Consider the following 65,105-nt stretch of genomic DNA (forward strand, 5'->3'; position numbering starts at 1 on the left):
ATTAAGTCCTTATCGTCTTTATCCGCCACTCCGCCACTACTGCTAGCCATTCTGAGCCGTAATGCACGATATCAAAAGATTCTGATTCTTATCTTTCGTCTGATTCCGTCTTCAGAATCCTTCGAGAATATGTGGACTGGGAGCAGGGTTGCAGAGGGATTTTTTGCTTCCTAGGACGGCAGCCTGGAGCTCATGAATAATAATGAGAACATAATGAGGTGGGTTCATGCTCTGACTGATGCCGACATGTAGAATAATGTTAGCAGATGTTTCTACAAATAAAAATAAAATACATGAAATGAAAAGAATGTTTCAAGTTAAACTAATCTTAATAGTCGACTGTTTAAGTGCGGATCACAGGCCACTGAGCAGTGCGTTTCCTTCTTGGTGATGCTCTGCAGGGGTTTACAGCAGCTGTGCTCGCATCTTAGCATCATGCACTCATCAGTTTTGCATCAGCTTCATTTGAGCAGTGGAGGATTGACTTGTTGTGTACAGCATCAGAACGATCCAAAAGTAACAGGCTCCTCATCTCTCACCACCAACCACCAAGACCCTAAACAAAATCACCATCATGACAACAAAGCCTCTCGATGATCCAAAGTTCAGCAGCACGTCTCAGTTGTCCACCTGTGACAACGATGCCCACGTCAGATGGTTTCTTATGTCTTCAAGTAGAAAGTTTTGTAGTATTTTCCTTTGATAACTTTTAAAACAGTGTACATGATGATTCGTCTTAGAGCTGCTACTAATCGTTATTGCCGATATCAAAAAAGGAGTGTGTTTTACATGTACAGAATCCTGCTTCCTGCATATACTTACAGTAACTCTCTTCATTTAGCTCTGAACAGTTCTGCCAGAACCACCGGTCTAAAGTTCTCCTGGATGTTGTGCAGGTTGAAACTACAGCTGCGGGAAGTTGGTTTCAGGTAGTTTTAACCAGCTGTCATTGTGAGAGAGGCAGGATGAAGCTCAAGATGCAATATTAATTGATCCCTTACAGAGGAGTATTACTTCTAAATAGTACCTAAACATTCTGTAGGTAAATAAAGAATTTACAAGCAGGTTTTGCAAGCAGCATCAGGTAGAACATGTTTAAAGTCTGAACCACCAGACAATAGTTTAAAATGACTCTGAAGACTGAAGGTGTTTAAAAAAAGGTCTCAGATTTATTTAGTTTATTTATTTTACATTTATTTTAAAGTTGTACACAAACAGTAGCAAATGTACACACAAAGAAGTTAAGAAAAACGAGAAAAAGAAATGTACAACAGGAGCAGAGTCCTTTGGCACTTACTGTTGAGTCAGGAGGAGAAACAAGAGCTGATGGATAGATCAATAAATGATGTTCACACTGAACATGGGCAGAAATTAAAACTTGTTGAAACACTCAGTGAGACTGCTTGTAGCTGGTTCCTGCAGCTGGGTTCATTTGAAGGCATCCCCCAAACAGGCAAAACTGAGCATCTTCTATTAGCTGGATGTTTTCCTGTGGACCTCTGACGGCCAAGGTCACAGAGGAAAAGATGATCGGAACAAACAATGAAAAAAAGATACTGCTGGTGCTTATAAACATAAACTGAACACCGAGTTGTCTTTAACTAAACTAGGTTTCAGGTATGAAGCTGCTGATGATTATACTGAGAAATATGGACTTTAAAATAAGAACGATACTGTAAGACTGCAGCAGGATCTTCACACGCTGAAGTGACAACAGGCTGACTGGAATGAACAAGTCCACAAGGTCAGTGGTGACGTAAAAACTATCTTTACTTTTGAGAACAAGTGTCTTTAAACTGCAGAGAGAAAAACCTGAGCAGTAAAATGTATTTGCTTGTGTGAAAGCATGAATGTTCTTGTTAATGGATGTGATGGAGCCACTCTGGATTTCTCTGTTTGCTGAAACTTTCTCTGCCGCTAATGTGACGCTCGCTCCAAGTTAATTAAATCAACCGTCGGTGCAGAATCATCTCTTTGTGTCTCTCTGCTGAGCAGTGGGAGGACGAACATAAACCAGAGACGTTGGCAGCGACATTTGAAGACATCCACTAACCAGGAGGCACAAGCTTCTTATTAACATCACATTCACCTTGTTAATGTAATTCTGCACTAAACAAAGACAGTGATTCTTGTCCCAGAGTATTTACAATGGGTCTGAACATGAAAATGTCAGTACTAACAAGACCAGCAATCACATCATTAAACATGTTCTACGTTCATCTGTGCAACTGACGGTTGTTTTAAGACCAACTGCGTCCTCCAGCAAAACCCCAGCATCCAACGGCCACCAGTTCACAACCACATACCAAAGGAAATCAACCTTCACAGGCAGCCACTGGTTTCTGCTTATGTGTGTTATCCATCACAGTGAACAGTTTTTGTGCAGCGCTCTCTGGTGGACGAGCGACGGCACAGATTCTGACCTGGAACTTGTAATTCTTCTGGTAAACCGATGCATTAGACGATTCACAAGTTTGTGTGCCTGAATTTGTATTGTACAGAAATGTGTAGACCCACGCAGCATTAAAACGGCCACTAATGTAAACATGGTATGATTTATACAAAGACACTGATGAGTTGATCCATTTCCTTTAAAAACTACACATTCATCAGAAACACCAGCTCACAGCTGCCAGCAGGAGAGAGGCTGAGGTGAGGTTCACTTGTACTGGCTTTGTGTGCAGGGCACCAGACGTATTAATGTCTGTGCATGGTTTAAAAACTGAAAATAAAAAATAAAAAAGGTGATAATGCAAAAAAAAAACCTTTTGCCACAGGTTAAAGAATCCCTGTAATCAATGTTCAGAATGTGATAAACTAGAAAGATTAGCAGCATTTTATGTCCAACACAGTCTGTGTCATCTCCATGTGCTCTGTGGGACTGTGCATGTTGAACCCACACACCCCAGACAAAAGCCTGCACGTCTACTCCCACCTGTAGAGCTTCAGCATCTTCTCAGTCAGTGAAGCCAGGTAGTGCTCACCGTTCAGTGAGAACGGGCTAATGTCCAACACCGGCAGGTCGGCAGGGAGCTTCTGCAAGAAGGAGCCGCTGCCTGCATCCCACACCTGAGGAAGATGGGAAAGAGGAGGAAGAGATGGGGATTAAAATGACTTTCTAACTTAATAAAAAAAAAACTCTACATTTATTTATTTTAGATTTAAAGACTAAATATGAACATAAAAATAATAAATATATTAGTACACACCATGGTAGAGTTGGTGGCCTCGTCCCCAGCACAGACCAGCGTCCCTCTTCCATCTGGGCTCCTGAAGACAGCGTTCTTTGTGAGCAGTTTGCAGGATGAGCCGGCGCTGAACGTCTGCACGGGAGAGCAGGAGCAGCTGGGCGTCTGACTGGAGTCCTGCTGAGGCGCTCGGTTCAGAGCCATCAGGACACAACGCAGAAACGGGTTGGAGCGCCCTGAAGAGACACAAGTCACCACCTTACAATTAGACTTTATACAGATTAGTCAATAAACCTGGAAATAAACAAATGATTTTGAGAAATTGTTTCAAGTCAAATGTTAGTCACCAGGATCCTTCTCGCACTGACAACAACCTACACATGACACTAAGTGAAGTGTTTAATCTGTTGCTCCAGGCATTTAAATCTCATGGTAAGAAGAATCTTTATGTAACAACAGACTGTCAGGTTCAACTGGCTGTGACTCTGTGGCACATTGTCCCTTCTGGCATCCTAGATTTTACTAAAATCTGTGAAGCAGACTTCTGGCCCTAGAGCATTGATAACACCTGTGTTTATGCTCGTCCTCCCTCAACTACATGTTTATGAATCTGAGGCGTTTTCTGTGACAGATGTCACAACGATCTGTTCCAGAGAAGTCTGTTGTTCTAATATACTGGCCACTGGTATAATACTGGTCTTCGGAACCCGTCAGCCCAGCTTTACCTGTGGGGGATCTTACCTGGTCGATATGTGACCAGACAGTGTCGACTCTCCGTCTCCACCTGGATGTCTGTACAGCCGGACGCCTCCAGGGGCAGCACATGCGGTCGGTACGTGGTCTCACTGACTTGCTCCCAGAAACACCCGCCTTCCAGAGAACCGGCTATCAGCCCGCCACAGGGAAACGAGCTGGACGCCGCCCGGGGAACGTAGCACAGAGACGCCACTGGACACCTGGAAACATGGTTCCATGTGACAGTCTGAACAGCTCAAATGTTTCTCCTCAGCAGGGGCAGGATGTAAGTGTTGTGTACCTAGAGCGAAGTGGCTGCAGCTCTTGGACGTGTGTGCTGGTGTCTCTGGTGTCGTAGACGAGCACAGAGCCGTTGCTCAGACCAGCGTAGACGTAGTTATGGTTATCCAAGCACCAGCAGCAGCTCCACACTGGTTTACCTGTGTTATAGGTCTGAACCACGGTGTTGGTCAGCAGACTGCAACACACACACACACACACACACACACACACACACACACACACACACACACACACACACACACACACACACACACACACACACACACACACACACACACACACACACACACACACACACACACACACACACACACACACACACACACACACACACACACACACACACACACACACACACAGTCACTCCAGCTGTCCCTATGACATCCATATGCATTTAACGCTATGATGTCAGCATCAACCTCGTCAGTTTGATGGTGTTGTCCAGCGCAGCAGACAGGAGCAGGCTGTCGTTTTGTCGATTGAAGGACAGACCTCTGATCTGTTTGCTGTGGATGGGAACATACTGACTCGCCTTCATTGTCGCCACACTCACCTTCTTCACCCCACAACCTAAGAAAAGAACAATGATATAACCTAAACAACCTGCTAGTCCCTGTGGTTGAAGCACATCACTAGCCTGAAGGTGGCGCTTTTGAATAAAGACACAGGATATATTATTGTTGTGACTCACCAGGCACCAGTGTGGAGTGAGGGGAAGGCTGTGAGGCCAGCAGGCAACTCAACGTTTCACAGTACGACAACACCCTGCAGCCTCCAGCCTGAGACACCAGAACTGCCTTAAAGAAGCTGTATTGGCCCGTCCCAGAGCCGTCAGCTCTCTGAGAGAGACTGAGGAGGATGGGGTTGGACCCAGAGGAAGAGGTGGAGGAGGATGAAGAAGGGGCAGCTGAGCTTCTACCAGTCTGGGCCATCAGTGATCTCAGCTCCTGAAAACCAGGGGAGCAGGATTTAACTAAATTCAAATATAGTATATGATATATTCAGTTTATTGTATTCTAAATGCAATTGCAGTTTAACTAAATATAACAAATTCACAAAGTAATTACATAATCTAGCAGGATCAGGATTTCATAAAGGATATTTATAATTCAAATCATTAACTGACCAAATTACAAAAAAATAGTCAATTCCAATTAAAACAATCATACTCAGAGCAATGTATAAAATCATGACTGTAGGGAAACTGGAGTACGTTGTAAACAAATGACACCGATACCTGAAGCTCCTGCTGCACTTGTCCGTATTTGTTGGTAACAACCTGCAGTTTGAGTTTGTACTCCGCCGACTCCAGTTCAGCCTTTCTCCTCAGAGACTGTTCCTGCTCCAGAGACCTGTACAGACAGACACAGATATGAAGGTTTTTTTACACGCTGCTCGCAAACTGTATGAATATAAAAAGGGCAGATTTACATCGCCTGTTGTTCCAGTTTTAACTGGGATAGATCTTGTTTAAACTCATTAGCTGAACCTCTACGCAATGAGTACATTGGCAGCAAAAGTGAAAAAGCAACACGCACTTCTTTAAGATCTCTTGCTCAGAGTTGTCCAGCGCGCGCAGCTTTGGAGCGTAAAGCATCACAATGTCAGAACGCTTCGCTTTCTTATTGCACTGCAGAGAAAGCACAAGAACTGAATCAATTAAAATCCCTCTATATAACTTATGTGTTCATAATTTAAATGTACAAATGTTTATTTGAACTTTACATTCGTGGAACCTATTAACAGACCTGTGGACATTTAGCGGCAGGGCCTTGAGCTTTCAGCCAACGCTGGATGCAGGTGAAGCCAAATAAATGTCCACAGCGCAGAGCAGACAGCCTGTGTTCACCCGCCGTCGTCCAAGCCTCAAAGCAGATGGTGCAGGTGTCGCCTTCGCCCTCCTCGTTCTGAGATGACTGGATGGAGGCTGAGACTGCTGGACCTGGCTAAAGATCAAGATGGCAAGAATTAAAATCCTCCAGGGCTGCATCTACTGAAACCAGTGTAAATGTGTGTGGTGAGTGGAGTTAAAGGATGTTGGAGAGTCACCTGACTGTCCTGATTTTGAGCTTCTGTCCTCTCATTACTTGCAGCAGAACTGGAGCCTGAACATAAAGTGATTCACAATAAAGCATGAAACAAAAGCAGGACCTTCACACTGAGCCTCTTACTAGACAATAGCAACCTGTTTTCTTGACCCCAGAATGGTTATTTAAGGTATTTCATGTAATTTAGAAGAAACAACGATAAGCAACACACCTGTTGACCCAGCTTCATGTGGCTGCAGGTGATGACTGGAAACACTAGCAGGAGGACCAGGGACAACAGGCAACCCAGCTGCATGTGTGCCTCCATCATTCCTGTTCTCCACTGCTTCATCCTCCTCGTCGGATTCGCTGACCTCTGTGGTGCTGCCAGATTCTGGTTCAGCCACACTGGCAGCAGGCGCTCGGAGTAGGAAGTCTGGGAAACCTCTGGAGGGAGCTGCAGTCTGGCTGGGATAGTGCACCCTGAGGCCCTGCCTGGACAAGAACACGGCAGGGGATTTGAAAAAACTCATAATATAAACTCCAGCTACAAGCAAAGCAGTGTGAATTCTATATAGGAAACTCTCAGAGAAAATTACGTATGCTAACACACACAAACATAGGATAGAATTAGAGATACTATGTATTACACACACAAACATCTTATATACCGGTACCTTAATCTCCTCCGCATGGGTGCTTCTCGCGCGGTGGACTGTGTAGTTGCAGCACCACCCACCACCGCCCTCTGACTGAACGCCCATGTGGCAGGAAGCCTCGGAGGTGTCCGAGTTGCTCCCTGTCCATCTCTCCTGTTGTCATCATCCTCGTCTTCATCCACCTCTGTGCTGCTACCAGAGTCTGATATGACGTGCACCGCGTTAGCGTCCTCACCACGACCTGCAGCTGCAGGACTCACCTCAGGCTGTCTGCTGCCTTCACCCAATATATCGAAAGGGGAGTCGACCTCCATGGCCTCCATCTGCAAAGCAGCACAGTGGCCATGTACCTAGGTTTAATTCTTCATCTAAATATAAACACAAATCGAATAATGGAGCAAAACATTATCTGCTGCAAAACCAGCTGCTGAACTAGTGCAGATCAACAGCTGGGAGCAAATCTAAGAGAGCATGACCCAGTAATACAGCACTGGAGTGGATCAAAGGATTATTAGTTGCACTTTCCGTTTACTGGTTAGTTTCTGCTGGGACTTTTAAACTTGCATTGCTTTCTTACAGTGATTGTTTGTGATTGGTTCAGATGATTGCAAAAACCTATAAGAAACCTATTAAAAGGTCATGATCATAGTCTTTAACTAACGTCTGTCGTACAATTGCTGCGAAAATAAACTGTCTTCAGGTTGCAACTACATAAAACCAACAGACAGGATCTGGTGAACGTAGTAAACAGCAGAGACAAACCTCTGTGAGTCATAAAGTCCTCAACCTGCATGTTGTGCTAACCAGCTGCCGCTATTATAGTTCAGCAGCATCAATGCTGGCCCTGATGTCAATAAGAAACATACAGATGCGTGTCACCGCTTCAGCTAATTGTGCCGTCTGCTACCGTGACTTAGTATTATGCTACAGCTAAGCTGTAAACAGCTCCCTGCGGAACCGAGCGGGTCGTCTCCCCGCTAAGTTCCGAACGAGAGGACGAGGTTATCAAAGGCAAAGGCGGTTAACGCTAACGTTTACTACAAATAACACACATTTATTACAAATCACGCCAGGCAGACTCAACTCAAACCTAACCCCTAGTGACCACCGGGCGCCTGAGCTAAACGTTCGGTAGCATCTGTGAGGATGCGGCTTCCTGTAGTTGTCTTAACTTGCGCTTTTGCTGGGATCACTGCACAGACAGCTGCTCCTGGTTTAAACCGCGGTACTGTTTGATGCACGCGCTTCAGAAAAAGAGTTGTTCTGTTCGCCTCGCTAGCGCCGCTAGCCTACCAGCTAACGCTAGCTGACTCGGATGATGGCAGCGCGGCGACAAACACCTACCTCCGATCTGGGAGTGAAGGCTTAACAACCGCTCTGAGTGAACACACAGAGGAGTAACATGGCTCCAGTTTGAGGCCCTTGGCGTGTTGGAGTAATTACAGTTCGCAACGGGAGATCAGTTTAGCCAAGACAGCGGTCAGGGTTGGAAACTCAAAGCGCCAGTTTGCTCCGCCCGCCCACCCTGTCATGACGTCACCACCAAAGATCGTATGTAGAGGAGATGGAAACTCTCTCGACCATCGTCGAATTATCGATTATCTATGATAACAATAACCAGAGTTGCAAATTTCTTATTGAATACAAGTCCAGCGAGTTACTAATAGGTAGTATTGAGCTGAGACCATATGAATGTGTAGGTTTTATCCCACCGCTCCATATTATGAAAGTTTTCTCTTCTGTGTTTAGAACATTTCTTAGTATTGTGTCAGATGATTTAATTTCTTTTTGACCGTTTCTTGAGCTTTGACAAAAAAGCGTGAATAAATTGTCTGTATAAGAACAAAACTAGAAAAGTGGAAATGCAAACGAAAGAGCAACAAATCTTATTTCAGGCCAACATGAATCAACAATTTTATTGGATAAAAAACATTTATTGATCCCAGACGTCTCGTTTGACACCATTATAGGTTTTGCTGTAGCACCATGTTGTATCTTTTCAGTTTCATGAGCTTCATGACTAGTTTTTAAATCTGTAAAATCCCCAAAGCAATACTTAGGTCAGTTTAGTGGTTTCTATTTGCTGTAATATTTTTTTTTTTGACATCAGCTTCACATCCAAGCTTTTTTAAGCGACCCTGACAAAGGAACAGGGGGTCAAAGAAGTCTACTGCTCCTCCAACTGTGCCACCACACTGCGCAGTTTATCCACCAGCACTGCAGAAGAGAAACATAGTTTTTATTCAGACCTAGGGTTTAATCTACAGCACGTTACACGAGTTGACAACATTATTTATCATGATTTACCTCCAGCTGAAGGTCTCTGGAAGCTGTCGAAGGCCCTGCAGGCATCGATCAACTCTCTAAGTGAGGCAGGACAGTCATCGGGAAGTGGCTCCTGAAATTTCTCTACGTACACTTTCTCATAGATTTGCTGCCTAGAACAATCTGGGGAAAGACCAAGAAAAAATCATAAAAAAGGTAAAACTAAGTATTTTAATAGTCAGGGACTAAGTGTAAAGTATGTTTTGTTCAGCTGTTCTAATCTGAATAAAGACAGACAAACAAAAGTCAGAACCTGCACTCTCGCTGCGTCACACGTCCTCTGTCTGTGTAACATGCATATGTGCTACTTGTGTGCAGATACAAACCTTTAAACGGTGTCTGACTGGTTGAAATCTCCCACATGAGGATTCCAAAGCTGAAAGACAACATTTTAAGCTTAGACAGGTTCTCTTACTGTTTAATGACCTGACAGTTGTTTTGCAGACATTTGGGTGTTTGATCATGGTTCATTGACAGGGAAGTCAACGCCTGTTTACAGGTAATATAATGTAGAAATCAGCTGGAGCAAAGACACTTCTGTTTAGAGTCAGTCATTATTTCTTTGTTGTGAATTTGCACAATATCAATGAAACTGAATACATTTGTTTGCTCATTTGTCTCCTACAGTGTGTTTTTACCTTTAGTAAGGTCTTAATGAATAAAACTTTAATAATGAGTTTTAAATAAATGTCATGGTACCTGTACATCTCACATTCTTTGCTGTAGGCGTGGTTGATGCTTTGCAGAATCTCAGGACAAGAGTAGTTCAGCGATGTGCTCCTATTGGCCCTTGACAACTTTTTCAGTGAGGTTTCTGTTTGCGCCAGCTCAAAACCTCCTAACTATAAAAAAACAACAACAAACACCAATATAATTTAATCATTTCAAATTATTAAACAGTCTGCAAACAATCCCAGCATGCACTGGGCTCACTACCTTGACCCTGTAGCCTTCAGCCACCAGGAACTTGTTGCTGTCGATGCATCCATGAACTTTGCTTTTTTCTTCTGTCTGGTGGAGTCTAAGAAAGTGGAAGAGGTGCATATAAAGTCATCTGCACCAGTCCACCTGATATATGAAGCAACACTAATTCGATACAAGTTTAAAGAACCCTGAAAGAAAATCAACGTATGTGTGGAAATCACCTTGCTCTGTCTAATTAAACACAAAAAGAAACAGACTCCACAGACTCACCGGTAAAGTCCTTGTGCTGCGTCCAGACACATGTGAGCTCTGATGGTCCAGGACAGTGTATCAGAATTCAGAACCTCTCGAAGGCTTCCCTTCTCACAGTACTCCATGATGATGAGGAACTGAGGGCTGGGTCCTATGTCACAATGTCAACTCACACAATTATTATGTTAAATGTGCTCCACAGTCACGTGGGCTTCACATGGAGGCCACTCACCGTCCTCATCCTCCACACAGATGCCAAACATCCGCAGGATGTTGGGCGACTCGAACTTCTTCATAGTTTGCACTTCTTTATCAAAAACTTGCTTCACCTCCCTGTTTGAGTGAGAAATGAATGTGACTGTCATGGCATGTGCAAACAGCTGTCACTAAATCACAGCATTTCATTACAGAGCCTGGAGCAAAGCATTGGTTCTTAAAGTAATTGCTGTGATCTGGTGTTTTACAAACTGAATTGATTCTCAAAGCAAATTAAAACAATACGAACTGAAATCTAGCGGCGCTGGTGGCCACCAGGTCCGTGTATCTCTTAATGGCCACTGTGAATCCGCGATACTCTCCTTTGTAGACCTTTGAGGTTGGTGTTGTCATGAAGGGCTCTTTGGGAAGTTTGTACGTCAGCTCACTGGGTTTGATCAGCCTGATGTCCTCGGTGATCGTGGGCCTGTTCACTGTGGGAGCACAGAGTCAGTGGGAGAGAGGGTGACCCTTCACAGACCCACCTTCAGGACTACAGGCAGAACTGCAGTTCTCTCATTCATGGCTCCCAGGTCCATTAACCTTCTCACTACTAGTGTGTCTGTTTCTATTGCTGCTGCTTGTAACACACGTTTGTGTTTCCATGCACTCACACATCTGCACGATCTTCTCCACGTTGTTTTTGAGGCTTTCCAGTTTCTCCTCCTGGGCCTTCATGTACTCCAGCAGCACTGTGGACAAAGAAACTCTGCTGACGCCTCCGTGTTTCTGCTTCATGTCAGCTTTTATCCTAGAATATGGCGTCTATTCAAGTGATTATAAGTGATGTATTAAAATGTTCATCTGTCAAATTGGTCACATGTAGTAGAATTTAAAAAAATCGTTCTTAGAACTAAATTCCCAGTTCTGTTACTTTGTTTTTAGAAACTTTGTACTAAAACAACGTGGCTCAGTAACCTCACATGCTTTAAGAGCTTTCACTACATATGCGTCCCTCCAGCGCCCAAACAAGTCAAACCTATTTCAGTCCTCTCCTCCACAGCTACATCTCTACAAAGTTTCAGGGCGGCTCCTCTCACATTTCTTCAGCTCTTCCTCGTCCTCCCTCCTGTCTTCCTCCCTGGAGCCCAGTTCAAACACCTTGCACAGCACGTCCCCCTGCTGCACCTGCAGAGCCACAGACAGCACCTGATAGGCGTCGTTGAGCCGCTCGTTGACGCTGTCAAACTCGTCTCCGTGGCTGCTGGACTTCAGGATGCGCTCCACCCACTTGGCTGAGGCGTATTTATCCATGAGCTTCTGGGCTGATATGAGGGTGAAGGACAGATCCCTCAGGGCCGTCGCCACCTCCCCACCGCTTTGTGGCTTCTCCCTCTTTTTGATGGACCTCACCAGAGACTCCAGGGCTTTGACTCGCTCAGAAACCCGGTGGCAGCGCTTCTTGTTGGCCTTCACGTTCTCGGCCACTTCGTAGATCTGCGTGGCGATGGACAGGATGGGTTCTATGAAGTCCATGATCAGCTGAGAGACAAGCAGAAAGTATCAGCATCTGCCAATTAGAAATCTTAAGGCTGCAGATTTCACTTATTACTTGTAAACCAAACGCAAATGACCTTGAAAAGCTATGGATCCAAGATTAATGCTACAAACGTTGCAGTAACATTAAATGTTGCTGGAAAAAACACACTGGACATTTCCTTTAGTTTCTGTTTATTCACTGGGTGAAGGCTGTGAGCTGTTGGCTCCATGGTTTCAAGTGTGCGGTTCATCAAATAACAAGGACAGGGACACTTGTTCCTTAAACCAGTTCCTCATGTTGACTGGAAAAACAGATGTCTCTAAGGCAGCGTCAGACTCAACAGATTGAAGCGTAGCAGATAAAGCGTGTGTGTTTGTACTGACTGAAGCCACCAGAGACCCACATACTGAGCTGCTGCTACACAAATGACTCACTGCTCTGATTTAGCTGCTGAGTCTGCAGATGATGAACCAGCTCACAGAACCGACAGCGGGAGAAGACACAGAAAGGCGACAGCAGCAACGCTCAGCGACAAGACTGGGCTCAAAGAGTGAAGAATCAAATCAAAGGATCGATTACCGTTAAGTGGAAGTTAAGCTGCTGCTGAAGTGGATGTTCTGAGAAAGTGAAACTAACTTCAGGGGATTTGAACTCCTCCTCCTCCTCCTGCTGCTCACAGCTTCCTGTTGCTCTTCAGCAGTTCCCCTTCAGACCCAGACGTGCACCTTCCTGACTCACCACAGAGCAGCAGAGCACACAGACTTCATCCCACAAGCAGCAGCAAGGAGACATTAAATAGGACAAACAGTACAGCAGTATGGAAGAACAATAAATAGTAAAAATAGTAATATAACCAGTATAAAAACAACGACAGAACAGCAGCAGAACAAACGAGTGGAATGTAATACACCGTGTAGGTGGTGCAGGGGGTGGAGGGGTCCATGATAACATCCATGATGGATCCTTCTGTCCACCACCTCCTCCATGGACCCCAGTGTGCAGCCCAGGCTTTCTGAACCAGCTTGCTGAGCCTCTTCCTGTCTGTCACAGTCTCAGCATCGCGTCTGGTTTTCCGGTTTTATTTTGGTATTTCCTGTTTTGTTCCTGCCGGTCTTAGTGCTAGTTTGATTTTACCTTGTCACATGTCATCAGTTCCTGTTTTACTTTTGCCGCTTCCTGTCCTGCCATAGGCATTTGGTCTTGCTTCATCTTTACTCCCCAGCTGCAGTCAGTCCATAATCAGGTCATGCATTTAAGCACCAGTATTCACCCTGTTTATCTGCCAGATTGTTGTTCATTGACCCGTCCAACTCTCCAGCGTTCATGTCTGTAAGTCCTGCCGTGTACCAGCTGTGGCCCGTGTTCTGACCCAGCCTTGCCTGCTCCCCGTCTGTACAGTTGCCTTGATTTCATTACCTGTGTACCTACTTTGCCTGCCTGACCACCAGCCTGAATAACTCCTCACTTACCTGAGTTCATGCAAGCTGTGCGTGTGGGTCCTTCACCGTGAACCGTGACACTGTCTCTGCCTGTACTGCCAGCACTCAACTCCATACAGGACTACTGGGGTTATCGCTGACCTGACGATGCTCCGTCAGGTTGGATGCAGCAAGTTAAAGAAGCCACACAATGTGATTCTGCTCTAATACCATAAAGTACAAAACATTCCTTAATCACAGCGTCTGGAGCGGCTGGAGTCTGTGTGGAAGAGTCTTCTGAGGACGAGGAGCTGCAGGATTCCAGCCAGGAGCATGAGCAGGCACTGAGCGGCCGACCAGCAGCCGACGTAGCTGAGGTTGGACAGGAGGAGGTGATGGTCCTTCCCTTTCCTCATCCGAGCAAAGTTGTAATGACGCCACATGTGGAAGACGTGATTCTGGAGTCTCTGCAGGCTTTCCTATCAACAGTGTGTCCTAGTTACACTTAATGGTGATGTCAGGAACTATTCAGTAGTAACAATTGATATTGCAGTTAAATCTATATGCTTTTGAAACAGGCTGCTGCAGCCTCTGACCATCAACCATTACCTCGATGCTGGTCAACGTGCTGTTGAGGACCTTCTTCTCTTCCTCCATTTCTCTCTCTGACTCCTGAAAGCCTTCATAGATGACACCAAAGTTCAGAAACACCCTGACGCTGCCAAACCGGTTGTTGTGGTTCCGGAGACATTTTATTTGTGAATTTAGCCATGATTTGTGCGTACTTTTAACGCCCCAAATTATAAGTGTAAGCATGGTAAAGCCCCACTAAGTCTACAAGTACAACTCTGGTTACGCACGCACAGACTGGTTTACGCACACACGCATCTGGTTACACATGCACAAATCTAATGTGACCCTAATTTGACTCCATACACTGGAGCTCATCCCAGCTATTCACGGGCGAGAGGCGGGGACACCTGGACAGGTCGCCAGTCCATCGCAGGGCTGAGTTGTGACCATATAAATGTATAGGTCTTATCTCCCCAAAGGTTTCTCTTTTGTTCTTTAGACATTTCATACTATTTTGTCATTAAATTAATACTTTTTTTGACCGTCGCCTGATCTTTGACCAAAAGAGTAAATAAAGTCTCTGTCCAAGAAGAAAAGTAGAAAAGTGGAAATGCAAACGAAAGGCAACGAGTCTTATTTCAAGCCAACATAAATCGACAATTTTATTGGATAAAAAACATTTATTGATCCCAAACGTCTCGTTTGACACCATTATAGGTTTTTCTGTAGCACCATGTTTTCAGTTTCATGAGCTTCATGACTAGTTTTATAATCTGTAAAATCCCCAAAACAATACTTAGGTCAATTTTGAGGTTTCTATTTGCTGTAATATTTTTTTTTTTTTACATCAGCTTCACATCCAAGCTTTTTTATGCGACCCTGACAAAGGAACAGGGGGTCAAAGAAGTCTACTGCTCCTCCAACTGTGCCACCACACTGCGCAGTTTATCCACCAGCACTGCAGAAGAGAAACATAGTTTTTATTCAGACCTAGGGTTTAATCTACAGCACGTTACACGAGTTGACAACATTATTTATCATGATTTACCTCCAGCCGAAGGTCTCTGGAAGCTGTCGAAGGCCCTGCAGGCATCGATCAACTCTCTAAGTGAGGCAGGACAGTCATCGGGAAGTGGCTCCTGAAATTTCTCTACGTACACTTTCTCATAGATTTGCTTCCTAGAACAATCTGGGGAAAGACCAAGAAAAAATCATAAAAAAGGTAAAACTAAGTATTTTAATAGTCAGGGACTAAGTGTAAAGTATGTTTTGTTCAGCTGTTCTAATCTGAATAAAGACAGACAAACAAAAGTCAGAACCTGCACTCTCGCTGCGTCACACGTCCTCTGTCTGTGTAACATGCATATGTGCTACTCGTGTGCAGATACAAACCTTTAAACGGTGTCTGACTGGTTGAAATCTCCCACATGAGGATTCCAAAGCTGAAAGACAACATTTTAAGCTTAGACAGGTTCTCTTACTGTTTAATGACCTGACAGTTGTTTTGCAGACATTTGGGTGTTTGATCATGGTTCATTGACAGGGAAGTCAGTGCCTGATGTTAACAGGCTCAAACCCACCAGGGCTCCAGGCGTGTCCTTGAATAAGACACTTCAGGGAGCATTAGCTCTGGGCGCCCTGCATGGCAGCCCACTGCTGCCCCGGGGGGTTGAATACAGAAAACCAATTTAGTTACATTGTAAGATGTGATAATGACTAATAGAGGCTTTCTTCTTCAGAGGGACTTTTTAAAGACTCTTCAGAAGAATTACTGCCTGCTGCCTGCAGTTTAGTAAGGAGGTCTTTAAATCCATCATGAAACAAGAACAGCCATGGTTAGAGGGACAGTATGAATAAAACTGAATGAATTAATATACAATGCCTTCTGACAGTTTGTTGTTAGCTTTAGTGAGATCTTTATGAACAAAACTTTATTAATAAGTTATGAAACAATGTCATGGTACCTGTACATCTCACACTCTTTGCTGTAGACATGGTTGATGCTTTGCAGAATCCCAGGACAAGAGTAATGCAGTGATGTGCACTTATTGGCCCACGGCAGCTTTTTCAGTGACGTTTCTGATTTTGCCAGCTCAAAACCTCCTAACTAAAAAAACAAACATATCAGGCTAATCATTTTTAAATTATTAAACAGTCTGCAAACAATCCCAGCATGCACTGGGCTCACTACCTTGACCCTGTAGCCTTCAGCCACCAGGAACTTGTTGCTGTCGATGCATCCATGAACTTTGCTTTTTTCTTCTGTCTGGTGGAGTCTAAGAAAGTGGAAGAGGTGCATATAAAGTCATCTGCATCAGTCCACCTGTGATATAAAGCAACACTAATTCGATACAAGTTTAAAGAACCCTGAAAGAAAATCAACGTATGTGTGGAAATCACCTTGCTCTGTCTAATTAAACACAAAAAGAAACAGACTCCACAGACTCACCGGTAAAGTCCTTGTGCTGCGTCCAGACACATGTGAGCTCTGATGGTCCAGGACAGTGTATCAGAATTCAGAACCTCTCGAAGGCTTCCCTTCTCACAGTACTCCATGATGATGAGGAACTGAGGGCTGGGTCCTATGTCACAATGTCAACTCACACAATTATTATGTTAAATGTGCTCCACAGTCACGTGGGCTCTACATCTATTGAGCTAAATTGGGCCCATATGTCTTTTTTTCACTTACAGTTCTTATTTTCAGGTTTAGCTCTTGTCTTTTCAGGTTCAGACTTTTGGGCCAACATGGCATGTGGGGGCGGGACTAACACACAGAGGACCTATCAAAACGTCTTATGGACATTTGCCTTTAGGAGCTGTGGGAACTGGAGGAATAATTATTACAAGTTTTAAATTACCTACTTAAGGGCTTGCTTCAAATAAAATAGGCATCATCCATCCATCCATCCATCCATCCATCCATCCATCCATCCATCCATCCATCCATCCATCCATCCATCCATCCATCCACCCATCCATCCATCCATCCATCCATCCATCCATCCACCCACCCACCCACCCATCCATCCATCCATCCATCCATCCATCCATCCATCCATCCATCCATCCATCCATCCATCCATCCATCCATCTTCAACCGCTTTATCGGGGGCAGCTTTCTGAGCAAAGAGTTCCAGACTTCCTCTCCCTGGACGCTTCTTCCAGCTCTTCCGGTGGGACCCCAAGGCGTTCCCAGACCAGACGAGAGACATAGTCCCTCCAGCGTGTCCTGGGTCTCCCTGGGGCCTCCTACCGGTGGGACATGCCCAGAAGACCTCCCCAGGGAGGCGTCCAGGAGGCATCTGAAACACATGCCCGAGCCTCCTCAACTGACTGACTCAAGACTGACGGGTAAATCTAGAGCTTCGCCTTTCGGCTCAGCTCTCTCTTCACCACGACAGATTCAGACTTGGGGGAATTGATTCTCATCCCAGCCGCTTCACTCTCCGCCCCAGCACACAGTCCAAAGTGGGCATCAAAGACAAGACGTCTTTAAATTTCCCACCACTATAAAAACTCTTTAAAGGGCAATAATTGTCCAGCATAGTGTGTTTATAGTGTCATAGTTTTGCAACATGTTACTTTTGTTCAGCCACAAATGTACAGTAAGTGAATGCAGCATTAGATACGCTTGTTGGAAACTCTAGCTAAAACCTACAGTATTTTGCACATCGTATAGTAGTTTTTATGTCAAATCAATGTGTCTAACTAATATGAGAGGGTGGGGAGAGCTCCTGTACTGAATATCTGCTGCACCACAGCTGAGCCCCAGGACGTCAGAGAGCTTCTGTCCGGCTGTGGCCGGTGGTGGTCACATGCTGGGTTCTTCTTTCAAATCGTTTTTTTTGGCTTTCAAGATATATGGGCCCAATTTAGCTCCATACACATGGAGGCCACTCACCGTCCTCATCCTCCACACAGATGCCAAACAGCCGCAGGATGTTGGGCGACTCGAACTTCTTCATAGTTTGCACTTCTTTATTAAAAACTGGCTTCACCTCCCTGTTTGAGTGAGAAATGAATGTGACTGTCATGGCATCAGATGTGTGCAAACAGCTGTCACTAAATCACTTCATTACAGAGCCTGGAGCAAAGCATTGGTTCTTAAAGTAATTGCTGTGATCTGGTGTTTTACAAACTGAATTGATTCTCAAAGCAAATTAAAACAATACGAACTGAAATCTAGCGGCGCTGGTGGCCACCAGGTCCGTGTATCTCTTAATGGCCACTGTGAATCCGCGATACTCTCCTTTGTAGACCTTTGAGGTTGGTGTTGTCATGAAGGGCTCTTTGGGAAGTTTGTACGTCAGCTCACTGGGTTTGATCAGCCTGATGTCCTCGGTGATCGTGGGCCTGTTCACTGTGGGAGCACAGAGTCAGTGGGAGAGAGGGTGACCCTTCACAGACCCACCTTCAGGACTACAGGCAGAACTGCAGTTCTCTCATTCATGGCTCCCAGGTCCATTAACCTTCTCACTACTAGTGTGTCTGTTTCTATTGCTGCTGCTTGTAACACACGTTTGTGTTTCCATGCACTCACACATCTGCACGATCTTCTCCACGTTGTTTTTGAGGCTTTCCAGTTTCTCCTCCTGGGCCTTCATGTACTCCAGCAGCACTGTGGACAAAGAAACTCTGCTGACGCCTCCGTGTTTCTGCTTCATGTCAGCTTTTATCCTAGAATATGGCGTCTGTTCAAGTGATTATAAGTGATGTATTAAAATGTTCACCTGTCAAATTGGTCACATGTAGTAGAATAAAAAAAATCGTTCTTAGAACTAAATTCCCAGTTCTGTTACTTTGTTTATAAAAACTTTGTACTAAAACAACGTGGCTCAGTAACCTCACATGCTTTAAGAGCTTTCACTACATATGCGTCCCTCCAGCGCCCAAACAAGTCAAACCTATTTCAGTCCTCTCCTCCACAGCTACATCTCTACAAAGTTTCAGGGCGGCTCCTCTCACATTTCTTCAGCTCTTCCTCGTCCTCCCTCCTGTCTTCCTCCCTGGAGCCCAGTTCAAACACCTTGCACAGCACGTCCCCCTGCTGCACCTGCAGAGCCACAGACAGCACCTGATAGGCGTCGTTGAGCCGCTCGTTGACGCTGTCAAACTCGTCTCCGTGGCTGCTGGACTTCAGGATGCGCTCCACCCACTTGGCTGAGGCGTATTTATCCATGAGCTTCTGGGCTGATATGAGGGTGAAGGACAGATCCCTCAGGGCCGTCGCCACCTCCCCACCGCTTTGTGGCTTCTCCCTCTTTTTGATGGACCTCACCAGAGACTCCAGGGCTTTGACTCGCTCAGAAACCCGGTGGCAGCGCTTCTTGTTGGCCTTCACGTTCTCGGCCACTTCGTAGATCTGAGTGGCGATGGACAGGATGGGTTCTATGAAGTCCATGATCAGCTGAGAGACAAGCAGAAAGTATCAGCATCTGCCAATTAGAAATCTTAAGGCTGCAGATTTCACTTATTACTTGTAAACCAAACGCAAATGACCTTGAAAAGCTATGGATCCAAGATTAATGCTACAAACGTTGCAGTAACATTAAATGTTGCTGGAAAAAACACACTGGACATTTCCTTTAGTTTCTGTTTATTCACTGGGTGAAGGCTGTGAGCTGTTGGCTCCATGGTTTCAAGTGTGCGGTTCATCAAATAACAAGGACAGGGACACTTGTTCCTTAAACCAGTTCCTCATGTTGACTGGAAAAACAGATGTCTCTAAGGCAGCGTCAGACTCAACAGATTGAAGCGTAGCAGATAAAGCGTGTGTGTTTGTACTGACTGAAGCCACCAGAGACCCACATACTGAGCTGCTGCTACACAAATGACTCACTGCTCTGATTTAGCTGCTGAGTCTGCAGATGATGAACCAGCTCACAGAACCGACAGCGGGAGAAGACACAGAAAGGCGACAGCAGCAACGCTCAGCGACAAGACTGGGCTCAAAGAGTGAAGAATCAAATCAAAGGATCGATTACCGTTAAGTGGAAGTTAAGCTGCTGCTGAAGTGGATGTTCTGAGAAAGTGAAACTAACTTCAGGGGATTTGAACTCCTCCTCCTCCTCCTGCTGCTCACAGCTTCCTGTTGCTCTTCAGCAGTTCCCCTTCAGACCCAGACGTGCACCTTCCTGACTCACCACAGAGCAGCAGAGCACACAGACTTCATCCCACAAGCAGCAGCAAGGAGACATTAAATAGGACAAACAGTACAGCAGTATGGAAGAACAATAAATAGTAAAAATAGTAATATAACCAGTATAAAAACAACGACAGAACAGCAGCAGAACAAACGAGTGGAATGTAATACACCGTGTAGGTGGTGCAGGGGGTGGAGGGGTCCATGATAACATCCATGATGGATCCTTCTGTCCACCACCTCCTCCATGGACCCCAGTGTGCAGCCCAGGCTTTCTGAACCAGCTTGCTGAGCCTCTTCCTGTCTGTCACAGTCTCAGCATCGCGTCTGGTTTTCCGGTTTTATTTTGGTATTTCCTGTTTTGTTCCTGCCGGTCTTAGTGCTAGTTTGATTTTACCTTGTCACATGTCATCAGTTCCTGTTTTACTTTTGCCGCTTCCTGTCCTGCCATAGGCATTTGGTCTTGCTTCATCTTTACTCCCCAGCTGCAGTCAGTCCATAATCAGGTCATGCATTTAAGCACCAGTATTCACCCTGTTTATCTGCCAGATTGTTGTTCATTGACCCGTCCAACTCTCCAGCGTTCATGTCTGTAAGTCCTGCCGTGTACCAGCTGTGGCCCGTGTTCTGACCCAGCCTTGCCTGCTCCCCGTCTGTACAGTTGCCTTGATTTCATTACCTGTGTACCTACTTTGCCTGCCTGACCACCAGCCTGAATAACTCCTCACTTACCTGAGTTCATGCAAGCTGTGCGTGTGGGTCCTTCACCGTGAACCGTGACACTGTCTCTGCCTGTACTGCCAGCACTCAACTCCATACAGGACTACTGGGGTTATCGCTGACCTGACGATGCTCCGTCAGGTTGGATGCAGCAAGTTAAAGAAGCCACACAATGTGATTCTGCTCTAATACCATAAAGTACAAAACATTCCTTAATCACAGCGTCTGGAGCGGCTGGAGTCTGTGTGGAAGAGTCTTCTGAGGACGAGGAGCTGCAGGATTCCAGCCAGGAGCATGAGCAGGCACTGAGCGGCCGACCAGCAGCCGACGTAGCTGAGGTTGGACAGGAGGAGGTGATGGTCCTTCCCTTTCCTCATCCGAGCAAAGTTGTAATGACGCCACATGTGGAAGACGTGATTCTGGAGTCTCTGCAGGCTTTCCTATCAACAGTGTGTCCTAGTTACACTTAATGGTGATGTCAGGAACTATTCAGTAGTAACAATTGATATTGCAGTTAAATCTATATGCTTTTGAAACAGGCTGCTGCAGCCTCTGACCATCAACCATTACCTCGATGCTGGTCAACGTGCTGTTGAGGACCTTCTTCTCTTCCTCCATTTCTCTCTCTGACTCCTGAAAGCCTTCATAGATGACACCAAAGTTCAGAAACACCCTGACGCTGCCAAACCGGTTGTTGTGGTTCCGGAGACATTTTATTTGTGAATTTAGCCATGATTTGTGCGTACTTTTAACGCCCCAAATTATAAGTGTAAGCATGGTAAAGCCCCACTAAGTCTACAAGTACAACTCTGGTTACGCACGCACAGACTGGTTTACGCACACACGCATCTGGTTACACATGCACAAATCTAATGTGACCCTAATTTGACTCCATACACTGGAGCTCATCCCAGCTATTCACGGGCGAGAGGCGGGGACACCTGGACAGGTCGCCAGTCCATCGCAGGGCTGAGTTGTGACCATATAAATGTATAGGTCTTATCTCCCCAAAGGTTTCTCTTTTGTTCTTTAGACATTTCATACTATTTTGTCATTAAATTAATACTTTTTTTGACCGTCGCCTGATCTTTGACCAAAAGAGTAAATAAAGTCTCTGTCCAAGAAGAAAAGTAGAAAAGTGGAAATGCAAACGAAAGGCAACGAGTCTTATTTCAAGCCAACATAAATCGACAATTTTGATGGATAAAAAACATTTATTGATCCCAAACGTCTCGTTTGACACCATTATAGGTTTTTCTGTAGCACCATGTTTTCAGTTTCATGAGCTTCATGACTAGTTTTTAAATCTGTAAAATCCCCAAAGCAATACTTAGGTCAGTTTAGTGGTTTCTATTTGCTGTAATATTTTTTTTTGACATCAGCTTCACATCCAAGCTTTTTTAAGCGACCCTGACAAAGGAACAGGGGGTCAAAGAAGTCTACTGCTCCTCCAACTGTGCCACCACACTGCGCAGTTTATCCACCAGCACTGCAGAAGAGAAACATAGTTTTTATTCAGACCTAGGGTTTAATCTACAGCACGTTACACGAGTTGACAACATTATTTATCATGATTTACCTCCAGCCGAAGGTCTCTGGAAGCTGTCGAAGGCCCTGCAGGCATCGATCAACTCTCTAAGTGAGGCAGGACAGTCATCGGGAAGTGGCTCCTGAAATTTCTCTACGTACACTTTCTCATAGATTTGCTTCCTAGAACAATCTGGGGAAAGACCAAGAAAAAATCATAAAAAAGGTAAAACTAAGTATTTTAATAGTCAGGGACTAAGTGTAAAGTATGTTTTGTTCAGCTGTTCTAATCTGAATAAAGACAGACAAACAAAAGTCAGAACCTGCACTCTCGCTGCGTCACACGTCCTCTGTCTGTGTAACATGCATATGTGCTACTCGTGTGCAGATACAAACCTTTAAACGGTGTCTGACTGGTTGAAATCTCCCACATGAGGATTCCAAAGCTGAAAGACAACATTTTAAGCTTAGACAGGTTCTCTTACTGTTTAATGACCTGACAGTTGTTTTGCAGACATTTGGGTGTTGGATCATGGTTCATTGACAGGGAAGTCAGTGCCTGATGTTAACAGGCTCAAACCCACCAGGGCTCCAGGCGTGTCCTTGAATAAGACACTTCAGGGAGCATTAGCTCTGGGCGCCCTGCATGGCAGCCCACTGCTGCCCCGGGGGGTTGAATACAGAAAACCAATTTAGTTACATTGTAAGATGTGATAATGACTAATAGAGGCTTTCTTCTTCAGAGGGACTTTTTAAAAACTCTTCAGAAGAATTACTGCCTGCTGCCTGCAGTTTAGTAAGGAGGTCTTTAAATCCATCATGAAACAAGAACAGCCATGGTTAGAGGGACAGTATGAATAAAACTGAATGAATTAATATACAATGCCTTCTGACAGTTTGTTGTTAGCTTTAGTGAGGTCTTTATGTACAAAAGTTTAATAATGAGTTATGAAACAATGTCATGGTACCTGTACATCTCACACTCTTTGCTGTAGACATGGTTGATGCTTTGCAGAATCCCAGGACAAGAGTAATGCAGTGATGTGCACTTATTGGCCCACGGCAGCTTTTTCAGTGACGTTTCTGATTTTGCCAGCTCAAAACCTCCTAACTAAAAAAACAAACATATCAGGCTAATCATTTTTAAATTATTAAACAGTCTGCAAACAATCCCAGCATGCACTGGGCTCACTACCTTGACCCTGTAGCCTTCAGCCACCAGGAACTTGTTGCTGTCGATGCATCCATGAACTTTGCTTTTTTCTTCTGTCTGGTGGAGTCTAAGAAAGTGGAAGAGGTGCATATAAAGTCATCTGCATCAGTCCACCTGTGATATGAAGCAACACTAATTCGATACAAGTTTAAAGAACCCTGAAAGAAAATCAACGTATGTGTGGAAATCACCTTGCTCTGTCTAATTAAACACAAAAAGAAACAGACTCCACAGACTCACCGGTAAAGTCCTTGTGCTGCGTCCAGACACATGTGAGCTCTGATGGTCCAGGACAGTGTATCAGAATTCAGAACCTCTCGAAGGCTTCCCTTCTCACAGTACTCCATGATGATGAGGAACTGAGGGCTGGGTCCTATGTCACAAGGTCAACTCACACAATTATTATGTTAAATGTGCTCCACAGTCACGTGGGCTCTACATCTATTGAGCTAAATTGGGCCCATATGTCTTTTTTTCACTTACAGTTCTTATTTTCAGGTTCAGCTCTTGTCTTTTCAGGTTCAGACTTTTGGGCCAACATGGCATGTGGGGGCGGGACTAACACACAGAGGACCTATCAAAACGTCTTATGGACATTTGCCTTTAGGAGCTGTGGGAACTGGAGGAATAATTATCATTCCATCATCCATCCATCCATCCATCCATCCATCCATCCATCCATCCATCCATCCATCCATCCATCCATCCATCCATCCATCCATCCATCCATCCATCCATCCATCCATCCATCCATCCATCCATCCATCTTCAACCGCTTTATCGGGGGCAGCTTTCTGAGCAAAGAGTTCCAGACTTCCCTCTCCCTGGACGCTTCTTCCAGCTCTTCCGGTGGGACCCCAAGGCGTTCCCAGACCAGACGAGAGACATAGTCCCTCCAGCGTGTCCTGGGTCTCCCTGGGGCCTCCTTCTGGTGGGATATGCCCAGAACACCTCCCCAGGGAGGCGTCCAGGAGGCATCTGAAACACATGCCCGAGCCTCCTCAACTGACTGACTCAAGACTGACGGGTAAATCTAGAGCTTCGCCTTTCGGCTCAGCTCTCTCTTCACCACGACAGATTCAGACTTGGGGGAATTGATTCTCATCCCAGCCGCTTCACTCTCCGCCCCAGCACACAGTCCAAAGTGGGCATCAAAGACAAGACGTCTTTAAATTTCCCATCACTATAAAAACTCTTTAAAAGGCAATAATTGTCCAGCATAGTGTGTTTATAGTGTCATAGTTTTGCAACATGTTACTTTTGTTCAGCCACAAATGTAAGTGATGCAGCATTAGATACGCTTGTTGGAAACTCTAGCTAAAACCTACAGTATTTTGCACATCGTATAGTAGTTTTTATGTCAAATCAATGTGTCTAACTAATATGAGAGGGTGGGGAGAGCTCCTGTACTGAATATCTGCTGCACCACAGCTGAGCCCCAGGACGTCAGAGAGCTTCTGTCCGGCTGTGGCCGGTGGTGGTCACATGCTGGGTTCTTCTTTCAAATCGTTTTTTTTGGCTTTCAAGATATATGGGCCCAATTTAGCTCCATACACATGGAGGCCACTCACCGTCCTCATCCTCCACACAGATGCCAAACAGCCGCAGGATGTTGGGCGACTCGAACTTCTTCATAGTTTGCACTTCTTTATTAAAAACTGGCTTCACCTCCCTGTTTGAGTGAGAAATGAATGTGACTGTCACATCGTGGAATCAGATGTGTGCAAACAGCTGTCACTAAATCACAGCATTTCATTACAGAGCCTGGAGCAAAGCATTGGTTCTTAAAGTAATTGCTGTGATCTGGTGTTTTACAAACTGAATTGATTGTCAAAGCAAATTAAAACAATACGAACTGAAATCTAGCGGCGCTGGTGGCCACCAGGTCCGTGTATCTCTTAATGGCCACTGTGAATCCGCGATACTCTCCTTTGTAGACCTTTGAGGTTGGTGTTGTCATGAAGGGCTCTTTGGGAAGTTTGTACGTCAGCTCACTGGGTTTGATCAGCCTGATGTCCTCGGTGATCGTGGGCCTGTTCACTGTGGGAGCACAGAGTCAGTGGGAGAGAGGGTGACCCTTCACAGACCCACCTTCAGGACTACAGGCAGAACTGCAGTTCTCTCATTCATGGCTCCCAGGTCCATTAACCTTCTCACTACTAGTGTGTCTGTTTCTATTGCTGCTGCTTGTAACACACGTTTGTGTTTCCATGCACTCACACATCTGCACGATCTTCTCCACGTTGTTTTTGAGGCTTTCCAGTTTCTCCTCCTGGGCCTTCATGTACTCCAGCAGCACTGTGGACAAAGAAACTCTGCTGACGCCTCCGTGTTTCTGCTTCATGTCAGCTTTTATCCTAGAATATGGCGTCTGTTCAAGTGATTATAAGTGATGTATTAAAATGTTCACCTGTCAAATTGGTCACATGTAGTAGAATAAAAAAAATCGTTCTTAGAACTAAATTCCCAGTTCTGTTACTTTGTTTATAAAAACTTTGTACTAAAACGACGTGGCTCAGTAACCTCACATGCTTTAAGAGCTTTCACTACATATGCGTCCCTCCAGCGCCCAAACAAGTCAAACCTATTTCAGTCCTCTCCTCCACAGCTACATCTCTACAAAGTTTCAGGGCGGCTCCTCTCACATTTCTTCAGCTCTTCCTCGTCCTCCCTCCTGTCTTCCTCCCTGGAGCCCAGTTCAAACACCTTGCACAGCACGTCCCCCTGCTGCACCTGCAGAGCCACAGACAGCACCTGATAGGCGTCGTTGAGCCGCTCGTTGACGCTGTCAAACTCGTCTCCGTGGCTGCTGGACTTCAGGATGCGCTCCACCCACTTGGCTGAGGCGTATTTATCCATGAGCTTCTGGGCTGATATGAGGGTGAAGGACAGATCCCTCAGGGCCGTCGCCACCTCCCCACCGCTTTGTGGCTTCTCCCTCTTTTTGATGGACCTCACCAGAGACTCCAGGGCTTTGACTCGCTCAGAAACCCGGTGGCAGCGCTTCTTGTTGGCCTTCACGTTCTCGGCCACTTCGTAGATCTGCGTGGCGATGGACAGGATGGGTTCTATGAAGTCCATGATCAGCTGAGAGACAAGCAGAAAGTATCAGCATCTGCCAATTAGAAATCTTAAGGCTGCAGATTTCACTTATTACGTGTAAACCAAACGCAAATGACCTTGAAAAGCTATGGATCCAAGATTATTGCTACAAATGCTAGAAAAATGCAGTAACATTAAATGTTGCTGGAAAAAAACACACTGGCCATTTCCTTTAGTTTCTGTTTGTTCACTGGGTGAAGGCTGTGAGCTGTTGGCTCCATGGTTTCAAGTGTGCGGTTCATCAAATAACAAGGACAGGGACACTTGTTCCTTAAACCAGTTCCTCATGTTGACTGGAAAAACAGATGTCTCTAAGGCAGCGTCAGACTCAACAGATTGAAGCGTAGCAGATAAAGCGTGTGTGTTTGTACTGACTGAAGCCACCAGAGACCCACATACTGAGCTGCTGCTACACAAATGACTCACTGCTCTGATTTAGCTGCTGAGTCTGCAGATGATGAACCAGCTCACAGAACCGACAGCGGGAGAAGACACAGAAAGGCCACAGCAGCAACGCTCAGCGACAAGACTGGGCTCAAAGAGTGAAGAATCAAATCAAAGGATCGATTACCGTTAAGTGGAAGTTAAGCTGCTGCTGAAGTGGATGTTCTGAGCGCTGTGAGAAAGTGAAACTAACTTCAGGGGATTTGAACTCCTCCTGCTGCTCACAGCTTCCTGTTGCTCTCCAGCAGTTCCCCTTCAGACCCAGACGTGCACCTTCCTGACTCACCACAGAGCAGCACAGTGGCTTTAGGAAAGAGAGAAATTCAAGTAAAGGTGGAGGGGGAGTTTTCCAGGAAGCGTGTAATAGAGAATGGTACGCCTCAAGGTAGCGTGGTCAGTCCTGTACTTTTTATTATCATGATCATGTGTTCAGTGGGTTGGATAAGGGCTCGGGGAGGTCTCTTTTTGCGGACAATGTTGCAATTCGGAAAAGAGGAAGGAACAGAGACTGGTTTGTTAAGAAGGTGCAGGAAGGAGTTAACAAAGGTCAAGAATGGGGTTTTAATAAAGCCCCACTTTCTGCCCCAAAAGCAATGGTGTTTACAAAAGGAAAGGTGGGTGAAGGTTGGGGTCTGAAACTATATGGGAGGGAAATAGAGCTGGTTAAGTGTGTTAAGTTCTTAGGTGTCGCTGGAGGGAGCATGTTGAGTATGTATGAAAGTGGTGAATGTAATGAGGTCTCTCGCAGGGAAACACTGGGGGAGTGTGGATGCTCTGAATGATGTGTATGATATGCTAATTTGTGCATTAAGGGTAGAGACAGGTGTCATGCGTCTCAGTCCCAGAAGAAAACATCTGGCTGTGAACTATTGGGTAAGTCTGAAGGGGAAGGACGGTAACTACCCAGAGAAACCCGTATTAGACTGGTGCTGGGACCGAGAGAGGGTGGTGGCAGGCTTTGGGGGGAAGGGTGACGAGTGGGTAGGACAGTTGGGCGCTGGTGAGGTGGAGGTGGAGGTGGATCCTTTAAGGAGGCAGAAAGAGGTGAGGGTGGAGATGGGTCTGGAGAAAGAGAAAAGACAAGTGGAGGATTTTAATGTTGTTAGTTCTATTCTGTTTGAAGTTCTGGACTTATTAAGTCAGAATAGCAGGGAGATTGTGGTAAAGTTGTTTCCCGGGCCATGTGGCATCAAAGGGAATGAGTGGGTGAAGAGGGTGGTGAAAAGAGCAACAGAGCAGGAGGATGTGGTGGAACATGTTGAAGGAGGATTAGGGGACGGGGAGAAGAGAGCAGGTCATTAAAGTAGGTTAAGAATTGGTCACACTTGTCTAAACAGCACTTCACATTTGTGGACACACGTGGATGGTGAATCTGACAGCTGAGTGTTACAGTGTAGTAGAACTGTGCTTCCAAATGCTCTATTTTATCTGTTATTGTTACAGACTCTCACATCAGCCCTCATTTCCTTTCTCTGCTGTCTGTTCTTCCACGGCTGCTTCGATGTCCTCCACATCTCGCTGGGTAAAGTGCAGACTCTGTATTAATTCCAACACTTCTCTGATCAGGTCGTCCAGTCTTTTATTATTTGACTCTGTGAGTAATTGCATGAAGCCTTTTGTTACCACCGGCTTTGTTGTCACCACTATCTTGCCTGTTTTGGGGTTTCCTGTCTTATTTTGATAGGTTCCTGTTTAGTTCCCCTGTGTTTGTCTGTCACGTGACCACCAGCTGTAATCGCGCTCCGGCCTTTAGGCACCAGTACTCATCCCTCCTGTTTGCCACTGTTTGATCAGACCTGTTCGACCCTCCAGCCGTGTACGCTTTTGCCTGGGGTTTGACCTGGTGTTGCTCCCTGTCGACACTGTATTGGACTCTGGACTCTGTTTATTCTAACTGCTAACCCATGTACCGACCTGTGCCTGTCTGACAACGCCATTAATAAAATCACGTCCTGTCTGCGCTGCGCATGTGGGTTCTTCCCCGTGTGATCGTGACGCCTTTGAAGTGTTTGTTGTCGGTTCCAAGGCGCTTTGTGTATCTGCTTCTGTTGCTCCAGAAACATACTCTTCTTCTACCTCTTCCTCTTCACGTATCTCCTCTGTTGTCTCAGGTGGAAGCACAGCTGGCGCTCTTTTCCTTCAGAGTCAGGGACAACGCAAGTATCAGGAACGAGCAGAGAAAAACCCATCTGCACTTCTCAAAGTACGACTACATCACTGTTAAAGAACCACACAATGCGAAGACAAACAGGAAAATGTGCTTTTCACAGAGGTCAAAGTTCAGGGTCGATTTCAAAACCTGCACATGAATGAGGTACTCAGTCTACAAACTGTTTATGCCATGATTAATAATATTCACTCATTTATTTACTGTGATTCTGCTCTAATACCATAAAGGTACAAAACATTCACAATAATCACAGCGATGCAGGACTGTCAGACGTGACCGTCTTGCTCTCAGCATCTGGAGCGGCTGGAGTCTGTGTGGAAGAGTCTTCTGAGGACGAGGAGCTGCAGGATTCCAGCCAGGAGCATGAGCAGGCACTGAGCGGCCGACCAGCAGCCGACGTAGCTGAGGTTGGACAGGAGGAGGTGATGGTCCTTCCCTTTCCTCATCCGAGCAAAGTTGTAATGACGCCACATGTGGAAGACGTGATTCTGGAGTCTCTGCAGGCTTTCCTATCAACAGTGTGTCCTAGTTACACTTAATGGTGATGTCAGGAACTATTCAGTAGTAACAATTGATATTGCAGTTAAATCTATATGCTTTTGAAACAGGCTGCTGCAGCCTCTGACCATCAACCATTACCTCGATGCCGGTCAACGTGCTGTTGAGGACCTTCTTCTCTTCCTCCATTTCTCTCTCTGACTCCTGAAAGCCTTCATAGATGACACCAAAGTTCAGAAACACCCTGACGCTGCCAAACCGGTTGTTGTGGTTCCCGAGACACATCCGGTAAAAACCTGCCAGGACAAAGCAGAGGTTCCTTCAGTGGAACTTATACTGGACTGTGGTTCTGGAGGCATTTCTGATGAGGCCACCTGTCACATCGGTCTCGAAGTTCATCTGACCAACGGGAGCGTTCTTAGAAGCCATGAGAGCGGCCTGCGGTGAGCTGACGGTCACAAAGAGCCGAGGGTCTGTGGCCACGCCCGTGGTCCACTGGACCTGTGTTCACCACACACACCAAGCACAAGCACGTGTACGTGTACGTCCAGGGTAAATGTAAACGCTGGTGCCCGTATCAGACGTCAAACTAAGTCACCTTCAATGTCATGCGATAAGGACAAGGACAACTGGCACAAAGACCCAGAAACAAACTCCTCCATTCATTCCATTTAAAAAACATTTAAATCCATGGGACCCGCTACAGTCGCAGGTTAAAGGTCAGAACTCACCATGAACGTCAGGTAGAAGCGTCCGCTCTGATGAGCGAAGTGCCAGAAACACTCCGTCGCCGCGGCAGGAAGCTCCACGGCGAAGTCGTACCGGTCGGCTCCCCTGAACAGACCCGCGCTCCCCTCACCGAGCCACGGCTCCGACTTCCTGGCCCACACGCACTGGGAGCCCAGCAGAACCAGCAGAGAGCCCACCAGCATGGCTGCAGGCAGCGTCCACTGAGGAGCAGTTCTGGTGCTTCTCAGACTCCAGGAGAATCATTAACCACAAACGCCCAGTCGTGATTTGTCCAAGACATCAGTGGATGAAACTAAAGCACGACACACTTAGAATCGACTGGTTCGTGGATAAAGTGTTAGTCACCAGAGGACACGCACACAGTACAATGGATTACATGAGGTAACATTTTATTTACATACATTTGCTTGACATTAGGAAAAAAGTGCTGATGTTGGTAGGATTTGTTTTATGATTAATTCTTTATGGTAAAATACAGTAATCAGCTGCAGACAATCTTCTCTGCGCTCCGTGCTCCTCTGGGGTTTCCCATCAGAAGGGCATCTTTCCCACCAGCGGGAACTTCCTCCTCAGCGCCAGCGTGGAGTTGACCTGCTCGGCCGACAGCAGGCTGTGCCACTGAGCCACGGGCCGCCGCGGGTTGGACAGCATGTCGGCCCAGTGCCTCAGCTGGTTCCCGGCGGCGTCGCAGCCCAGGAAGATCTTCCCCATGGCGTCGTTTCGGGTCATGGTGTCGTGGTCCCACATGGAGATCACCAGGTTCACCCTCTGGGGACAGGACCAGAGCTTAGACCCTGTCTACTGATGCCAGGAGGCAGCGTGCTCAGCTACATGCTTTTCATGTCGTTCCCATGGACATTCCCTCATCATGTGCTGTGGTGATAGTAAAGTCATCACGTTTATCACCTGGATTTCTTCAAACGACACGTCGAAGGTGAAGGACTCGTTGTAGTATGGGTTCAGCGTTTTCTTTTTCACTGACGTTTTCCTTTTCTTCCACTTCCTCTTGTCCAGCGCCAACTGGACCTTCACATAAGGATCTGGAAACACAGAATTAATGAATCCATCGGGTTTCACCTTCTACCAGTGAGTCCTGAACTCCGCTCCGACCTGAGGTTCCTCCGACGTCCATGGCTTTCAGGTTCTTGGCCTCCAGGATCACCACCGTCAGTTTGCCGGCGGTGGGAACGTAGCGCAGAGATAAACAGATCTCCCCCAGGTTTTCCTCCTGCAGCGACACACACACACACACACACACACACACACACACACACACACACACACACACACACACACACACACACACACACACACACACACACACACACGTCAGTGCCTTCACAGCAAACACCAGCAACCAGCAGCGGGTGTGAGGTCACCTCGAACTTGGCGGGCTCGGCGAGGTCCCGCCACTCCTCGATGACGTGGTTCCAGTCCACGCTGCCCAGCTGCACCCTGAGCTCCCCGATGATGCTGTGTTTGGAGAAGCGGTTGAAGTCGAACACCTGCATGACGGCCGTCGACGCCGGGAGCGAGGCCTTGGATATCTGAACACAGGAGCCGGTCAGAAGCAGCACTCTGTGATGGAGCCTCAGAAGCGGCGGCGCCACGTTGTACCTGGAAGGTGAACTGCTCGTTGAAGGCGGGGCTCAGCGTGTGCCGGAACACTTTGGTCTCGCAGGTTTTGTTTTTGTCGGGGAGGATGTAGACTTTGACGTAGGGGTCGGAGCTGCCGCCCAGGTCCATGGCCTTCAGCCGGTCGGCCTGTTTGATGCCGACTGCCAGCTGGTGATGCAGAAAGCGGAGCGGAGCACGCGTCAGGCTGCGAGTCCGACTGCGAGAGGACCGGCGGTTAAACCGGCTGCACTGTCAACAGGCAGCGCAGGTTGTTTACCTCAGAGGCGGCGGCGTTGTACTCCAGAGAGTAGAGCAGCTTCCCTCTCGGCCGGCTGCTAGAACCGTAGTCCACATCCCCCACATCAGGCTGAACCTGTCAGACGGAGCAGGGACGGGTCAGAGCCTTGTGAGGACGGGGACACATTTATTTAATGAAACCTCAGCTGTGGTAAAAGGAGGATTAAACCCGTCTCTCACCAGAGCTGTGGTTGTTTTTCCATTCACGCCTTTCAGGTTGATCTTCTCGTCCTTCTTCTGCTGTCGCTTCTTCTTCCCTCGGCAGCAGCACTTGATGCAGATGCACAGGCAGCACAGCAGGATGAGCAGAGCGCCGGCCGCAAAGATGGTGTAGATCGCCCATCGAGGCACTGCAGGAGTCAGAGAGGGAGTCAAACAAAGGAGTCAGAGCAGAATCGCAGCAGGTTCAGGTGAAGCCGCTCTCTGGACACCTACAGGGAATCTGGTCCAGTAGGTGGTTGAAGAAATCAATGATGGTGGTGGCAACCGGGTCGAGGGTGGAGTTGGTGGGGGTGAAGGTGGTGGAGATGGTGACAGCATGACTGGTTGCATTAGACTTCTGATGGGACGATGAAGGCATGATGAGGAGCGTGGGGAGAAGAGATCTGGAAGAGAGAAAGAGAAAAGAGATTAGAATCTCAATCAGGAAACGAGCAGGAGTTGTTAAAAAAAGAAGAATTCTACTGAGATGAAACATCAGTTTTGTTTCAGACAGAGTGATCCAGTTCTGTCATTGCTGCTCAGTAAACCAATAAACCATTTAACTGAGTTCCAGTAAAACTCCAGAGCTGGAGTTTGGAGGTTTCCTGGCGACGGTGACGTCTGAAGTCCATCCACCCTCGAGCCTCCACCATGAGCAAACAGCAGCAGCACCAACAGCCACTGAATCTGATTCACACCCTGATAACAAGATTCCTCACAGTGATTCACCCCAGAAGAACTGGAGCCAGTAAAACCGCCCAGGAACCAACACTTCTCCTGCTGCATCCACTCCCAGGACCCAGACCCCCCGCTGAGCTCCAGCACCATGTCCTGCTGTTCTGACCTGATTTCACAGAAACGTTGGCACGCTGCTCCCTTGGTCCAGACGGGTCCGACCTCTGTGGGAGTCCTGTCGCAGAGCGGCTGAAGAGGAAGGAAGTGACTTCTACTGGAGCCTCCACAGCTTGATTAAAGAGAGGAAGCGCCTCCTCCCGCAGTCAGCAGCCAGTCCATTAGAACCAGGACCCCTTCCTGTTCTGCTCTGCTCCACTGGTCCAAATGAAAGCAAACCTTCCAACAGCTAAACGGTTCCGCAGCCTCCTTTCCCTAACAGAAGTCTTCCTCCTGAACCTGCTCTTCATCGTGCGTCTGGTCACATTGACCAGTAAACTGCTGTTCGTACTGTTTCTCTGCATCTGTTGAGGTGAAGCTGATGAGAACTGACAGGAAGCAGTAACTCTACCTGTTTGTGTCCTGAGGTTGGAGCTCCTTCTATTTGAACCTCATGTCTTCTGCTTCTGTTGAGACGGTCGGACCTTTTAGCTGCCGAGCCTCAGTCGGCCATCTTCATGTGTGTCGACCTGCACCACACCTGGACACACACTAACACAGCTACCTGCGCAGTCAGTGTTCAAACAGAGGTGGAGCCTCTGCTGCTCAAACACTCAATGTTCACGGAACAGGTCAACAGCAACAGCAGGTAAACTGATACTGACAGTTTGTACCATCAGACCTGCTCAGTAGTAGGAACCATCATAAAAATCTAATACAAAAGAATTAAACAGGTTCAGCTTCAACCGACTGGTTCCAGTGTGAAGCAACGAACATGAGAGCTGTTATTTAAGGCAAGAACATGATTTGTCTCTGTTTATATGCCCACACAACTAGTCACAACCTTGGCCATACAGAGCATTCCCTCTGTATACATCCTGATTAGGCAGGAATAAAAATGGTTTAAAATCTTAAGAATATTTAATAATATATAATATAATCACACTTTCATCATAAGGCAATACCGTTTGACTTGAGATTAAAATATTGTTTCTAAACTAGTGTGGAAATAATTCTTTGTTACAAATCTAACCTTAGCATTTTAGAAATTAAGAGGTTTATTACTAAACCACAAAACAAGTGAAACAGGAAAGTTCTGCATTGTTTTAATCCTTAACCTGGATGTAACGACAACGAGCCTCAGTGCAGCTCCCCTGATGATTGATTAGATGTCAGGAAAGTGCAGTTATCGTTTCAACTGGTGACAAAACTGAAAACAGCAGAACCAGTGACTTCTTCAGAGCAGCAAACTCCCATTTATTTCATCAGAAGCAAACATGTTGCACTTTCAGTCAAACTAGCTGCATTTTTATAAACGTCAAAGCTCAAACCATCACATGACGTGATGGTTCTTTGTGGTCAGTGATAATTGTGATTTGATTAAGTTTGAAGCCCCTTGGAATAATTCAATCTTTAAAAAACAATAGGCTTAATATCTAGGACAAATGCTGAGCTCTCATCTCCCCATCACTCGTGAATCTGATGCAGTGCTCTTCCTTAGTTTTGTCTTAATGGACAAATCCTCATTGCTGCAAGAGGAACCAGACAGCCCGCCAAAATAAATCTCTGTGCTGTAAATAAGTGCTTCACTTGCTCATTTGGGATTTTTTAGACTGTGTTTGGGAAACAAAAAGACTGATCTGCAGTCAGTGTTTATTTACTGCCCAAACCCCTTTTATTGTTTTACTGAGAACATTTAAATAACATTAGTACTAAATGTGGTACAGTTTGGATGTACAGAGGATCCAGGTTGGCTGAAGGTTGGACGCAGACACGTTTTCGGTTTCTCCTCTTATGTACATGAAGGTGCGACAGCAGCTGACACATCAGAAGTTGATGGCTTTGCCAAAGGAGGCGGCCAGGTTTGCTTCTCTGAAGGCCTCCGACACCGTCTGCAGAGGGAGGAGGAAGGAGGTCAGTCTTTGTCTGTGCAGCATTGAAACGTTTCAACTGAACAGATACATACAGGATGAGCGTGACAGACTCTGGCGACGTCCTCACAGGAGGCGCCGTACTCCATGGCTAACGCAGCTTCGTTAATCATCTCTCCTGCTCCCTGCAGAAAACAAAGATCTTCTACTTCATGTTTCATTTTTCATATTATGACAAACAACTGAAATGGCCTTTCACTCCCTCTAGACTTCTTTATATGTTAGTAATTAAAATATGACAGTGTATGGAATGTGCTTTAAGCCACTAGCTTTTACTTTGATCAGTCAGACCAACTGATAGACCTGAGACTGCTCAGTGCGGGCTTATTGCTGAAGCTCTTACAGATCCGAGGATGTGTGCTCCCAGCATCCTGTCTGTGTCCTTGTGGCTAAGGATCTTCACCATGCCGTCTGTGTCAGCGTTGGTTTTGGCTCGACTGTTGGCTGCGAAAGGGAATTTGCCAACTTTGTACGGGACGTTCTGTAGAGAAGGAGCAGAGTCAGAGCGGGTTTCACCTGGGTAGGTCTTTAATGTCGACTAGGAGCATGTCTGCCATTTTTCAGATTGTAACATTTTCATCCTCCTCTTTAACTAGAAGCTTTGAACCCCACATGCTGGAACCCATGACTCCTGACTCGCCTCGTCTTTGAGCTGCTCCTCTGTCTTGCCCACCCAGGCCACCTCGGGGTGCGTGTAGATCACGGAGGGAACACAGTTGTAGTCTATGTGCACAGCACCACCAGCCATGCCCTCCACGCAGATGATGCCCTCGTCCTCGGCCTTGTGGGCCAACATAGGCCCTGCGACAACATCACCGATGGCATAAATACTGAAACAGGAGTAGGAACAAATAAGGAAATGCCAACAAAGCACTGTATTTACATTTGCAAGCCGGACTCAGTGGTACCTGGGTACTTTGGTCTGGAAGCGATTGTTGACAGGTATGCGGCCCCTGTTGTCCAGCTCGATGCCCACAGAATTCAAACCCAGGTTCTCTGTGAAAGGTCGTCTGCCGATGCAGACCAGCAGGACGTCACAGGTCAGGGTCTCATTTTTCCCTCCAGCTGCTGCCTCGACACTGAAACAAGTCAACACACACAGTTACAAACTGCTTACATGAGCCTGGTTCTGTTGGGTCTCTGGATCCTTGGCTTCATATTAAACACCCTGATAAATCTGTATTTTAAATTCTATCATCATTGTATCATTATCATCATCTGGCTCTGTTAACGCTGGTTAAGTATTCCACCTTGAGCATCTTTATGTGTAACAGGCATCTAAAAAATCTGGCTGTAATTTATAATCCAGAAATGGAAATTTGTAGTCAGTTTATGTTTTATTTTTTTTCACTTCAGGTCACTGAACTTTAACACCAGACTCCAATATCCCAAAGGAACATTAAGATTTGCGAGTAATTTACTCACGCCACATCAATCTTGCCGTCGGGCCTCTTTACGGCTCCCAACACTTTAGTGCCGAGCTTGAACTTCAGGCCCTGCTTCTGCAGGATGCGCTGGAAGTTCTTGGAGACCTCCATGTCAATGCCCATGCCACCAACGTGTCCCAAGAACTCTACCGCTGTCACATTAGACCCAAGCCGCTGCCACACTGACCCCTGCAGGATGGAAGGATCAGAACCAAGGCTTAGAACTGTCTGACAAAACAACAAACTCAGGTGCAAAAAGACTGACAGGTCATAAATGACTATCAAACATTTAAAGTTTTGTAAATTACGCTGACCAGCTCTACTCCAATGACTCCAGCGCCAATAACGATCAGCTCCTCTGGAACTTTCTTTAGAGACAAAGCTCCTGTCGATGAAACAACCGTCTCCTCATCAATCTACAAAAAAAAAAAAAAAAAACATTTCCGTTGATTGTAGCAACATGTATCCAACTTGATGTGAAGAACAGATAAGAGTCTCACAACTACAAAAGAAAATAAAACCCAGCTGTACCTGAATCCCGGGGAAAGGCGTGACCTCAGAGCCGGTGGCAATGAGGATGTTCTTGGTGTTGATCACCTGCTCGCTGCCGTCTGCTGCTGTGGCGGTCACCTGGTTCTTCCCAGTCACTCTCCCAAAACCACTGACATGGGTCACCTGAACAGAGACGACTTCCAATTACCACCATACCAGCGGTGTGACTAGATGTGACATAACAATAAAGAGGGAAAAAGTGCTCACTTTGTTTTGTTTGAAAAGATGTGCTATTCCTCCAGTCAGTGCTTTGACTGCCCCACTCTTCTGAGCCATCATCTTCTCCAGGTTTAAAGAGATGCCTGAAACTGAGACACAAAATACGTTTTGATATGCAAATTACACAGAGATGCTGGTTCAAAATGTAGCAGTAAATCTCCAATCAGTGTTCTTACTTTCAATTCCTCTGCTTTCGAAATCTTTGCCATGAGCCAGGTGGTACAGGTAGGAGTTGTTCAGTAAAGCCTTCACAAAGAGGATATCAATAACTCAGTTGAAGCAGACAGTTACTCATTTGTGTCACTCTACATGATCATAATCACTAAATTAGATATATTTGTGTCTGCCTTAACCTGTCTAGAAAATAAGTTGGCTTTACACAAACAGCATTTTTCTTAATTATTACCTTCGAAGGGATGCAGCCGACATTCAGACAGGTTCCACCCAGTGTAGGATTTTTCTCAACACATACGGTCTGTCAAAGGAAAATCACTTCTGCATTAAAACCTCCCTCTCTCATGAATCCTTCTTGAATCTAGGGTCTGTGAAGGCAGATTACCTTGAAACCGAGCTGTGCAGCTTTGATGGCAGCGACGTAGCCGCCTGGACCGGAACCAACCACCGTGACGTCTGCATCGACTACAATAAGACAGCGCAGAAACATGTTTCACAGAGATTCAACTAATGTTTAAAGAAAGAGAGTATACGATCCAGTTACAGGTGGCAAATCGACTGAAAACGCTAGAAAGTCAGTCATTTGTGTATTGATTTAATCACTACCTTTTTGACAACACGAAGCTGTGTCTTTATGGCTTTTAAAGACAGACAGTCTAGGATGTGCAGCTAAAGAAACAACTGACGTCACATCTTACTTGCTGCTTTGTCGGAGTAGGTTCGGACAGACACAGCTGCGGCTCCGTGCAGTTTGCAGGGAAGGTGGTGGCTCCGCTGTGACCGAAACAGAACACACAGAAAATTAAACCCAATATCCGAACACAGCATCACAATACAAATGTAAACAGCTAACGGGCTTAGCGAGCTAACACGACGTGTGGACAGAGAACTGTCAAACTTAACCAAGTCCGTTATGATTCGGAGAGAGGAGTGGTCTCAACATGTTTGTTGTTTTCAGTACGAAGCAAGATCAGCACGTAAACTAATCTTAGGAATGTTTTAAATATTCTAACTATTCTGGGAACACTAAAGACAAATGTCCTTGTCATGTCAAACATTCTACAACTACGTAAACATGTGGTACATTGAATATAAAGAACTACACTTTACCTTCATATGCGCAAATCCTTTAGTTTTAGAAGACAACAATAACACGCACGCACGCACGCACGCGCACACACACACACACACACACACACACACTGACACCAACGCCAAACTTTAGGTGTACGTTTTCCAGTGTTTCTAGAGTTAGATACATTTTACTGGGGAAGGAGCTAGAATTAGCCGCTAGATGCTAGCCGAGCCTTGGATCCGTGGCTGAAAGTAACAGAGTGAGAACAGCTCTAAATTGTTGAGACAACATAGTGTCCCGGGTTCATAAAAGCCTTCCTCACCGTGGCCAGAGAGCGGTACAACTGGGTCCAGCTCTGCATTTTGTCTGTGTCCAGTCACAGGTTCGGTAACCTACAGCAGGCCGACCAGCCAAGGACTCCTCTCTTTGCGCAGGCGCAGTGCGAGCCCTGAAGCACGCATGTGCGTCGCATCTATATGACGTGGATGAAACGTAAAACAATACAGCTCATAAGTACAAATGAAAGTTAATAAGAATGTTTCCTCTGTTAAGCAATTTTTTGTGTACTTTATTGAATTCTAGGTCTCCAGTTCATAGTTTTAAGGTTTGAGGACAACCTCTGGCAGAACGTCTCGACGTCTGACTCTGGAATTAATGCTTTCTTAAGAAATAGAAAATGACGTTTCATTTCTAATTGTTGACGTAGTATATATAAAAACCATATATCTCCTAACTACATTTGAAAACAATTTTACTAACGCTAATGCAGGATTTAAGGTAAAATCAGTCACACTTGTTTATTAATGGAAGTAGGATCTTTATTTTACCAACATACAGAACTTTTGTGTAATTTACATGATTTCAGTGAGTGTCTTTAATTACATGCTGTAATCATTATTAGATTGTACACATGGTGTTCAAATAATAAACCATCAATGAAGTGTAGTGTTAACAGTATTACACAGTGAATCAATCTTCATATCTTCGAGTTGTGGATTTGCACAGTGACAACCAATGTATTTTATGCAAATACAAGTACAAAATTGTACAAATTCCTGTTCACTGCAAATATAATTTGTGTCGTCTCGAAAGAAAACTCCCCCAAGAGCCTTGAATCCCGTCATTAGGACAAGAGCTGAAGAATGGATGAAGGGTGTCAGTAAAGCAGCTAATGAAGGAGTGGATAAGAACTGCAGTATCAACATCATAAAAAGAGACCAGACCCTGCTCATAATCCACAAACACCCCGACCTTCAAAAGCCGAGTCAGATCTAGACAGACTGGTGGCTTATCAGCTGCATAGTATTTAAAATCCTCACTCATACAAACAGTCCAGTAACCGTTTTGGGGGTTAAGTGTGATTCTTCCCTCAGTGTTTGTGTTACTGGTGACTCCTAAAGTCCAGGGACAACACTCTCCAAGCTCAACTTCAAAGTAAAATTTTTGTGAACGGAAACCTTGCATTGATAAAACACACTGGCAGCAAGTAAAAGATGCTTGTGAGTCTTGATCAGGATCAAGACTCACATCCACTTCATATTGCTGGACCCTCTTCAGCTCAACCTCACAACACAACTTATCTGTCTCTACTAAGAACATCAGCTCAAGCTGCTTCACTGCTCTCACCACAGTTCCCTCATATGAAGGAGCGTGGAGACTGACATCTGTCCATTCCTTGGTGGGTGGAGCAGTGTTCACTGATGAGAAGCTGTGGATTATTTGAAAGTGGTCTTCAGACTGTGAGAGCTGCTCCACCTCAGAGCTCCTCTTCTTCAGATCACATATTTCCTGCTGCAGCTCTGTGATGAAGCCTTCAGCCTGTTTCTCTGTTGTCCTCTGCTTCTCTGTGATGGTCTTGATGAGCTCAGCCTGGCTTCTCTCCACAGTCTCCTTCAGAGCAGTGAAGACCTGAACACCTTCTTCCAGCTCTCTGTCTGCAGCTTTGTTGCTGAGCTCCACTGAGCGTCGGATCTCTTCAATCTTCACTCGTCTCTTCTCAATCATCTGCTGGATTTGAGCGTCAGTCTTCAGCAGCTCTGACTTCTTTCCTTCACATTCTTCTTTCATAGCAACAACATCATGTGTCTTGTGGTCTGCAATAGCACACATCATACAGACACACATGTGGTCGCTCTTACAGAACAGCTCCAGCAGTTTGTCGTGCTTCTTACACATCCTGTCCTCCAGGTTCTTCACAGGGTCGATCAGCTGATGTCTCTTCAGTCCTGACTTTGTCAGATGAGGCTCCAGGTGAGTCTCACAGTAGGAGGTCAGACACACCAGGCAGGACTTCAGGGCCTTTAGTTCAGGTCCAGTGCAGACGTCACAGGGAACGTCTCCTGGTTTGGCAGCGTGTTGCTCTGAGCTGCTGGTTTTGTGTTGAGCTGACTGTCTGAACTGAGCAGCCATCTCAGAGATGAAGGTGTTGACCTGCAGCTTGAGTCCTTTGTTGTAATGTGTGTTACAGACAGGACACTGACGCTTCACCTTACAATTCCAGTGTTCAGCGATGCAGCTTTTACAGAAGTTGTGTCCGCAGGGTAAAGTCACTGGATCAGTGAAAATATCCAGACAGATGGAGCATAGGAACTGATCTTCGGTATGTAGACAGCTGGCAGCAGCCATAGCTACGATCTGAGTAAAAAGTTGAGTAATTAACACTATGCCTAGTGCAGTGCTTCTCAATTATTTTCTTTTATGCCCCCTGGCAGGAAGACGAAAGCATTTAGCCCCTCAGAATTTGATAAAAAGCTAAACAGTTGCACGCTAGGTCAGTTTCGAACCTACAACCCTGGCGTCAGCAGCGTACAGTTATGCACTAACCACGGTACAAAACAAAATGTCTGCTTTTAATTCTCGGTACGCTTCCTCATATACAGTAGTGTGAACAGTTCAGCGCTTGCTGGTTAACTGATATAGCGTTCACAAAGCGGGACCGTGTTGGCGATTTTCACCACATTAAACTCCAGCGACTTATCACAGTGATTGGGATGTAATGTCTTTAAGTGACGCCTTAACTTTTTTGGCTTCATGCTGTCCGCTATTAGACAGTAAACATAATATAAAAGTAATACAAACAGAACACAGACGCATGCAGACGCACCTTTAGCAGCTCAACCTGCAGACAGTGGAGCAAAAACAGCTTTGAGTTTAGAAATCCAGCAGGATACTGTTGCTGTTCAAACACACTGAATATTATCAGCTGTACTCACCTCTTTACGGTCTGATTATTTTACTGTACAGAGACAGAGTCTGGTCTTCACTGCAGCTCAACAAGCCTTCAGTTTCCAGGAACTGAGCCACTGATCGTCCTCTGATCCAGTACGTTGGTGCTGCTCCACCTCTCAGTGGAGCTCTGGAGATGAGGGTTTATTGTATTCTTATAAAACAATAAAGATAAAAAGAATCTGTCATCGATTAACACAAATGTAATTTTCTCAGGACAAGCTTCAGTAACAGCAGACACATGTTTGTTACACATGCTTTAACTTTGAGTCCATTTGATAAAAAAATAAAATAATAAACAATATATCAGCAACACTGAGATATGAGGAGTGCCACGATCGCATTTCCCATGAAATGAAACCGAAAGTATGAGCGACTGACCAAGAAAAGTGTCTCTGTAGGAAGGGATTTAAGTTGATCCATCAGGTTTCTCCAGCAACGACACAGGTGAGTCAATGATGATAGAACTAATATGTCTGAAGTGATTTGCTTTAAGCTGCAGAAGAAGAGGGTTTTTACCAGCAGACACTAGATCATTAGTGTGCAGATTGTTTGTGCTGTTCCTGCTTATGTTAAGTAAGTTAAATTCCACTCTAGTTCTATTTGATTCAATTCTATAACTCTCCAGCTTTTCCATTAATTCAAAATCTTAGGGTCTTAAGTAAATTTGTCTTTTCTCTCTGTCTGCTTTACCTCAGTCTTACCGTGATCTTGTTGTTCAAGCAGACTGTGACACTTCTTCTGAAGACACAGATAACAACCTGCTTCTGACCACAGACCTGCCCAGAATCTGAACCGCTGCCTCTCTGTCAGTACCATAACTCAGAGTCAGACCCAGAAGTCTATGGGGTGCCAAATGTAAAAGTAGCACCTATAACTAGTTTTCTCACATTTAACTAAATGACACATGTTTTCTCACATTTAGTTAAATGTGCAAAAGTCTAAATGTAAATGTTAAATATAAATGTAAATGTTAAATCTAAATGTTAAATGTTAAATCTAAATGTTAAATGTTAAATGTTAAATGTTAAATGTAAATGTTAAATGTAAATGTTAAATGTAAATGTAAATGTTAAATGTTAAATGTAAATGTTAAATGTAAATGTTAAATGTAAATGTTAAATGTTAAATGTTAAATGTAAATGTTAAATGTAAATGTTAAATGTTAAATGTAAATGTTAAATGTTGGCCGAGTGTAAAACTGAATATTCATGAATGGGCAAGTAGACTCCATCCCTACCCTCAAACAGCGCTGGTCTCAGATCAGAGACCACGTCAAACAGTACGCATAGCTCCGCCCACATCTGACTCTGGATCGGTGCACGAAAATACTGGAGAGAAGCCTGAAGTCGAAGCCATCATGGCCGCCAGCTCCGACTCCCTCCCGTTGGGGGAGATTGAACGGGCTGTAACGGCAGGTGTGCGGGCTGAGGCTCCGCTTCAAACTGCCGTTCTGTCGTAAACACCATTAATGAGGAGTCAAGTAGGTTTAAATAGAATATTTCTGTGGCGCCGGTGGAGAATTAGTTGGCTAACTATACTAGCTAGCCGAAGTTACGTCCAGGCTAAAAACAAAAGTTTCCAGATCAGATGTGGGCGGGGTTTGCGCGCACTGTTTGAGGTGATTGAGTTCGCGTCTCTGATCTGAGACCAGCGCTGTTTGAGGGTAGGGATGGAGTCTACTTGCCCATTCATGAATATTCAGTTTTACACTCGGCCAACATTTAACATTTACATTTAACATTTACATTTAGACTTTTGCACATTTAACTAAATGTGAGAAAACATGTTGTGTCATTTAGTTAAATGTGAGAAAACTAGTTATAGGTGCTCCTTTTACATTTGGCACCCCATACTTCAGGGCCTTTAGTTCAGGTCCAGTGCAGACGTTACAGGGAATGTCTCCTGGTTTGGCAGCGTGTTGCTCTGAGCTGCTGGTTTTGTGTTGAGCTGACTGTCTGAACTGAGCAGCCATCTCAGAGATGAAGGTGTTGACCTGCAGCTCAGGCCTCGTGTGGTAAATCCTCTTACAGACAGGACACTGGCACTGGACGTTAATATTCCAGTGTTCAGTGATGCAGCTCTTACAGTAGTTGTGTCCACAGGATAAAGTCACTGGACCAGTGAAGACATCCAGACAGATGGAGCACAGGAACTGATCCTCAGTCAGCAGACAGCTGGCAGCAGCCATAGTGACGATGTGAGGACGAGTATGAATAAAACTGGTTACACGTAACCAACACAATCAATCTCTTGTATATTGTAAGATACTTAAAATCTAATTAATAAACATATTCACTGGAGATGAAGGCTAAAAGACACAACCAGAAAACAGAACACCCAACATGGAGAATCACAGCAGCTGACGTGGCGTTAACGTGGACATTAGCTCTGACACAAGCTGCAGACGCTTTAACTCACGGTCACAAACTAAACCCTGCTGCTCTGAACGTCTCCTGTTCCTTCATGCAGCTCACCTGCACTCACCAGAGCTGGAGCCTTGTCTTCACTGCACCTGTGCTGCCAATCAAACCTTTATTTAAGGATGTGACGCGTCATGTCTGCTCACATTTCACAGCTGCTCCTCCTCTCAGTGTTGCCTCGTTCTTTGCCTGCTTAAAAACACTACATGTGTTTTATGGGATGCGTGAACCAAAGGAACCTGCAACAGCAGAACTAACAAAAATGCTTAAAACATGATCCACAGCGCAGTGACACCTAGTGGTGACGTCACAATACTACAATTACTATAAACGTACGTGTCAAAATTACCCAGCATGCAACACTGAGGACAAACAACTTACCTAATGTGAGTTTTATTAACTAGTTTGCCACATTTCTCATGCACATATTTTCAGTTACATTGTGATGACGTCACACAGTCCTACTGTACATTTTAGAAACATTGTTAAACGTATACATTGTATTTACATAGTGATGTTTAGATTTACAGTCTTTTATTGAGAAATGATTAAATGTTGAGTGTTGAGCTAGACTCAAGATTGATCAGATTATGTTTTTTCCAGCATTCATTACTATTAATAAATGACAATAACATAAAACATTATTAAAATCAGCCAGAAAATGTCACACATTATTAAAATCTATTTAATGTTCAAACTGTTTACATTTCAGTTAGCAGTTAGCATAGTCAAACACTGCTATCATTGCTAGCATCCTGCTGGTTAAGCTGCGCGCTGTGAACTGGACTCAGACACACTCTGATGCTGAGCTGGAGACTCAAGGCTGATCTGTCAGCTGTTTAACATGAGTGGGTCCTAACATCCCCGGAGCCCCAAAGCGATTCAACAGCGCGTCATCCAAACAGCAGCAAAGGTTTGACTTTTCCACCCAGACAATGGGTGAAACATATAATGACAATATGCAACCAGTTAACAGAGATAATATCAACTCAAGAAGCAAGTGAGACGAACTACACAACATTCTAATGAAAAACAAAAGGAGCTCTCGTTGAACATGGTTACTTATTGTAATACACAGCTCTCATCCTTGGTGTGGATTTTCATTCCGTTGTTGTCACAGGGGCTGAAGAATGGGTAGACTGTCCCAGGGAAGCAGCAGCCAGTGAAGCAGAAGATCAGAGCTGCAGTAGTGACGTCGTGGAAGGAGACCAGGCCCTGCTCATGGTCCACAAACACTCCCACCTTCGTGGGCTTCGACTTCAGGGAGAGACACACCGGTTGGTCGGCTGCTGCAAAATACTTGTTAGGTCCAATCAGCTTCCACTGCATAGACAGGGTCCAGTAACCGTTTCTGGGGCTCAGTGTGATTTCACTGCTGTTGTCGGTCAACTGTGTGGTCACACCTACAGTAAATGTAGAGGAAGTAGTAACTGCAAAGTAAAACCTTCCTGAGGAGAAGCCCTGCTTTGACAAAACACACCTACAGATATTTCGATTGTCTGCATGTTTGTCCCGTTTGGGATGAACAACATCAGGATCCAGTGTCACATTGACTGCATATTTCTGGACCCTCCTCAGTTCATCCTGAAAAAGTCTTGTCATGTAATCGCTGAGCTCCTTCTCCAGCTGACTCACAGCTCTCACCACACTTCCTTCATACGAAGCAGGAAGGAAGCGGGCGCCGGTCCAGTTTCTGGTGGCTGGAGAGGTACCGACTGAAGGAACGGTCTGCTTCTCCAGAGCAGAGATTTCCTGTTCCAGCTGTTTTATGAGAACTGCACCCTGGTTTACCTTCACTCTCTGCTTCTCTGTGATGGTCTTGATGAGCTCAGCCTGGCTTCTCTCCACAGTCTCCTTCAGAGCAGTGAAGACCTGAACACCTTCTTCCATCTCTCTGTCTGCAGCTTTGTTGCTGAGCTCCACTGAGCGTCGGATCTCCTCAATCTTCACTCGTCTCTTCTTGATCATCTGCTGGATTTCAGCATCGGTCTTCACCAGCTCTGACTTCTTTCCTTTAGTCCTTTCTTTCAGAGCATCTTGTGTCTTGTGGTCCAGCATAGCTTTGTGTTGAGCTGACTGTCTGAACTGAGCAGCCATCTCAGAGATGAAGGTGTTGACCTGCAGCTCAGGCCTCGTGTGGTAAATCCTCTTACAGACAGGACACTGGCACTGGACGTTAATATTCCAGTATGTGGTGATGCAGCTCTTACAGTAGTTGTGTCCACAGGGTGAAGTCACTGGATCAGTGAAGACATCCAGACAGATGGAGCACAGGAACTGATCCTCAGTCAGCAGACAGCTGGCAGCAGCCATAGCGACGATCTGAGAAGAGAAAGTGAAAGTCAATTATCATTTATTAGAGGCTGAAATGAACAAATCAATGTAAATATTTAAGTTATTTAACTATATAAGTCTTGTTTCAAGTGGTGAATAAAATACACCCTCTTAATGACAACTGCACACTCTAATCATAGATCAAGAAATGAAATATTACTTACAACCTCATAGACTTTAAAAAATTTATCACCAAATACTATAAAACACTTTTTAGGATTTATAGTTTTAATATTAAAGCTTTAAGGAAACGAACAAAAATTAAAAAAATTCTTCTGTGTCAAATCTCTCCAGAAGCCACTGAGTGACCGATTCTCCCTGGGTGGAACCTTCCTGTCTGTGTATAAAGTAAACTCATAGCAAATATAATCAGTTGTACTCACTGTTGTTTGTATCTGCTCTGTTGGAAGAAAAATGATCAGTTTGTTTATTTCTTATGAGAAGAGAGACCTGTTCCAGCAGCAGCTCAGTTGTTGCGCAGACAAAATTGGTGTGTTAAATGAGGAAATGTGACCTCACAGCTGTTTTGCTTTCATTTTGCTCCACCTCTGATTTCTGCCCCCCCCAGGGAAATAAGAACCTTTAGTTTTTGTTGTGTCCTGGAAAAGGAGGACACAAAATATAAAGACTAACAACAAAACATTTTAGGGATTTTTTTTATAGTACCAATACAATACACTATTATATAATGAACAATACAGTGTCATTTGTAGAGAATTTATTGATCAAGTCATATAATTATGTTTTATTGTAGAACACACACATTATCCAGATTCAAAGACAACTCCTCGTCACACGCTCAACCTTAGAGCACGATGGAGTTGCTTCATTCACTCAGCTCTTATCAGAACATACACTCAGGATCCGGTTGCTGACGGCACAGTTCAGACCAAGCCTCCACCCTCAGCGCATACATATATAGACGGAGCGTCCTAGTCGGAGCAGTACAGCAGCTTGATGCGCCTGACGTCGTCCCGGCTCATCCGCGTGGCTCTGCCAAACTCGGCGCCGGCGTCGGGGACGGCCTCCATGGTGGGACTGGATCCGTCTCTGGAAAAGGCCAGTCTGCAGGAAGCAGGCAACGCAGGGACGTCACTCTGTGTCTGGGCTGAAACGTGACAGACGCTCAGAGAACAGGACGTTTCTTTATCCTCCACGTTTGCCTGTGCCGTGTCTTCCTGCTGGTCGCTGTATGTGCATGTGTGGGGCATTAACCAGTCCCAGTTATGTTGAGGCACTAAAACCTCCAGGATCAGTCTCAGCTAAAGTTAACGAGTAACTGACTTCACGTTGCTGGACGTGGTCACTGACCTGCCGTAGTGCATGACGGAGCTGTAGTCATAAGGAGTTTCCTGGTTCCGAGTGTCGACTTTGTCAAAGTTGAATTCGTGACCTGCAGTGATAAATGAAACCCGTTATCTGCTCTAAATGCTTCTTATAACACTTTAAGGAAAACAATGCATCACGATTAAGACTGCAGCGGGTGAGTAGCACCACCGTGAGAGAGACCACGTGTCTGTCTCACATTATCATTCCTATGTGTTTTCTCTTGCTACCGGACATGATGTTCTCCAGCAGAACCCTGATGTGTTGGTCCCGGTCGGAGCGGCGGTGCTCATGGTTAAAGCCGAGCGCGTGCAGCAGCTCGTGCTGGACCGTTCCATGATGGAGACACCCCCGACGGCTCAGAGACACCAACTGGCCGCCGCCCCGGCGACCCACGTAGGAGTAGCATCTGTGGGTGAGACAGAGAGTCCGGAGTCAGAGCCCGGTGAGGATGAGGAGCGATGAAGGCCTGTCTCGTACCCAGGCAGGGACTGGATGTGGAGGAAGTCCTTCTGGTCGGAGCGGGGGACGAAGAGGATACAGGTGGAGTTAGAGAACGAGTCCATGGCTCCTCGGATGACGTCAAGCTCTTCAGAAACTGCAGGTTCAAGACCAGAACGTCAAACGTCTCAGGACATAATCCACTCTACAGCCGCAAGGATTCAGACTCACAGTAGTGGTTGGCGACGGCGTAGGGAACGTAGACCTTCCCGTCTGGGTCTCTGGGCCACAGGCATCCGCTCAGGACGCAGGAGTCGGCCTCGCGCCTGGAGACGGAGGACGCGGCCACGTCTCCGTGCACGTGAAGGCGTTCTGCGAAGGACACGAGCCAAAGCAACGCGTCACTCGGAGGATCTGAGGCCTGTCGGACGGAGGGTGTGTGTGTGTGTGTGTGTGTGTGTGGGGGGGGGGGGGGGGGGGGGTCTCACTCAGGTTTCTGTTGGCCTCCTCCAGCAGCTCTGCGACCGTCAGCTGCTCATCGTCCGTGTGAGACTGTTCACAGAGACACAGGTTCAGCCACGCTTCACGTCCAAGTGTGAAATAAACAGAATAAATGAAGGTTTTCACACCCTCTGACCACACGATAGTCAAACACAAGCTGACGTGACGTTTGATCAACCTGAACCCACACATCAAGTCCCATGTTTCCTCACAGCGGAAAGTACAAGGTTCAAGACGCTTTTCCATCAGATCACTATTGTTGGATCCACTAACGTTATATATTTCCTTAATAAGATAAAAAAACATTTAGGTGAAAACAATAAAGTGCAAATGTGAGAAAGCTGCTATTAACATCTAATAATAATACGTTTATTGATATTCTAACATACAGTCAAAAATCAAAATGAACATTTGCTCTATAGGTAACTTGGAGAAAACTTCAACAAACCTTGTGTGTGCATGTGTGCGTGTGTGTGCGTGTTCTGAGAGTAAAAGTAAGTGAAATGTTGTTAAATACATAGAATATTGAATACTAAAAAAATTATTTAGTTTCTTTTAACCTGTGAATCTTTGTCAACTATAAACATTGTTTCTCATCTTTTAAAGAAGAATCATTTAAATGACGTCCCTGTGATGAAGATACTTCGAGTGATGAATCTGAGGTGGTTCAGTAAAAGCTCCAGAACCAGAGGATTTTCCGTTCCTACTAAAAAGGTTCTACGTACTTGGGTTGAGTCCTGATCCGGTTCGGCTGTGGGACGTGAGCTCGACTCAGTCCAGACTGTGAGCAGGACCAGCAGACCCAGAATGCACCTCATCGCCGCCACGGAACCGAACAACGTTTAGCCTCAAACAGAACACGTATCCCGGGTTCTAGGGTTCTTCATTCGTTACTGCCCACGTACCTTCACGCGTCGGCTCCAGGGGGAGGAGGAGACGTCCTCTCTGGTCGTCCTGTTTTCCAGCCGAGCCGTCACAGGTCCACTGTTCAGGGATCAGCTGTAATCCTGGCAAAAGAAGAGAGGTTTACTTTGTCAGTTTGATTTGTCGCTGTTACTGTGTCGCTCTCTGAGCCCTGCCCTCGGCACATACAGAACCTGCAGGAGGTCGTCCATCAAAGCAGGTGACGTTCTACACGCTGACGGATTTTATTCACTCACTAACATGAGGCCAGCAGCAAAATGAGCTTGATTTGTCTGTCAATCTAAAAAGAGATGCACAGCACAGCAAAACAATGACCCGAAACCCACACAGTCAGAACCTCCACACAGGCCTGAGGCCGTTATCCTCATTGTGTTGCGTTTTTCCCAAGACTCATATAAAAATGTTTCTTCTGAGTTGTGTAGCAGCTCCAGATGCAGCTGCTTACGTTGCCTGATTCTGATTATCACCAACTTCAGCTGTTGATCCCATTCATGCAAAGACTCATTGCATATCACACAAAACCAGAGAAGATGCTCTGAGATTTGAGATTTGAGATTTGACTTTATTTTCTCTGTTAAATGAATGAATCTGTTAAATATGTCTAACCAAACACGTGTGGTTCTAAGGTTTCTGCAGACACTTCGTCTGATAAATGATGATCTGAGGACGTGACAGCGGTGGTGACTTCCTTTCTAGTCCACTAGAGGGCGGCGTGGACTCACAGAACCACCAGGACTCATCCAGAACTGGCGGCGACATGATATTTCAGTATCAGTCTGAAAGTGTTGACCCTGGTTCGTATCATGTGCTTTTATTTCTAATGAGAAGAAGAAACAGGGATCTGTAAACATGGCCACCAGACCACGACACTAACACAGGTAGTTGTGGTTGTGACGCACACGAGTCCTACACCTGCAGTAGCAGCAGTACTAGTAGTACTACAGTGAAAAATGTGCTGGAGGGGAAACGTGTGTGTTCTGCAGGTTTGTGGATGACTCATGCTTCCGTATGAAGCCGTTGCAGGTTCCTGGCGCTGGTGCCAAGTATCGGGGTCGTGACCCCGCCGGCGCTGACTGGACCAGCTGAGGGGGGAACTCTGTCATGGATCCGGGCCTGAAGTGCAGACGCTGAGTTTTCTGCACCTGTCTCTCCAGCGGCTTCTCGCTCTCCTTCATCCTCGTTTCCTCTCATGCGTGTTCACACTCGTACGTTCGATTTCTTCTGCTTTTTGCAAAGCGACTGGTTGCGTCCGTGGAGTCATTGGCCCCAAGAGGCTCCAGGCTACACATTCCTCAGAGCTCCGTGCATTGTCGTGGGTACGTGCTACTAATACTTGAAATGCTTTAAAACAAAGGTGCTTGTTCTCAGACACCAGGACACTGGGCTGTAATGTTTGTGTTAGCTGCATGTTTCGTTTGACAGTAGTTGCGATGTCACAAAGTGCTGCTTGTGTTGACTCGTCTTCATCCTTCAAGGACCCTCATCACTTCACACCACGAGACTTCTCTCAGAAGCAGCACCTGCTGCGTCCGCCCACAGCCACAGCACCGAGGTTAGACAGAGACGCAGTGTCAGGGAGAACGTGAGGGGAAGACATGAACCCACAGGGAGAGGAGCTCACAGAGCGGCGCTGACTTCCTGAACAGAGGCCCGGTTCTGCTCCTGGCAGCCCTGCAGGGACCATCAGACAGATATGACCCAGATCCTGCCCCGCTTCCTTTTCCTCCCCTCAGTAGATTCACTCTCTGTCGTCCCGTTTGAAGCCGGAGCCAGAGTCTGGGTTCCGGGGCTCCCGCTTCGCTCCTTTATGTCCTTCCCTGCCTGTTTCAGAGCACCCAGGACCCGGTGGGGGGTTCTGGCTGCTGCACCCGGCTTCCGGCCTCATCCATCAGTGTCCAGCAGCTATAACAGCTCTTTGACTTCCTCTGAGGGTTTGAGCGTGAACTGGAATCATACTGATCATAATGTGACTCCTCCTCTGACATTTCACAAGTCACATCAGAACTTTCTATATGATCCCGGTTGGGTCAGTACATCTGTAAACACCAGTAAAAAGCACAGTCTGTCTGTAGGAACAAATGAACGCCTTTAAGTTGTCTATTAACAGAACTAGTGTGACTGGTGTTAGTTTCATTCTAGCTTCTCATTCTAGCGTCTGGGTTTCACACCCAAACCCTTCAAAACACAGAAGTGTTTGGTTGATTCATGGGCTGTGGCCGCGTTGAGCTCGTCTTTGTTTCCTCCTCAGACTTTTACCGTGTTTATGTCAGAACCGCCACAGTCGGATCAGAGGAATCGGCAAAGGATGCGAGATGGATGGAAGCAGGATTAGCTCCGCGTCGTCCAGGCCACGTGGCAACGAGTCCATGTTTACACAGTTTGATCAAATCTGCGTCATCATCTGCTTTAAAGGAACTTACCAACGGTTCATGGAAATAGCCTCTTTTTAGAGACTCACGCTGCACGTGAAGATAACGTCTTTGACAGAACGTGAGCGAGGGAGCGATGGGTCTGAAGGAACATGCTGAGCTCCACAGTGACGACGGTCTGCTGTCAATCACACCCGCGGCCCCTCAGCGTGTGGACCTCTGGGAGGCCGCGTGGCTCTGATAACCTGGGTTTCTGGACCTCAACCTGCTCCTGACGACTGTTCTGCTCCAGAAGCAGCGAGCAAACGTTCAGCGGGTTCTTGCAGCAGCATGAGGCCCGAGCTTCAAACCCAACACAAATATTTGTAAATGTTGGTGCATTCGCCTGCTGCGCTGCTGCACGAATGCAGCTACACAGACATATGTGCAGGTTTTCTGCCTGAACCCAGCTCCAAAATCAGACGTCATCTTCTTTATTACACATATCTTCCATCTGGAAGGTGAGTCATGGGTAAATAGCTTCTCCCTGCTTTTGAAAAGAACCGTTGCTGGTTCTGATCCAGGCAGGTCAGGTGAGATAAAAGGTCTCTGGAGGATGAATCTGACCTTTCCAACTGTTCTTTATACACAAAGTGCTGCTGGATGAGCAGAGGAGGGGCTGTGGACCTGAACCAGCGGCGACTTGGTTGGAAACGATGGAAACTGCTTTGTCCCCAAGTATAAAAAGACAGCACATCCTGTAGTTCAACGCACAACCAGGCCCCTTCACAACCGGGGAAAGTCGACTGTGCAACATTTGACCTAAATAGAGAGTGAATAACCTCGTTCTGGCTGGATCAGCGCTGCTTAATCCTCAGCACCACATCTGGGAGCTGAGAGCCCTGTCCTGTATCGGGTTAAAGCCGCTGAAGCAGCCAGCTCTGAACGCCTGTCTGACCATTAAACGCGTTCTACGGCGGCTCTGTGCGCGGCTCGTTTTCATGCTGAGAACGATGATGTGACAGGATCGGTGACTACACCTGTCAGTCATGATGTGAGGCCTGCAACAACATGAGAACAATAAATAACAACAATAACAACATTTGACATAAATCTTTGCAGTCAACTGCCTGTGTCCTACAATACGAATGAGACTTTTCCCTGTGGAGCAGTGAACAGTGCGTCCTCAACTGTTGCTTGTTTGGTTCTGCAGGTGCCATTTTACAAATGAATTGAATTTGAATTGATGGAAGTAAACGGAATCCAGGGAAAGAGCCGCATCCGCCACTGTCGCATCTTCACTGATGCTTCCCGTCCTCTGAGGCGCCCGAGCCGCAGCCTGGGAGCCGCTCGCCGACTTATTTCTGCGATACAAAGGCAACAAATGCTGCTGTCAATCAGGGCGCCGGGACGCGCCTCCTCCGCGCGGGAGCGCACCGGCGCTTCGCATCTGGATCTACGCGTCGCTCCGTCCCCGCCTACAAGACTGCCCGCTCCGCTGCCGCAGCTCGGCGCACATCGGCTGTGCTTCGCTCGGCGCAGACTCGTCGCCCGCTCCACCTGTTTTACACCGTCAGTTCGCCAAGCGTCGCGTCGCGTCGCGTCGCGTCTCTTTCTTCTGCTTCCAATGGCCGCACGCGGCGTGATTTGCGCTCAGCAGCGCAATAGTTAATGAGCGCCGGATGCGCCCTCGCTCCAACGGACCGCTACAGTACGAAGATGGCGTCGGAGGGAGCCAGCGGGGAGCAGCCTCCTCCGGTACCAGCCCTGGCCGCCGCCGTACTGGGGGCTGTGGACACGGTAAGACGCGCGGCTTCGCGGCGGTTCACGCCGCCCGCCGCCGCGGAAACGCAGTGCGCGTCTGTTCCGCACGGATCGGCGGAGCGGAAGCGGTGACGGCGGCAGCTTCGCGGCACCGTCCGGAGAAGACAGCGGGACCGGGACCGGGTCGGTTCGGGCAGATCACGAGCTGAAGTGGCCCGCATCGATCCGACGCGCACGGCGCAGAGCGCGGGTCCGGAACGCGCGTGACGGAGCAGCCTTTTGTTCGCGTCGTCCTGCGGCTGTAACACTGACCCGCTCAGAACCGGGGAGCAATCGTTTGCGGCCACGGGGCTGTCGCTCGTGTTCGTGATCGTAAACGGGTTAAACGCTGCTGCAGCGCGTTGGAACCAGGGTTTCTCCGCTCAAGGTGAAAACCATGGATTCCACCTTTAAACGCGCTGCAGCTGATGTTCCATCCTCAGGTTCCAATGGACCCAGAACCTGGGACGGACTCAGGTAGTAGTAAAGTAGTAGCTCCACAGCTACGTCACAGTACGTAACGTATAGGACCCACCGCTGAGAGCGTGGAACCTGTCGGACTGTGGAGCTGTGATGTTTTTGTTCTCTATGGGTTTATGGTGCGGAACCTTTGTTACACATTCACTAAAACCCTGAGAAGCACTTGTTCGGAGCAGAGTTGTTATTGGAGGACAGAGCAGCCACGGTCGGTGGAGTGGGTGGACATGTGTGTGTGGGTGGGGGGGGGGTGTTTGAGCAGCGAGCTGAGGAGGTGGTGGAGGGCAAAGGCGGGTGTGTGTGTGTGTGTGTGTGTGTGTGTGTGTGTGTGTGTGGGGGGGGGGGAGGTTCAGCCTCTGTTCACTGACACCTTTCTAAATTGGTCTTAATTTCAGTGACTCAGCTGGCATAGCTGGGAGTACCGTATCAGCCAGACCCCCCCCCCCCCCTCCCCCCACAGACACACGGTCTCTGAGCACGCTCACAACGGCCTCTGGTTAGCGCTGAGGTGAACAGGTGCTCTGGAGGCACGGACACCCGCTGCCCTGCCGGCACACGCTTCCACCCCCATGCTCCATCACTCCGACCCTCCACTACCACCACCACCACCATTACCACTACCACCACCACTACCACCACTACCACCACCACCACCACCACCACCACCACTACCACCACCACCACCACATTACCACCACCACTACCACAACCTCCACCACCACCACCACCACTACCGCCACCACCACTACCACCACCACCACCACTACCACCACTACCACCACCACCACCACCACCCACCACTACCACCTCCACTACCACCACCACCACGACACCTCACACCACCACACTACCACCTACCAACACCACCCTACCCCCACCACCACGACCCCTACCCCCATCACACGCCACCTACCACCGCCCACACCCCCCCAACGACCACACCACCAACCCCCAACCCCTACCCCGACCACCCCACCACTCCCCGCCCCCCCCACTACCCACCCCCCCCTCCACTACCCCCCCACCAACCACCACCCCCCTCCCACCCACCCACTACCCCTACCACCACCACCCCTCCCACCCCACCACCACTCACCCCCCACCCCCACTACCACCACCACCACCACCACTACCACCACAACTACCACTACCACCACCACTACCACCACCACTACCACTACCACCAATACCACCACCACTACCACCACCACCACCACTACCACCACCACTACCACCACTACCACCTCCACTACCACCACCACCACCTCCACTACCACCACCACCCACTACCACTACCACCACTCCACCTACCCACCACCACCACTACCACTACCACCACCACTACCACCACCACTACCACTACCACCACTACCACTACCACCACCACCACCACTACCACTACCACTACCACTACCACTACCACTACCACCTCACTGTGGTACCTCAGTGTTGAGGTCCGTGTGAAGGAACCAGGGAACGTGTGGTTGTGTACTGTTTGTTACGTGTGTGAGGCCCGGCTAGCTGCTGCTGCTAACTCCTCCTGAGCAGGAGCTTCTTCCTGACAACAGCATCTCTGTGCTGTGATACGGGGGGTTCGAGTTACCCTGTAAACAGCCTGGAGTTGAGGGAGTGAAGCGTTCTGTGAAGAGGCTGCAGCCACGCACACATGAAGCCTGTAGGTGTGAGACGTGAACCTGATGGTACCTGGACCTAATGAGCTCACATGACCGGACGTTAGCGAGACGCTGTGAGTGAGCAGCTGTGAACGGAGGCCCGGTCCGGATCGGGCGCTGTGCTGAGGTTCCGTCCTCCGGGCAGTTCCACGCTGAGCGCTGGCACCGCGTTCTGCTCCTGAGCCACTCCTCGCCGACCGGAGCAGGGTTTTCCAGTTATCCGTGGTAATAAAAGGAACCGCGTGCTTGTTCTTCCAACACACGGCAGCGAAGGTAAACGGAGTCGAATCAGCCGCGATCTCACCAGCTCTGATGGTTTAAAACCTGGGCCCTAACGTTCATTGAGGCAGGTTGTTGAAGTCCGGTTTCACACGTTCACCTCAGATCAGCTGGTGTCTGTGTGAACGCGAACCTCGACTCGTCCCGCGTGGAACCTTTCACAGGAGAGATTTCTCCTGGAGACTGTGTTGATGACATTTAATACATGATGTGAGCGGGCGAAGACGACATGCGTATAGTTTTACAGGGCTTAGTTCGGTCCGTTGGTGATGAAAAGGTCCAGGCTGCATTTAGTTTGACTCTTTGTTTGATCCCACAAAGCGTCTGCAATGTTAAGGGCCTTTGTTTCAGTTCAACAGTTAAGGTGCGTCCATTCTCCAGCCTCGTGGTGTTTTTTACTCGTTGCCAGTGGTGACGCTGTCATATCTCAGTCCTCGGTGGAGGAGCTCCCGGTGAGAAGCGCTGCTGGCCTCGTTAGGTGGACCGGGGCTAACTGCTAACGGCTAACGGCTCATGGAACAAACCCGCTGGCCTCCCTCACCTGCTCACTGTGCTGAAATGCCAGGGCGAGCGAGCCGCCCCCCCGGGGCAGAACCGCGTGGCTCAGACTCGCCGTCCATCACGCTTCTCGGCGCTGTCCACTTCTCTGAGTGGTGAAAACGCTGCCAGGAAGAAAAGCGGAACGGGATTGATTGGACGGCTCAGCGAGAATGAATCAGGCCTGTGGAATCTCTCTCTCCTGCTTTCATTCCAACCTTTGCTGTGATGGCACCAGAGGAAAATCAACAGTTCAAATGAAGTGTAATGTGACTGACGCAGTTCAAGCTCATTGTTCTGAGTTAGACTCAACCTCCTGCTTTGTGAGATCAGACGTAGAGGAGTTTCAAAGCCAAGTTGGCCTGTTTGTTGGTATGGATTCATCACCTTCCAGTTGCCTGAGCTTTTTCCCCTCTATGGTGAAATAAACAATGTCAGCGCAGCGTAAAGGACGCGCTGAGCTTGTTAAAAACACAGGCTGCTCTGTTTAAAGTCATATCGTGTGCGACTCCGTGATGAAATGGAAGGATCTTGGCCGATGTCGGCCTGTAAATCAGGCTCGTGAACGTGTGGCTGACGAGCGTCAGAATGAGCAGGTAGTGACGCGGACCAGTACCGACCACGCTCGTTTCCCCTCTTTGAATCATTACCGTTGTCGGGAGCGGCTTCCACAACCGGGCTCTGCTGCTGGACGCGTCCTGGTCACCGGGCTTTGGTCCCTCGGCCTTGCGATGGGAACCTGTTTAACTGCTCATTTCCACCAGGTTTTGGCTTCATTTGCTTTAAGAGTCCTTCACAGGACAGTTCCACACTTGGGTTTGGAATGTGGACGAACCAGACACCGTTGCCATCAGAACAATAGCCTTCACCGGAAAGTCACTAGACTCGAGTGTCAAATTTTAAGCATCTAGCTACAGTTCAGGCCTGTTTTATGCAGTATTGACTGACTGCCTACATACAGTCAAAGGTTGAGACTTTGCGCTTTCCTGGAGTTGGAGGTTCTTCTTTTAGAACCGGACTAGAACATCCAGCAGGTTTGCTTTTTACAAGTAGACAGGAAGGAGCTTTAATTGACATGAGGGGGTGCATGAAGTGGTCTGTTCACTCCCAATTAGACTCATTTTTAGCCGTTACCCTGCAGTTGCTACTGACCAAATCGCTGCTTAATGACCTAGCTAAATGTAATTAGACCCTAATTGCTTAGCGGTGGGACAGGACATCCAGCATAATTAGATTTTTTACTTGCTTGTTGAAGCAATACATTGTGTGTGGTCATCGTTGAACAGATTATTGTCCTGGTTCGTGTCTTGTAAAACAATAGTTTTAGAGGTAGTTTGATTGTAGATTCTCTACTATTTGCAGTGTGGAATGTTAGGAGAACGATTTGTGTTCAATGCTCAGATGTCTGGGCCTGAATTTATAGCGAAGCCGAAGCGGTACCAGTATGATGCTTAAGCCTTGTTTTACCATCTAACTCTCGTGTTTTTTTCTCTGTTGCAGAAATGCGAGTTTAACATGGATAACCTGAGCAAACCCGAGCTGCTCACCCTGCTGAGCATCATGGAGGGAGAGCTGGAGGCTCGAGACCTGGTCATAGAAGCCCTGAGGGTGAGTCCAGGGAGAACACGCTGAACTGATCCACTGCTGAGCTCACAGCTAACACTGCAGCATTTTGTCCTGGAGATGCGATGATTAGCTTCCGTTCTGACCCAGAACGGCGTTGGCACCGCTTGGTTTATTGAATGCCCATGAAGACTTTGTCTAATTGCTTCTGTTGAATGAGCTGAGTGAGCCACTGGTTATCAGGTTCATGGTCAGCATGATCCGCTCTGTTACTCAGTAGTGGTGCCTTTATGTCCTGACGAACCTGAAGGTTGCTGCTTCTCCACAGGGGTAAGAATGCGTGTTGTGTGTCTGCAGTTCTGGAACGAGCCCAGCTCGACTTCAACATTTATGTCTCAGGCTTGTTATTCTTCATGCGCCCATGATGTGCAAGTGGTTCAGTTTCTGAACTATAAAGAGGGGGACGCTGTTCAGATGCTGATTGATCTAATGTTAAGTGACACATGAAGCCTTATTAAGTCTAACCCATCGACACAAAGCAGGGAATGGAGCTGCCTTTAAAGGCCAGAGTCTGCTTGTTGCTGTGCTGCAGTCTGTACTCGGCCTGGGAGCTGCACACCGGCCGGGTTCTGCCCCTTCCTATAAATTTAGGGCAGTGTGTGCAACGGCGTCACCTTGTCTTTGTTCCTTTGTGTTTTTGGTTTAGCTGTTCCACCCTCACTGCCACTTCTCACTCATGCATAAGGTCCCTGAAGGCCTCGTCCCCCCTCGTGGATAGACATCCTATCCAGGTTGAGTGAAATAAGCCTTTTCTCCGCCGCCCCCTCGGCTCTCACCAAACACAATGAGCCCGTTTGTTCTGCTGCAGATAAACCCCATCCCAGAGAGAGAGAGGGAGACGAAGGCAGGCGGGAGGAGGAACAGGGGCTGCAGGCACACAAGTAAAAAAGAGAGCCGGTTTGCAAAGGTGGATCCAGGGCGAAAGGCTGAGGTTGTCAGTTTGAATGCGATGGAGCATGAGGAAGCAGAAAGTTAAAAGCGGAGGTTCGCTGTGATCTGGGACAAAGAGGGACGATGTGAAGCAGGATTAGGCCGACGCGCTCATGCTCCTCCCAAAACCCAATGCCCCAAAGGAAAGCATCATCTGGCCGCCAGCTGCAGGGCTATCGATGTCGCAGGACAATGCTGCTCTTTGAAAAGCGAAAATAATCAAACCTGAAACTGAGCGAAACAGCCTTAATAGTCAGCACCGGCCCAAACGGTGGCACCGGTACACAGAGCTACACAGGGAGGTGAACTCCCAGCCGTGTCCTGGTCCCGACTCCACATTCGTTATCTACATGTTACCAATTCCCCAACTGTGCCACTTTATTGCTCCCCAGACCAAAGGCTTGGAGCAAACCTCCCCTACTTGGCAACAGCACGCTGATTATTTGGGTGTTGTTAAAAGGCTTTGGTGCTGCAGATTAATTAGCGTGTGACTAAAGCCGTCTGAGCTGCCATATCAGGTTTCATCCCGGAGCAGAAGAAAAGGCGCGGGAAGCACATTAGCCAAATGACGGCGGGATCGCACGATGGCCGCGGCCGACGGCTACACAAGTCGCCCATTGTCCGGTGCCAGGCTCCGTTTAGAAGCCACGAGGAGGCGGCACCTCAGTCAGGAAGCGTTCATGTATCTATCAAGGTCTGTCCACGGCCATGGAAACCACCAAACTCCCAATAATGGCTGGCATTCATGCACAACAAGCTAGCAGAGGCTAAAGCCAAGACCTCATGAGTTCTTCTGTCCAATAACAGGAGCAGGGTCGAACTCGCTGGACGTTTCCACCCGATGGGCACTTCTACTTCAGTCCAGATGGAGGGAAAATCCCTCAAGGGCCCGATTTCACTGGCAATAAATGTTTCAGGGAGCGGGGAGGCGGCGCCGCTGTGGACGAGCGCCCGCTAGGAGCGCCCGCTAGGAGCGCCAGCTAGGAGCGCCAGCTAGGAGCGCCCGCTTCCTACGAGCGCCCGCTTCCTACGAGCGCCCGTTAGGAGCGCCCGCTAGGAGCGCCCGCTAGAAGCGCCCGCTTCCTACGAGCGCCCGCTTCCTACGAGCGCCCGCTTCCTACGAGCGCCCGCTAGGAGCGCCCGCTAGGAGCGCCCGCTAGGAGCGCCCGCTAGGAGCGCCCGTTAGGAGCGCCCGTTAGGAGCGCCCGTTAGGAGCGCCCGTTAGGAGCGCCCGTTAGGAGCGCCCGCTAGGAGCGCCCGCTAGGAGCGCCCGCTTCCTACGAGCGCCCGCTTCCTACGAGCGCCCGCTTCCTACGAGCGCCCGCTTCCTACGAGCGCCCGCTAGGAGCGCCCGTTAGGAGCGCCCGTTAGGAGCGCCCGTTAGGAGCGCCCGCTAGGAGCGCCCGCTAGGAGCGCCCGTTACTACCAGCGTCCGCCGCGAGCTGGGGCGTCTGTGGTGGACTGGACCAGCGGCACAGACTCGCCAGCGCTGGGCCTCACGGACCGGCCTCATGTGATCCAGCGCATGACTAAGAGCTGGAGCTGCTGTCAGCGCTCATACATGCTTAGTTCAACACAACACATGCCCTGAGCCGTCAGGCTTTCTCCATCGTCACTTTATCTCCGACCATCTAGCTATTTAAGGCCTGTTGCTGGGCTTTTCTCTCCTGCTCCTCCTCGTCTACAAGCAATCGTTAACGTTTGTGCTCTTCTGTATCTGTTGATCTTTTTGTTCCCATAAATCTTTGTTTTTGCGTCCCATCACTTAATGCTCCGTCTTTCTGTTTCTCTACTTATCTGTGTGCATAGACGCCGTGGCAGCTCATTACTCATCATTACTGTCGTTCTCCTTTCACATAAATCTTTGAATTTCTCTCTCCCCGACGGTATCTCGTCTCCAGGCTGCACCGCTAATCCGAAATATATTAAAAATCGCAAAGCACTCCCAAAAACCACAAGAAGCTGATTTACTTTGTTCAGACTTTTAGCTCCACAGTTCAGGGTTGTGTGACATCATTTGTGACCCTGCAAATAAAAAGGAACCTTTTTGTTTCTAGTTGAACATCACGTATTTGCCGGGTTTTATACAAAGTGAATGTGAGCTATAATATATTTACTGAGAGTGTCAAGGCGGACGGTTTTATGTTGGTTTGTGCAAAAAAATCACTTTCTTTTTTTAATTTCTGGACTGATATTTTTTTTATAAACACAAAGTTCATATCCACATACAGTGCAGACGCAATTCTGTCTACATGGTTCTTCTCTGTTCTTCATGGTGCAAATTCAAGTATACACGTCTTGGACTACACCCCCCCCCACACACACACACAAACACACACACACACACACACACACACACACACACACACACACACACACACACACACAAGCCAATCACAAGCCTGCGCTGATCTGTCGGCTGCCTAGCAACCAGACCCCCAACCCGGACCCTCCTTCACTTCACAAGCTCTCAGTCTCATGTTTCACTCCCACCCACTGAAATGCCACTTAGGAATGAGGCTAAAAAGACTCTGGATCTTTACTCTCCACCGCCGTCCCCCGTTTCAGGGAGAGTGGTACGACCCATTACCGGCCGTCTCTGGAGGCCCCGTTTCTTATGACAGGCTCCCTTTTATTTATTTATTTTTGGTGGGATGGGTTTTGAAGTGCTGTCAGTAGCTGCAGACGGGTCCGCTCCCAGGGGGGAGCAGGGCTGTCTTGGAGTTGAAGGAGCATGGCTGACATGTATAATGCATAGAGCTGAAGCAGATTACATATATTAAGAAGTGCAGTGACACATTCTGTCTGTTTTTGGGTTGAGTTCTGAGTCGTTTGAGCTTCCTGGATTTTAGCTCATTGTCTCAGCAGCATCACGTCTGTCAATTTAGTATGTTTTTTGACATGGTGCTGCCCAGTAAATGTAATTGCTGTTTCATGTTCATGTTTAAAAAGCAGAGTGTCTGCAGAGTAAAACCCTCAGATTTAATAGCAGCTACAGCAAATAAACTGAAACCGTGGTTTATGGTTCATGTTTTCTCTGGATGCATCCAAGTATGTTATGAATTTCTCCTTGTGTTTTTTGTGAACCTAATTTTGTGTATTTAATGCGCCCATGATGTGTGTGTGTGTGTGTGTGTGTGTGTGTGTGTGTGTGTGTGTGTGTGTGTGTTCACTGTACATGCAAAATAACTGTGAAATGAAGCGATTGCTGAGGTGCTCAGGAAGTAGGTCATGGTCCCTCTGTTCTCTCCTAATCCCGTCTCTCCATCCTCCCTCTTTCACACTTCAACCTCTATCTCTCCATCACTTTTTACTGAATTATATAACGGCCTGCTCAGTGGATGCTTTTATCTAAAGAGCCTTGCGGTGCTTAAAGTGTCTTTAACACAGGTGTTCCCAGAGGGAGCCGAGCCGCTGAATGAACATCTGATACGTTTGTTTCTCTGACAGGTCATTTCTTTCAGACCAGATCACAGGAAACCTGCACGTTGAGATCTAGCTTTCAAAAACCAAAGCAGTATTTAAATAAATATGTTCCTGTTCATTAACTAATGGATTAATTAGCTAATTGTTTCCTCATTAACAAGCTGGGAAGTGCTGATCGGTGATTCCGATAGGGATACGGCCGAGACTTCAGAGGAAAAAGCCTCGTGTAAGCGAGTCTAGCGAGGTGTGGGCGGCTACAGGAGATGTGCAGTGTCTCAATTAGTGGGAATGAGATAGCGTCTGAGTTTGAGTCGGATTCTGTTAGTCGCCAATTAGACACGCTGCATTTCCACCTTTATCTTGACCAGAGAGAAGACGTTCCTATTTATTTTGTTCTGTATCTAATATCTAATGTATCTGACACAGGCTTTAATGTTCTCGATTTTATAATTAGTTTTTTTCATCAGGTTTTATATTATCATCGTCTCCGCTGACCTCGTCTCTCACCACCCACCACTTTTTAGTTTTCTGTATGTTTTTCATTTGCATAAAGATTTTTATATGTAGGAGATATTACACACAAAAGAAGATGAATGCTTATGCCAGAAAACAAGCATCCTGATCACAGAGATAAATGATGAATAGAAGCAGAAAGTTTGGCTCCTCTTCGTCCTCGTCCTCGTCTTCTCTCTCTCTCTCTCTCGCCCTCTCTCTCTCTCTCTCTCGCCCTTTCTCTCTCTCGCCCTCTCTCTCTCTCTCGGGCAGTTGCTCTGATGACACGGCCGCTGGTTGATGTGGGCTCAAAGTGTCAGCGCTTGAACTCCCGCACACGCGCACACATGGCTGCTCCATGTGATGAGCCGCTGAATGAAAGGCGAGATGGTAACGCGAGCACCGAAATAGTCCACGCCGCGATACGCAGGAATTAGTGGAGCAAAAGCTCTCAGCACTTTGACAACAAAGTGAGCGTGTGGCCAAACGGCAGCGTGCGGTGCTGCCACCTCTGACCTGATGCTGATGTCATTTGGCCGTTGGGTCCTGGAGCGGCAGCGCCTCAGGCCTGCTGGGACGCCGGGGCGTCGCCTGTGGTGAGGCCTCATGCAGCCGTGGGTGACCCTGTGCAGCCGGTGAACCGGCGCTAGCTTTGTTTTCACTGAGGTCATCACGTCCAGCTGTGGGAACATTGGGTTCAGTCTAAACTCATTGATCCGATGCAGTTGAGGAGCAGCCGCCCTCACACCTGAGAACACGCAGACTCCACACAGAGGCTCAGGCCTGAATCCCTCCTGTTTCTTGGTTCCAGACCAGCAAAGATCCTAATGTCTGTCTGGACCCAGTTTCCTGCTGGTTGCTGGCCGTCGGAACGCGAAGACATGTTTTAAAAATAATCACTGGCTCCAAACCAGGCTTGGTGTAAATGAGGTATCTTAGATCCAGTAGCAGGTGGCCTCAAAATGAAGTTGTAACGTATGATAGTGAGTGTTACAGTACTGGTGGTGGACGCCGTGTTCTGTCCCAGCCTTCCATTACACTCAGACACTCACGGAGAGGCTCTAATTGTGCGTGTGTGTGTGTGTGTGTGTGTGTGTGTGTGTGTGTGTGTGTGTGTGTGTGTGTGTGTGTGTGTGTGTGTGTGTGTGTGTGTGTCTCTCACACCATTTAGCAGAATGTGGGTGTTCAGCTGGAGCAGAATGAGAGCAGCAGCTGTGAGTGGCCGACTTCAGGTTACCATAGAGAGCGAGTGCATCAGAAAGGAACGCTAAAAATATGACAGACCTCATTGTGCAGGTTCTTTCTCCTCAT

At 47.2% G+C, this 65,105-nt stretch overlaps 12 protein-coding genes and 2 long non-coding RNA genes across 20 annotated transcripts in view; 3 read left to right on the forward strand and 11 right to left on the reverse strand.

Moving 5' to 3' along the window:
- Positions 1-1,146: 1,146 nt before the first annotated feature.
- rfwd3 (ring finger and WD repeat domain 3) lies at positions 1,147-8,445 on the reverse strand. The gene is made up of 13 exons (XM_029154071.3): positions 8,257-8,445; positions 6,931-7,235; positions 6,486-6,748; positions 6,276-6,331; positions 5,975-6,172; positions 5,765-5,856; positions 5,464-5,578; positions 4,918-5,173; positions 4,646-4,796; positions 4,225-4,401; positions 3,930-4,144; positions 3,210-3,424; positions 1,147-3,069 (listed from the first exon to the last, which is right to left on the reverse strand). The coding sequence occupies exons 2-13, from the start codon at positions 7,233-7,235 to the stop codon at positions 2,926-2,928; spliced, it is 2,187 nt and encodes a 728-aa protein (XP_029009904.1). The 5' UTR covers positions 8,257-8,445; the 3' UTR covers positions 1,147-2,925.
- A 369-nt stretch (positions 8,446-8,814) lies between these two features.
- Positions 8,815-12,867, reverse strand: LOC114857529 (mixed lineage kinase domain-like protein). Its single transcript, XM_029154100.3, has 11 exons — positions 12,728-12,867; positions 11,709-12,150; positions 11,283-11,360; positions 10,919-11,102; positions 10,646-10,746; positions 10,432-10,564; positions 10,174-10,258; positions 9,937-10,079; positions 9,564-9,613; positions 9,220-9,360; positions 8,815-9,129 (listed from the first exon to the last, which is right to left on the reverse strand). Exons 2-11 carry the CDS (start codon positions 12,142-12,144, stop codon positions 9,080-9,082), a joined length of 1,401 nt encoding a protein of 466 aa, XP_029009933.1. The 5' UTR covers positions 12,145-12,150; positions 12,728-12,867; the 3' UTR covers positions 8,815-9,079.
- Positions 12,868-13,159: 292 nt separating this feature from the next.
- Positions 13,160-14,897, reverse strand: LOC114857354 (transmembrane emp24 domain-containing protein 6-like). Its single transcript, XM_029153743.3, has 3 exons — positions 14,872-14,897; positions 14,176-14,350; positions 13,160-14,045 (listed from the first exon to the last, which is right to left on the reverse strand). The coding sequence occupies exons 1-3, from the start codon at positions 14,895-14,897 to the stop codon at positions 13,818-13,820; spliced, it is 429 nt and encodes a 142-aa protein (XP_029009576.1). The 3' UTR covers positions 13,160-13,817.
- Positions 14,771-20,529, reverse strand: LOC114857531 (mixed lineage kinase domain-like protein). Its single transcript, XM_029154102.3, has 11 exons — positions 20,127-20,529; positions 19,108-19,549; positions 18,683-18,760; positions 18,319-18,502; positions 18,044-18,144; positions 16,589-16,721; positions 16,331-16,415; positions 16,104-16,246; positions 15,532-15,581; positions 15,188-15,328; positions 14,771-15,097 (listed from the first exon to the last, which is right to left on the reverse strand). The coding sequence occupies exons 2-11, from the start codon at positions 19,541-19,543 to the stop codon at positions 15,048-15,050; spliced, it is 1,401 nt and encodes a 466-aa protein (XP_029009935.1). The 5' UTR covers positions 19,544-19,549; positions 20,127-20,529; the 3' UTR covers positions 14,771-15,047.
- Positions 20,530-22,236: 1,707 nt separating this feature from the next.
- LOC114857530 (mixed lineage kinase domain-like protein) lies at positions 22,237-27,634 on the reverse strand. Its single transcript, XM_029154101.2, has 11 exons — positions 27,418-27,634; positions 26,390-26,831; positions 25,965-26,042; positions 25,601-25,784; positions 25,316-25,416; positions 23,985-24,117; positions 23,727-23,811; positions 23,500-23,642; positions 22,928-22,977; positions 22,584-22,724; positions 22,237-22,493 (listed from the first exon to the last, which is right to left on the reverse strand). The coding sequence occupies exons 2-11, from the start codon at positions 26,823-26,825 to the stop codon at positions 22,444-22,446; spliced, it is 1,401 nt and encodes a 466-aa protein (XP_029009934.1). The 5' UTR covers positions 26,826-26,831; positions 27,418-27,634; the 3' UTR covers positions 22,237-22,443.
- Positions 27,635-29,620: 1,986 nt separating this feature from the next.
- Positions 29,621-31,096, reverse strand: LOC114857355 (transmembrane emp24 domain-containing protein 6-like). Its single transcript, XM_029153744.3, has 5 exons — positions 31,085-31,096; positions 30,690-30,908; positions 30,333-30,459; positions 30,100-30,254; positions 29,621-29,969 (listed from the first exon to the last, which is right to left on the reverse strand). Exons 1-5 carry the CDS (start codon positions 31,094-31,096, stop codon positions 29,748-29,750), a joined length of 735 nt encoding a protein of 244 aa, XP_029009577.1. The 3' UTR covers positions 29,621-29,747.
- syt8 (synaptotagmin VIII) lies at positions 31,081-34,164 on the reverse strand. 2 transcript variants are annotated; one of them, XM_029154109.3, is made up of 9 exons: positions 33,668-34,164; positions 33,058-33,227; positions 32,803-32,972; positions 32,603-32,698; positions 32,326-32,493; positions 32,088-32,255; positions 31,819-31,936; positions 31,615-31,748; positions 31,081-31,476 (listed from the first exon to the last, which is right to left on the reverse strand). In XM_029154109.3, exons 2-9 carry the CDS (start codon positions 33,200-33,202, stop codon positions 31,240-31,242), a joined length of 1,236 nt encoding a protein of 411 aa, XP_029009942.1. In that variant the 5' UTR covers positions 33,203-33,227; positions 33,668-34,164; the 3' UTR covers positions 31,081-31,239. The 2 variants fall into 2 exon arrangements, with proteins under 2 accessions (XP_029009942.1, XP_029009938.1); XM_029154105.3 differs by having other exon boundaries at positions 33,058-34,164.
- A 719-nt stretch (positions 34,165-34,883) lies between these two features.
- On the reverse strand, positions 34,884-42,368 carry dldh (dihydrolipoamide dehydrogenase). The gene is made up of 16 exons (XM_029154093.3): positions 42,245-42,368; positions 42,136-42,150; positions 39,355-39,504; positions 38,656-38,731; positions 38,343-38,422; positions 38,190-38,258; positions 37,960-38,029; positions 37,772-37,872; positions 37,544-37,687; positions 37,327-37,428; positions 37,011-37,201; positions 36,494-36,664; positions 36,226-36,415; positions 35,929-36,066; positions 35,621-35,710; positions 34,884-35,546 (listed from the first exon to the last, which is right to left on the reverse strand). Exons 3-16 carry the CDS (start codon positions 39,391-39,393, stop codon positions 35,481-35,483), a joined length of 1,527 nt encoding a protein of 508 aa, XP_029009926.1. The 5' UTR covers positions 39,394-39,504; positions 42,136-42,150; positions 42,245-42,368; the 3' UTR covers positions 34,884-35,480.
- Positions 35,978-37,766, forward strand: LOC129604263 (uncharacterized). Its single transcript, XR_008695007.1, has 2 exons — positions 35,978-36,105; positions 36,182-37,766. It is a non-coding gene; the product is annotated as an uncharacterized LOC129604263 (long non-coding RNA).
- Positions 39,826-42,385, reverse strand: LOC121201640 (E3 ubiquitin-protein ligase TRIM39-like). 2 transcript variants are annotated; one of them, XM_029154089.3, is made up of 3 exons: positions 42,245-42,369; positions 42,136-42,150; positions 39,826-41,666 (listed from the first exon to the last, which is right to left on the reverse strand). In XM_029154089.3, the coding sequence occupies exon 3, from the start codon at positions 41,655-41,657 to the stop codon at positions 40,092-40,094; it is 1,566 nt and encodes a 521-aa protein (XP_029009922.1). In that variant the 5' UTR covers positions 41,658-41,666; positions 42,136-42,150; positions 42,245-42,369; the 3' UTR covers positions 39,826-40,091. The 2 variants fall into 2 exon arrangements, with proteins under 2 accessions (XP_029009922.1, XP_029009924.1); XM_029154091.3 differs by lacking the exon at positions 42,136-42,150 and having other exon boundaries at positions 42,245-42,385.
- A 290-nt stretch (positions 42,386-42,675) lies between these two features.
- On the forward strand, positions 42,676-43,248 carry LOC129604264 (uncharacterized). Of its 2 annotated transcripts, none has more exons than XR_008695008.1 (2): positions 42,676-42,833; positions 42,956-43,248. It is a non-coding gene; the product is annotated as an uncharacterized LOC129604264 (long non-coding RNA). The 2 variants fall into 2 exon arrangements; XR_008695009.1 differs by having other exon boundaries at positions 42,984-43,248.
- A 1,809-nt stretch (positions 43,249-45,057) lies between these two features.
- On the reverse strand, positions 45,058-46,993 carry LOC114857536 (E3 ubiquitin-protein ligase TRIM38-like). Its single transcript, XM_029154112.3, has one exon. It carries the CDS (start codon positions 46,991-46,993, stop codon positions 45,743-45,745), a length of 1,251 nt encoding a protein of 416 aa, XP_029009945.1. The 3' UTR covers positions 45,058-45,742.
- Positions 46,994-47,677: 684 nt separating this feature from the next.
- LOC114857356 (hatching enzyme 1.2-like) lies at positions 47,678-51,381 on the reverse strand. The gene is made up of 8 exons (XM_029153746.2): positions 51,281-51,381; positions 50,188-50,266; positions 49,270-49,333; positions 49,013-49,153; positions 48,821-48,938; positions 48,571-48,749; positions 48,326-48,407; positions 47,678-48,079 (listed from the first exon to the last, which is right to left on the reverse strand). Exons 1-8 carry the CDS (start codon positions 51,379-51,381, stop codon positions 47,947-47,949), a joined length of 897 nt encoding a protein of 298 aa, XP_029009579.2. The 3' UTR covers positions 47,678-47,946.
- Positions 51,382-53,997: 2,616 nt separating this feature from the next.
- Positions 53,998-65,105, forward strand: part of cttnbp2 (cortactin binding protein 2) — a 35,968-nt gene continuing 24,860 nt past the window's right edge. Inside the window, exons 1-2 of one of the 4 annotated variants that reach the window (XR_008694999.1) lie at positions 53,998-54,354; positions 58,824-58,931. Coding sequence is in view for 3 of the 4 variants with exons in the window: in XM_041071034.1 (XP_040926968.1) it covers positions 54,226-54,354; positions 58,824-58,931 (237 nt within the window). In the remaining variant the exon portion in view is untranslated. Of the gene's footprint in view, positions 54,355-56,256; positions 56,781-58,823; positions 58,932-65,105 lie in introns of those variants that run through there. The other 3 variants (XM_041071034.1, XM_029154053.3, XM_055509878.1) reach the window with 3 other exon arrangements.

Source organism: Betta splendens, chromosome 6 (genome assembly GCF_900634795.4).
Source record: "Betta splendens chromosome 6, fBetSpl5.4, whole genome shotgun sequence".
Taxonomy (NCBI): domain Eukaryota; kingdom Metazoa; phylum Chordata; class Actinopteri; order Anabantiformes; family Osphronemidae; genus Betta; species Betta splendens.

Bases quoted from the DNA above. Each gene is read 5' to 3' on its own strand.
- rfwd3 (XM_029154071.3), bottom strand. From the start codon at position 7,235: ATGGAGGCCATGGAGGTCGACTCCCCTTTCGATATATTGGGTGAAGGC. The intron at 6,749-6,930 runs GTACCGGTATAT...GTTCTTGTCCAG, and splicing joins CCCATGCGGAGGAGATTAAG to GCAGGGCCTCAGGGTGCACT. The intron at 5,174-5,463 runs GTATCGGTGTCA...CCTGGTTTTCAG, and splicing joins AAGTGCAGCAGGAGCTTCAG to GAGCTGAGATCACTGATGGC.
- LOC114857529 (XM_029154100.3), bottom strand. From the start codon at position 12,144: ATGGACTTCATAGAACCCATCCTGTCCATCGCCACGCAGATCTACGAA. The intron at 11,361-11,708 runs GTGAGAGGAGCC...CTTTGTCCACAG, and splicing joins CGAGGAAGAGCTGAAGAAAT to TGCTGCTGGAGTACATGAAG. The intron at 9,130-9,219 runs GTAAATCATGAT...TCTCTTCTGCAG, and splicing joins CCAGAGACCTTCAGCTGGAG to TGCTGGTGGATAAACTGCGC.
- LOC114857354 (XM_029153743.3), bottom strand. From the start codon at position 14,897: ATGAAGCTCATGAAACTGAAAACATG. The intron at 14,351-14,871 runs GTGCTACAGAAA...GGGCGTTAAAAG, and splicing joins CTCATGAAACTGAAAACATG to TACGCACAAATCATGGCTAA. The intron at 14,046-14,175 runs GTAATGGTTGAT...CACTGTTGATAG, and splicing joins GCACGTTGACCAGCATCGAG to GAAAGCCTGCAGAGACTCCA.
- LOC114857531 (XM_029154102.3), bottom strand. From the start codon at position 19,543: ATGGACTTCATAGAACCCATCCTGTCCATCGCCACTCAGATCTACGAA. The intron at 15,329-15,531 runs GTTTGTATCTGC...GTCTTTCCCCAG, and splicing joins CAGTCAGACACCGTTTAAAG to ATTGTTCTAGGAAGCAAATC. The intron at 15,098-15,187 runs GTAAATCATGAT...TCTCTTCTGCAG, and splicing joins CCAGAGACCTTCGGCTGGAG to TGCTGGTGGATAAACTGCGC.
- LOC114857530 (XM_029154101.2), bottom strand. From the start codon at position 26,825: ATGGACTTCATAGAACCCATCCTGTCCATCGCCACGCAGATCTACGAA. The intron at 23,812-23,984 runs GTGAGTCTGTGG...CCACTTTCTTAG, and splicing joins GCAGCACAAGGACTTTACCG to ACTCCACCAGACAGAAGAAA. The intron at 22,978-23,499 runs GTACCATGACAT...GTTGTCTTTCAG, and splicing joins AAAGAGTGTGAGATGTACAG to CTTTGGAATCCTCATGTGGG.
- LOC114857355 (XM_029153744.3), bottom strand. The intron at 30,460-30,689 runs GTGAGTTCTGAC...TGGTGAACACAG, and splicing joins GCTTCTACCTGACGTTCATG to GTCCAGTGGACCACGGGCGT. The intron at 30,255-30,332 runs GTGGCCTCATCA...TTGTCCTGGCAG, and splicing joins CTTCGAGACCGATGTGACAG to GTTTTTACCGGATGTGTCTC.
- syt8 (XM_029154105.3), bottom strand. From the start codon at position 33,319: ATGTTTCATCTCAGTAGAATTCTTCTTTTTTTAACAACTCCTGCTCGT. The intron at 32,699-32,802 runs GTGAGAGACGGG...TCCGTCTGACAG, and splicing joins GAAAAACAACCACAGCTCTG to GTTCAGCCTGATGTGGGGGA. The intron at 32,494-32,602 runs GTAAACAACCTG...CTGCATCACCAG, and splicing joins ACAACGCCGCCGCCTCTGAG to CTGGCAGTCGGCATCAAACA.
- dldh (XM_029154093.3), bottom strand. From the start codon at position 39,393: ATGCAGAGCTGGACCCAGTTGTACCGCTCTCTGGCCACG. The intron at 36,067-36,225 runs GCGAGTCAGGAG...CCTTCTCTACAG, and splicing joins AGGAGCAGCTCAAAGACGAG to AACGTCCCGTACAAAGTTGG. The intron at 35,711-35,928 runs GTAAGAGCTTCA...TGTTTTCTGCAG, and splicing joins GAGCACACATCCTCGGATCT to GGAGCAGGAGAGATGATTAA.
- LOC121201640 (XM_029154091.3), bottom strand. From the start codon at position 41,657: ATGGCTGCTGCCAGCTGTCTACATACCGAAGATCAGTTCCTATGCTCC.
- LOC114857536 (XM_029154112.3), bottom strand. From the start codon at position 46,993: ATGGCTGCTGCCAGCTGTCTGCTGACTGAGGATCAGTTCCTGTGCTCC.
- LOC114857356 (XM_029153746.2), bottom strand. From the start codon at position 51,381: ATGAAGGAGAGCGAGAAGCCGCTGGAGAGACAGGTGCAGAAAACTCAG. The intron at 49,334-50,187 runs GTACGTGGGCAG...CTCTGTGAACAG, and splicing joins CCTGGAGCCGACGCGTGAAG to TCTCACACGGACGATGAGCA. The intron at 48,080-48,325 runs GTCAGTGACCAC...TGCTTCCTGCAG, and splicing joins TCCGTCATGCACTACGGCAG to ACTGGCCTTTTCCAGAGACG.